At 33.7% G+C, this 72,089-nt stretch overlaps 2 protein-coding genes and 1 pseudogene across 2 annotated transcripts; 1 reads left to right on the top strand and 2 right to left on the bottom strand.

Moving 5' to 3' along the window:
- Positions 1–4,628: 4,628 nt before the first annotated feature.
- Positions 4,629–5,891, bottom strand: LOC120124796 (protein TRANSPARENT TESTA GLABRA 1-like). Its single transcript, XM_039143372.1, has one exon. It carries the CDS (start codon positions 5,791–5,793, stop codon positions 4,759–4,761), a length of 1,035 nt encoding a protein of 344 aa, XP_038999303.1. The 5' UTR covers positions 5,794–5,891; the 3' UTR covers positions 4,629–4,758.
- A 19,478-nt stretch (positions 5,892–25,369) lies between these two features.
- LOC120124978 lies at positions 25,370–63,812 on the top strand (annotated as a pseudogene).
- Positions 63,813–64,944: 1,132 nt separating this feature from the next.
- Positions 64,945–69,296, bottom strand: LOC120124845. The gene is made up of 6 exons (XM_039143420.1): positions 69,098–69,296; positions 68,498–69,014; positions 66,681–68,263; positions 66,432–66,593; positions 66,119–66,296; positions 64,945–66,004 (listed from the first exon to the last, which is right to left on the bottom strand). Exons 2-6 carry the CDS (start codon positions 68,970–68,972, stop codon positions 65,124–65,126), a joined length of 3,279 nt encoding a protein of 1,092 aa, XP_038999351.1. The 5' UTR covers positions 68,973–69,014; positions 69,098–69,296; the 3' UTR covers positions 64,945–65,123.
- Positions 69,297–72,089: the final 2,793 nt, after the last annotated feature.

Raw genomic sequence — 72,089 nt, 5'->3', positions numbered from 1 at the left:
CTCCGTGGGTGTCAGCCTCTATAATGGAGTGTTGGCCTCCTAACAATATAAAAACTCAAACAAAGTTAAACGTGTACTAGTAATAAATTTTTTATATATGGTAGTATTTGTGTTAACTTACATCATTTATTGTCATATACCGTAGTAACTCTTCCCAAATCAACAGGCGTCGTTTTCTCTTCCAGGAAATAACCCTATGAATATCATTTGAAGTTTTTAATGCATATGTCTGCATGTCGGGAAAAACCTCAAATATCCAAATCTACAAACAATATAATACACAAATATTAGTAATTGTTAAATAATTAATTATAATTTTGGAAACATTATATAGAAATTCTTACTTTAAAGGCCTAAATAAAGCCTGACAAAGTGTATTTGGAACCATCGCCACGCAAACTTTTGCGGTCATCAAAGGCAGACGACAACTTATTCCAGGTAGCTTTCCATATATACGAACCCCACGGAAACAGGTTCCATGCATTTAGGTCCTCTACTAATAATATTAGGTTTTTAGGAATAGGTTGTCTGGCCTCTCTGCCTAAAACGCCAGCATGCAAAAGTACTAAAAAGCATACTCAGAAAACATCGACGTCATCCATCCGAGTAAAACCATCTTTCTTATTCAATAATCTCGTCAAGTCGTCGACGTGTAAATTCGGCTTCTCCATTGACAACTCAGGAAAAACCCGGGATAACCATGATGGGCGGGTAATATGACTAGTTTATCGACCTACATCATCATGTCCGAAGCGTAGACCAGTGATTAAGCAAAACTCCTCCCGCCTAAAACACGTATACGCCAGTGGAAAATGAAACCATATCTCTTCATTACCACGTTTTATACTCTCGGGTAGATCGCTAGTCATGGTCTGAAGCCACAAATGGGTCAACATAGTATCTCCACTCGGATGTTGTACTTTCAGCCATGGCCCGAAGCAAGTATCCTCAAACAATTTTCTTTGTATAGGTGAAAGCTTCGACGCAATTGTAGTGACTAGGCTTATTTTATTCCTTAAGGTCAATTGAGCCGAAAAAAAGTTCTACAAAAACAATAAACATACCAAGTTAGATATACCAAAAACTACACTGTGAAGATATACCAAAAACAATAATAAACATAAAGAGTAGTAGCAGTTTATTCTTCAAACTTAAATTTGCAACACTGTGAATTTCGTATTTGTCTTTGTTTTTTGGTTGACGTAATGCAATTCATTCAAGTTTCAATTTGCAGAAGAAGAACAGTTTCTGAAACTTAAAATCGCAACACAAAAATGAAAATCGCAACACGAAAATGACTATCGCAACGCGAATTTGACTATCGCAACGTGAAACTAAAATCGCGTTGCGATTTTGTCGTTGCGATTTTCATTTCGCGTTGCGATCCTCGGTTTCAAATAGTCATTGTCTAAAATTGAAACTTGAATGAATTGCATTACTTCAACCAAAAGATAAAACAAAGACAAATACTAACTTCACAGGGTTAAAGACTAAACAGTTTAGCAGTATTGGCAGCAATTGAATGAATTTAATAAGCAATCTAAGTGAAATTGTTAATCTATTATTGAAATTACCAATAAACTTATCATCAATTTCAATATGAAAAATCTAATAATAATGCAAAATTTTCAAAATAAAAATAATTAAAAAAAACTAACCCTCGGTGGTTGATTTGGTTGATTTTCCATTTCTGATCGTGAATGATTGTGAGGGTGGCTCTGAGAGATGGAGATAGACGGATTTCGCCGGAGATGGGGACGGATTTCGTCGGAGATGGGGACGGATTTCGTCGGATATGGGGACGGATGTCACCGTAGAGAATGAGAGATGGAGATGGGGCTGAGTTGTGATTTAGGGTTTTAGGTTAAGAGTTGTGATTACGGGATATATTAATATTCGTGTTTGGAATTTGAAAATAAAATATGCGTTGCGATACTAATGGCGCTTTGAAAATCGCATTGCGATAGTCAGAATCACGTTGCGATTTACATATTCGCGTTGCGATAGTCAAAATCGCGTTGCGAATCTGGAAACTGATTTGCGTTACTGGAGATCGCGTTGCGATTTAGAGATCGCATTGCGATTTTGTTGGTCATTTTGGCAAATCGAAAAAAAATTGGTCAAAATCGTATATTATAAGGAATTTTCGGTCACTGAAGTTATTTAATCTTTTATATAAACTATATGACCCAATTATTTTTAATACTTGTTATGAGGGTTCAATTTTTCTTTAATATTTATTATTATGGGTTTATTTTTTTAATATTTATTATTAGGGGTCTACTTTTATAATTTATAATTTTTTTAACATTTGTTATAAAGGTCCTATTTTTTCAATACTTGTTATTAGGGTCCAAGTTTTTCAATATTTGTTATTAGGGTCTAAGTTTTTCAATATTTGTTATTAGGGACATGCTTTTTAAATTCAATTTTTAAATATTAATTTATTATTATGAGTCTAACTTTTCAATACTTTCTATTAGATACCTAATTTTTTAATATTTGTTATTATAAGCATACTATTAAAATTTACTTTTTTTTAATATTTGTTATTAAGGACTCATTTTTTTAATACTTGTTATTATGGAGCTACCCTTAAAATTTATTTTTTTCAACCCTTGTTATTATGAACAATTACTTAAATAACAATTTGTAACTGCAACAATAATTGTTATGCAGTGGTAATAACTGCGATATTCATAATCATTATGTCCACAATTGTATATGTTATTAAAAATCCACAACCATGATACTTGTAGTGGTTGCAATAGCGATAAACACAATGTGATCAAAGACACAAATACAAATTATAATTTAAATCTCTGATTAGGATCTAATTTTTTGGTTCGCCTAGGGCCACCAAAATCTCACAAACGGACCTTATTGCATGTTTTTTTATCGGTGACGATACCAATTTTGATATTGATTGTCAGTATTTTTTATTGTCCTATTTTTTTTATAATGCATCTTTATTTTTTTTGTTTTTAATTTTCAATAAGTATTCCTTTATGACACATTTTCATCTTCCATTATGACACGTATTTTTTCTGTCTTTTGGCACATTTTTTGTCGTTTGATCATTGTTTTTCATTTATCTTTTTTAAGGATTGATTTGACATCGTCACGACTGATTAAGATGACGCTTATATGTCATCGCGTTGATCTTCCCTACTTTAGATCCTCATATTGGATTTGGATACTTGATTTGCATTCGTGGATAGTTTTTTTCACGTCGCTCGACTTTGATTTGTGATTTTGTTGGTGATCTTTCAATAGCTTGATTTCTTTTTGTAGGTTGTTTGCCAATGCGATCAGATTTGTTTGTATCTATCCTTGTTCGACTTTTGGTTAGGTTTTTTTAATCTTTCCTTATATGATTTTTATGTGATCTTAAATTATTAATTGTGTCAATGATTTAAGAAAATATCCTAACTATGTGGTTAATTTACAATTATGTTTGTAAATCTCCATTGTAATTCAAAATATTTTTTTGATAAAGTTAGTGTCTTCTATAAAAAAAATCATTTCGCTATTATTTGTCGTTAAAGGGTATTATCTCAATGGTTATTTTCTCATTTGATTTGTAAAGTTCTCCTCGGATCAGCACTTCTCCTTGCTTCTCCTCCTGTTGAAATTGCGACTCTTCTTGTTTCGGATGCTGCCTCTTTGCAGCAGTCTTCTACCTTTCAACCCTTGTTTAATGTAGTAGTCTCTCTCAATTCAAATATATATATATATATATATATATATATTTTAACTATTTTTAATTAATAGTTTTAAAAAATTTAGACATTTTCAATATATATATAATTTTTTGAAATTATAATTATGTGAATTGTTAAAGATTTATATAATTCTATAAAATTTCAAAATATATAGGATTTTTAAAATTTAAAAAATCTGAACACAAACCAAACGACCTCAAGGATATAAGCATTCAATATCAAATGACCCAGAGTGTTGCTCTCTCAAACCACATTATTGCGGATTAGAACTCGACCCTTGGAGTGTTCCTCTCTCAAACCACATTACTGATTTAGAATTTAGAAGCATGGGCCATCACAATGTTTTTTTAATCAACATTCCAGAGGAAAGCTTTCTGCTTTGAAGCAGCAATTAACTATAAAAATTTTAAGATTTTCCCTTTTTGATCCAGATTAAGGTAACTGTTATTTCATCCTCATAGTATAAGCTACATGATTGGCTTAGTTAATGGCTATCGTGTAACAAGGACAGTCCTATGATGCACAGTGAGATGACCTGCCTTTCAAACCATATAAGATTGTTTGATTCTAGTTAACCTATAAGTTTCAACAAGATGGAATTCACAGTTATCCTCGATTCTTTTTCGGCCACAAAATATTATGTTATGTTGAATTCCTGAACATGAAATCAATCATAATTTGACGAACTTGACGTTAAGTGAATTTCTTTTCTCAAACTAAATCAAATTCAAATCATCTGAGAAGGGGAAGTTTTGTTCAGCTGTATTGCATAAAGCATATCAAGCATCAAATACGCCAAACTTAAATTTTTTTGGAGGTGTCATTCACTATTTGATGAAGAACAAAAGGAATTTCACCAAAGATTGTTGGAGGAACTTTCACTTCATTAATGGAGCAAAGAAATAACATAAATGGCAGGCTTAAATATAACAGATTCCACAAATTCACTCAAAGAGGAACGCAAGCTTAAACATTCTATGAAGCAAACTATCAGACTTTAATACTTTCAAGCAGGAAAATACGGTCCCAAACCTCAAACTTTGAGAAACTGCATTTTGTTAGAAAAGGCAATGGCAATCCAATCCGGTTGAGCAGCAGACCACTGCAACTGATTGATTTCTGCGCCAGCAGAGTACACACACAAAGGATCGATACCATTAGGTCCAGCCACCGTGGGCAACTCCCAAATAAGAGCCTGCGTATCATCCCCAGCAGAACAAATATGCTTAGAACTCTGAGGAGACCAGGTGATGGCATTGACACTGGCTTGATGGCGCTCCAACTCAGCCACCGGCATCGTGGGTGACCTTATATCCAAAATCACAACTTTGTTGCTATCCATTTGAATAGTAGCCATATACTTCAGATCCTGCTTGTTCCAAGCCAACCTTAATAAAGGGGTGTCGGGTTGAGGACTTTCATAAATGATCGTGGAATGTTCTTTGTCCCTCAAATCGAAAATCCTGACGGACCCATCAGCGGAAACGGACGCAAAAACTCTAGCTTCACCCCAAGCAATATCGTACACCTCTTTATCATGAGCGATTAATTGGGTCTCGACGACGCCCTTTTCGATGTCCCAAATGGTGCATGTAGTGTCGATGCTGGATGTTCCGATTCTCTTGGGTTCAACATCGTTCCAATCGAAGGAAGTTAAAGGGGCACAAAACTCGCTGGTTTTGCTGTTGTTGAGAACGGAGAGGGGTTCAATGGAAGATTCTCGAACTTCCCAGAGACGAAGGTAGTCGCCGGAGGAAGCGAGGATATCGGAAGAAGAAGAAGAGGAGGAGGATTTACGATTTGGTTGGAACATGAGCTTTGTGGGTGGGTAAGGGTGGTCGAAGGAAAGGGTTGGGTGGGTTTTGACGGAAACCGTGTCTGGATCAAAGGAGATTATGTCGACTCTGTTACTGTAGTCTTCGAGGAAACTTCCGAGAGCGATGGATTGATGGCTGAGATTCGTGGGGGAGGGGGTTGAAGATACTGCCATGGCGTAAACCGTGTAGGGTGATTCGTAGGTTACGGAGTTATCCGATCTCAGGTGGGATTCTTGACTCGAATTCTCCATTTTCTTTCTTCACCTTCGACAAACTCAAGGAATTGGGGAGAAATTTTAGGGTTTATAGGGGGAGCGTTTGGGAGGTGTGAATTTTCCTTTTCGTGCTGCAAGTAGATTGCGATGCCCAATCGCTCCTCTGCATATAATATATGTTGTTTAATGAATGATTTTAGGGCATGGGTCGGTCAACCCATGGCATTGGTCAAAAAAAATTAAAAGAAAGACTTTGTACATTTCTTCCCATTTAGTCAATGTTAGAATAAAAATATTAAAAAATTAAAATTTGGTGAACCTCCTCAATAGTTTGAATTCGAATAATTGTATCAGTAAAATTTGAATGTGTCATCAATAATTAATAAAAAAAATATAAACACATAATACTTTGTAATCAATCCACACTATAAAATTTAAAAGTTTATATACGATAACATATCGATAATTTCATAAAAAAATCGATTGAATTATGAAATTAGAGTTATTATAAGGAAATAGTTTTTAGGATTAAATTTAGAGTTAACAACGGAAGAGTTCCAATTATGATCTTCATTTTAAATAAGTTCTTAAATCTTAAAACATTTTATATCACTCCTTAAAATTTTATCTTTATTCTAAATTAACGCCTAAAATTTAATATATTTTATATTAATCCTCGAACTATCAATATCATTCTATTTTTATCGTTATATTAATGTACCATTAACTCTATTGGTTTTTTTAAGATCTTGAGAATTAAACTTGTGACCTTTTAAAAAATTCAAGGGTAAAGTACACAAATGGTCTTCTGATAATAGATTATTACTTTGTTGAGTTCCTCGACTACTAAAAGTTATAAAATGATCCTACGACTATATGAAGTTTTTTGTTGAATCCCCTAAGTATTAAAAGTTATAAAATAGTCACTCGACTATCCACATGTTTCAAACTCATCTTTTTTGGTTAAAAAAATGACGGTTGTATCTGTTGGATATTAAGATGTTGACTAAATCATATTTTAATGATGTCTACTAGCTATTGCTTTCAAGCACTAGCTCGACAACATAATATAAATAGAGAGTCGATCCATAAAATAAAACTCAAACTGTTCTGAGATTATATTTTATTATATATTAATCAACGGGTTAATGTCAAGCTCAGACGACCGCCAATTTTACAGCGAAAAAGATGAATTTGGAACACATTAATAGTTATGTGACCATTTTGTAACTTTTAATGGTGGAGAGACTCAACAAATAACTTCATATAGTCGGGGACTATTTTATAATTTTTAATAGTAAGAAGACTTAACAAAGGAGCACCCTATTGTCGAGCGACCATTTCTGTATTTTACCCAAAATTAAATATTTTTTGAAGGTCTAGGAATTGATATTTGACCTTATAAAAAAATCTATTTATGAAGGTCCTTAGAATTTTTAGGTCACAAGTTTAATTCTCATGACATTAAAAAATAAGTTAATGCTTAACCAGTACAATTACTACACATTAACATAAGGATTAAAATAGAATAATAACAATAGTTTTAATATTGATATGGAATACTTTAAAATTTAGGGACCAATTTAAAATGAGGTCATAGTTTAAAGATCAATATAGAATATTTTAAAGTTTAAGGGTAATTTAAATGATCTCAATGATAAATAAATTGTTGTTATTCCTTGAGGTCTCGAGTTCAAGCACCAGGAATACCAGAGGCTCGAGCGTTCAATGTCAAATGACGGAAAGTAATTTATGAACATAGACTACCTTATACTTACCCTATATTAATAAAAAAATATTTTTTTCATCTATTTTTTTTTTTAAAAAAAGTCATTTTAATTATTAACTCTTTTTTCCCACGAACTTTTTTCTATCATATTGAACTAACTGGTGAAAAATCAATGGACCCGAGAAGTTAACACCATTTTATTTTATCAATGTTGAATTTGTTAAAATGTGCAAAGTAATGCTTTATTCCTCATGTACATTATTTTACAACGATACATTTATATACAGCAACAAGACTTCCTAATTAACTATCATATAATAAACTCACAGAATTACTAACAGTAAAACCAACTCTAAATATTTATAACAGTATTCAATACTCCCCCTCAAGTTAAGATTTGAAAATGTTTTTGAAACCTAACTTGGACTCCGGATAATGGTGTTGTTGTATACCCAAACTCTTCGTGAGCAAGTTTGCAAGTTGATCACTCGATGCTATTTATTTCGCATGTATGAGCCCTTCTTGTATCTTATCTCTATCAAAGTGACAATCAATTTCGATATGTTTTGTCCTCATGAAAAATCAGATTTGCTGTAATTTGAAGTGCAGTTTTGTTATCACAAAACAATGTTACCTGTTCCACAATTTTTATACCTAACTCGCCAAGCAGTCCTGTTAACCAAACTACCTCCAGAGTTGTTACAGTCATGCTTCTATACTCTACCTCAGCTAATGATCTAGCCATTGTATGCTGCTTTTTTTTTTTTTTTACATCCACGCGATCAATGAATTTTCCGACTTTACACAGAAACCAGTTAAGATCTTCTAGACATTGGGCAAGATGCCCAAGCCGAATCACAAAACGTTGACAATTCACACCTTCCTGCTGCTTCAAATATTAAACCTTTCCCTGGTTCCTTTTTAATATACCGTACAGCTCTTAAGGTTGTATTCATGTGTGATTCTTTGGTCTGCTGCATAAATTGGTTTAAATGTTGAATTACAAATGCTATATCCGGCCTTGTGTGTGTCAAATATATTAATCTCGCAATCAATCTCTGATACACAACAACATCATCAAGCAATGGATCCTCTGAAATTTGATTTTGACCTTTGTCAAACTCTGCTAAAGTCAGTTTGTTATTTTGCTCTAAAGGGGTCAACGCAGGTTTAGCTCCCCCTAAGCCAGTTTCTTATATAAAGCTCATTGCATATTTTCTTTGATTTACCAACACTCCCTCCTTAGATCTCAATACTTCAAAGCTAAGGAATTACTTTAAAGCGCTCAAGTCTTTCATTTGAAACTTTTATTCAACAAATCCTTCAATTCATTGATCAAACCTTCATTACTTCCTGTTATTAGCTAATCATCAACTTATATTAATATAACCACTAGTTTTACTCCTTGTCTCTTAGTAAACATAGAATAATCCTATTTATTTTAATGATACCCAGCATCAATTAACGCTTCGGTTAGTTTTAAATCCAGTTGACGTGAGGTTTGCTTAAGGCCATAAATTTGATCTCTGCAACCTGCATACTCTATTCTCCCTGTAAGGTATGGCTCATAAATATACCGGTAAAGAGGACAGGGGATGGAGCGGAGTGAGCGAAGTGAACATCAACTGTCCTTACAAAGAAAGTCTCGTAGAGGGGGTTACGATTATGTGGGTTGAGGGTGTGGGGGCTGCGCCCCCGCGGTACGGTACAGGGTTAATTTTGTAATTATATACCAGGGTTTTCTATTATAAATAGAGATGTAACCTAAACCTATGAGAATTGAATAAAAAATTTTCTAGCGCCGCCTAGGCACCGAGGACGTAAGTATATTGCCGAACCTCGTTAAAATTCTTGTGTTCTTTCGTTTACTTTGCCCGATTTATCAACACTCCCATAGCTGCAAAATCCCTGAGGTAGCTGCATGTATACTTCTTCCACTAAATCTCCGTAAATGAAAGCATTGTAAACATCCATTTAATATAATGGCCAATTATACAAAGCAACTAAAGCCAAAATGAGTTGAATTGTGACGAGCTAAGTAATCGGAGAAAAGAAAATGTGTCAACACCTTCCTTTCGATTATACACTTTGACAACTAAACGAGTCTTAGAACGCTCAACCTAATCGGAAGCTTTATATTTCACCCGAAAAATCCACTTACAATCGATAGGTTTCTTCCCAGGAGGCAGAGAAACCACAGACTAAGTTTGATTGCTTTCCAAGGCTTGAATTTCCTCCCTCATTGCTTGAACCCAAAGGGGATTTTTAACAGCTTCATTATAGGTTTTTGGCTCATGAACAAAAGAAGTAGAAAGAAGAAAAGTTTGTGGGAAGGTAAAGAAGAAATGGGATTATGTACCTGGAAATATGGAGGATTGGCAGGATAGGACATATTCTGGTAACCAATTAGGGGTTCGTGATACACGGGTGGACGTTTTAGGTTGCATAGGGATGATGGACTGATTTGAAGTATCTGTTGAGACTAAGGGAGATGAGGAAGAAATAACTGGTGAAGAATGTGGTAAAGAAGGTAAAGATGACGATCAGGACAACAAAAGAGATGGAGATATTGATAGAGTATTAAGAGAGGGATGAATGACAAGAAAATCATCATCGGAAACTTGAGGAGACTGAGGAAAAAAAGAACCTGAATTTTCAGAAAAATGAAATGAAAAAATTATTTCATGAAATATAACGTTCATGTTATCAAAAAAACTGTTTGGTTTGAAAATAAAAAAGAAGGTAACCTTTTTTAGTGTTAAAATAGACCATGAATATAGATGGAACAGCTCTAAGTTTCGGAGCCGTAACATAAGATAGGCAGCCAAATATTCGAAGATGTGAGATTAGGTGGTTTGTTATAAAAGACTTCAAAGAGAGTTTTCCAATCAATAACAGTAGAGGGTAGATGATTGATTAAGTAGCAAGCGGTTTGAACACACACACCCCCCAGAATTTTACAGGGACCTTAGAATGAAACCGAAAAGCTCGAGCAACTTCGAGGAGAAGTTGGTGTTTATGCTCGGCATCCCCATGTTGCTGTGGGATAGACACACAACTACTTTGATGAATAATTCCCAGAGAAGATAACAAAGGAAAACAATGAGAATTAAAAAATTCCATCCCATTGGCACCACGTAAGATTTTTACAGTAGCAGAAAATTGTCTTTGTAACATTTTAAAGAAATTGGTAAGGTGAAGAAGAGCATTTATTTTTAGTCTCAACAGAAAAACTCAAGTCATCGACAACAATAAGGAAAAAATGATGAGTAGCATGGGTAGAGATCCTATATGGGACCCATAGGTTAATATGTATAAGTTCAAAAGGTGAAGTTGATCTAGAGGTACTATGGGGAAAAGGTAACCGTGTCTATTGCTAAAAGGCGGATAGAGCATATATGTATCAAATCTTTATTAGGATGAATACCAGACAACAAAGATTATTTTTTGTATTTTATTAAAGGAAACATGGCCTAAATGCGCATGCCAAACATCAACATTTGTATGGGCAGATGACAAACAACATAAAAATAAAGGCAAAAAACTAGAATGATGTAAAGAATTACCAGACTCGAGACAAGAGCAGAATTTATGAAAGACACTGAATGTGGCAAGGTAAACATATAAAAACCCTCAGCTGTCTTACCAATCCTCAGCATCCTTCCATTTGAGGGTTCCTGAGACAAACAGAAGTCAGGGTAAAACGATAAAACGCAATGCAAATTATGGGTAAATTCAGGGGCATACATAACATTTCTAAGAATACAGGTGGAAGTTAAGGCAATGGAACCAATATATGTGAAGGGAACACGATTACTATTAGAAAGATAAACATGTCGTGAATTCAAGGAACAAGGGAGAGAATCCGTCAAGTTAAGGAAATCGAAACAAATATGATCAGTGGCCCTTGTATCCAAAATCCAAGAAGAACCAGAAGCAGCAGAAAAACAATTTGAAACGATACCCGACATGTTAACAGAAATATCAGTGGATGAGGATATACTGAGAAAATTCAAGATATGTTGATACTGTGTTGGGGTAAAAGTGGGCTCAAGAACTGAAAAGCCCAATAGAGCCACATAATTTTCATCCATAGAAGTCTCAGTCGAACTACCTGGAGGAGCTACAGTCAAAGAAACATAAGAATCTTTTCGTTTTGTGACTCTGAAGTCGGGTGGAACCAATGAGGCGAAAGCAATTATCCTTCTTATGTCTCTTGAGAATAAACGTCATTGAACTTACGACGAGCAAGGGAACCATAAGCATTTGAGTACAATGCTGTTGAATCGGCCAAAAGAGAAGCAGTGTCAAGATAAATCTAATGTGATTATGTCAACACACCTTTTCGTCTTATTAGGATTCAAACTCTTAAAAATATGATAGAATTTTGCTAGGATTCAAACTCCTAAAAATAGGATAGAATTCTACAATTATTTAAACTCCTAAAGATATGATCCACAAGCATTATAAATAGTCATTGTAACTCACTATTGTAACACATTCAGAAGAGGATATACGAAATACCAAGCAAAAAATTACAAGCAACTCGTAGCCATTTATCGAAGCATTTATATTTTGAAAGGTAAAGCTCATACATTCGCATGTTATTTTTCCTTACCCTTGTTGTGTTTTGATTCGGAAGAAACTGAGAGAAGTGTTTTTGGCCGATGAACAGGGGCGTTTTCGAGATCTATTTTTGTAGATCTAGTCCCCGAGGCTTGTGTTTTTGAAAAACTATTCGGATTTTTATAAACGGGTCGTGTGGATCCGCGTGTTTTGTCATTTTTTCTTCGATTGACTTTTAATTTTGACCCCTAATTCATTTTTTATTTTAATTTAGCCCTTATTATTTATATGTATATATATATATATATATTTAATTATATTTTATTTATTTATTTATTATAATTTTTTTTATTTTTCTTTGCGTTATATTATATTATTTTCCTATTATTATTATATATATATATATAGTATATGTATATTATTATTTTTTATCTATGTTTACTTATTTATTATGTTTTTTACTATATTTTCCTAACATTATATATATATATTCTTACTTCATTTTATTTTATATTTCTATTATTACTATTTATTTAGTTAATATTATATGTATATTTATTTTTCATTTATTTATTATTATTATTACTATTTAGTATTTTATTATATTATACATACATTTTTATATTTTTATATATATATTTTTTTATTATTTTATTTATACTATTTATTTATTTTCATTATATTTTTAGTTTCTTTGCTCCTATTATTATTTTTCTTTTTAAAAAAACACTTTACATTTTTTATTCTTTTTGTATATATATTTTATCTTCATTTATTTTATTTTATTCAATTTCATTTTTTTTCATCTAATTATTTTATGTGTTTATTATTATTGATTTCATTTATTTCCTTGGTTTACTCTTTAGTTTTGTTACTTTCTTTTATTATTATTATTTTCTTTTAAAATCTTATTTTTTTAAGGGTATTTCCGTAAACTCATTAAGGGTAAGTAATTCGGATCAAATTTTACCTTTTAATTTAACTTGCAATTTTCTTAATCAAAGACAACTGGAAATTATGTAGTACCGAAAGGACGATTCAAGGGTGCTAATCCTTCCTTGACCGTAACCGACTCCCGAACCCGACACATCTTTGGAAAGACGCAGATCAGGTAAGAAATAGAGTATCCGATCAACCCATTTATTTTTAAATAAATGATCGGTGGCGACTCCCAATCCACATTTTTCAAGTCGAAGCCCAATCCCGGGGCCCAACCGAAAGACGGTTGCGACAGCTTGGCGACTCAACTGGGAGACAGGTAAGTGAGTCAGGCTAAGGTAATTTTCAGTTGTCTTTTTAATGAAAAGGGTAAGTTTAAATTTTAAGGTAACATTTCGATCCTTATTACTTACTTTTGATTATATTTTCGAGTAAATAGTTGTACTGACTGTTTTTTAATTATTTCATCCCTTAAAGATTTTTCATCTAAGGCTCTAAACCCGAGCTCCAAACCCTACTTTAAGTGGGGGTGAAAGCGACGCCTTCGTGTGAATTTATTCACCGTGCGGGCCTAGCAAGTAGCCTTCGGGATTCATATACCTTATGTCTTCGTGTGAATTTATTCACCGTGCGGGCATAAGGGAATGTGTCCCCTCGAGTTTAACTTAGTCCACACAAGCCTGTGATGGGTTTAGGACTAAGGGTCTGGCAAGCCCAAGGGGGCACTGGCAAGGAGAACTCGGGTACCGTTTTTAGAACATAAACTGGGAGACCATGGAGAATTAGAGCCTACCCCGAAACCATATTTTCAAAACCTAGGATATTTTTACTTTAACCATGTCTTTTTTTTCCTTTCGTCATTTATTTATTTATTTATTTTACTAACATTTCTGCCTTTGTGTTTGTTTTTTTAGCATTTGCATCATAACAAGAGGCTATTGATCCTTAAAAAGCGTTTGTTACACACAAAATAATCTGAATTAATGGACAAAGGTGTTGTAATACAAGAGATTAAGAAAGCCGAGGCACGACTATGGTCCAAGATGACTCAGAAAGAGAAGGGAGATAGTCTTCAGGGGAACTACATGTCAGAGCTGGTTAGCTATGCCTCTGTCAGCCTAAAACAGAATGATGTCTAAGAGTTGCGAAACATTTGGGACAGTTGGAAGAATGACAAAAAGCAGAAGTTCAGCCAACGATATGGTGATATTGCCCTCTTACTTCATGTCAAGACTGATGAGCCCCTGCTCCGAGCACTAATTCAATTCTGGAACCCGGCATATAGTTGCTTCACCTTTAACCGGGAGGACATGGTGCCCACTATCGAAGAGTATACCACACTACTGTACTGCGAAAGCATCAGACTAGAGAAGGCATATATCAAACATATCAAGGGTCAGCCTTTTAAGAACGGACTGACCAAGATTGCAGGGGTTGATGAAAAGTGGGTGACTGATCGACTCCGACACAAAGGTAGCGGGGAAGGAATCGAGTGGATCCATATAAAGCAACTAATGAAGAACCACCCTGATGAATGAAAGACTATAGATCTTTTTTCACTGGGTCTGTACGGTTTGATTATCTTTCCAAAGACCTTGGGGTGCATCGACGCAGCCGTAGTAGAACTATTTGAACAACTTCCAAGGCGAGTCAACCCAGCGCCGACCATCTTAGCCGAGACCTTTCGGTCTCTTAATCATTGCAGAAGAACTGGTGGAGGAAGGTTCATTGGATGTGTTCAGCTCCTTCAAGTCTGGATTCACAGCCACTTCTGGAAGACTAACGGGGTTGTTTACCGCCGATTCAACACTACCTATTCACCATCGGGAGAGTTCATCACTATGAAATGGCATGAAGGCGCTTCGAAGGAATAATGGATGACGGTCTTCACTCTTCAGGACCGGGATATAACTTGGAGAGCCCCTTGGTTGTTCCTCAGTGACGTTCTTTTTCGATTTGGGGATTCTGACACTATGACCTTACTTGGACTTTGGGGTGCAGTTGGGTATGCTCTGTTGTTGGCACTTAGATAGTATGAGGCACGTCAGTTTATCCCAGCAACATACGGATTATCTACATCAGAGTTTGTGTATCACGGTGACAGTTATAAGAAGAGGATCAAAGAGGCAGCCGAGTCATGGAAGAAAGTATCCCGGATGGATATCGTGGCTGCCAGAGATATGCTTACTCCGGATTATATGGAGTGGCGAAGATTGAGAAAGAATGATAGCATCCCGATGCCAGACTGTGAAGACACCCAGACCATGGAGGAACATCTCAGGCCTCTCCCTTCTGAACTTGAGATAGTCAAGGCAGAGTTTGAAGCTGTGAATAATGAGCTGAAACAGAGAGTTAAGGAACTTGAAGTTGAACGTTATCAATGGAAACTAGATGCCGATTCTCAGAAAGATAGAGCAGACAAACTGGAAAGGGAGTAGAAAAGAGTCTATTTTGAGCTTAAAGACTTGAGAAAGGGGTACCAAGATAAAGTCAAGGATAACTCCTGAGAATCCAACGCCTGAGAATCCAAATGGCTGATATGGAGAAACAACATGAGAAAGATGGTAAAATAATAGCTTCAAAAAGAAAGCGAGTGAGCTTCAGATAGTGCCCTTCGACGGGGTATTGTAGTGGCGTTTCCGTTGGGAGCAAGCACAACAAAGGGTGAAGGCTAGAGAAGCAGTCATCCGAGATTTCCTAGATCAAGTACAGAAGGCAGCTCGCCATCTACACGGCCTGGCAAGGGAAGCTGGAGTGGTCCAACAAGGCATACAACCAGTGACAAATGAAAACAGAAGACTTGTCAACCTGCTGGAAGCTGTTCGGGTCTAGAGGATTTAGTCCGAATATACCTTTGATTGTTTTTGTCTCTTACAAGATAAAACATTTTTGTCGAAATAAGGATTATTTATAATAATGGGCACTTTTCTGGATCAATGCCTCGAACATTTCATGTATTTTTTTTATTTTGCGTTGTGCATCTACATTTCATTTTAAGCATTTTCATAAACATAAAATTTCTTCATGGAGGATTCGATGAAGTGGTTTTAACCACATGACACCACATGGAAGCAAGATTGTAACATCAAAAGAAAAAAACTGAAAATAATACAGTGGGAGCCTGATCACCTGATTATAGGACAAAGCCTGCCAGGATGATCTAAGAAAAGAATCCCCATATCCTAAGGGCTACGATGTTGAAGCTGTTAGTTGTTACCACACAAGAAGCCCCAAACATTCCTCTGAAAACTATAAGGCGTTTGCCGAAGAAGGGGGCATGGCATATACCATTTGCACTTAGAGAATTGTTTTGCTTGAACACATCTTTGATCTTTCATGTTTGCTTAATCTTTTAAATGATTGAATTTATGCTGCTTTCTAAGGTGGAGCAATTGAACAAATTTTAATATTTAGTTCTTCGAATATTAAATGAATTAATGATTCTTTTAATTCTTCAAGAATTATAGATTTTTGACATATGGAAAGATTAGACCTTTCTTACCCTGTCTCAAACCCCAGAATAAAATACCTTGATTCTTTGCCCAAAATAACTCGTGGTCATTACCAAAAGACGAAATTTTGACGTTACCTCCTTTTGAAATTCTTGAACATTGCCTTTATCTTTTTGATACACTCATACCTTTCTTTGAGTTAATAAGATCACACCACCGTCTTTTTCAGACTCAAAAATAACCTTTCTTACCACTAAAACCCAAGGCATTGAGTTGTTCATTTTAACATGAGCATTCTTCTAAAGAACCAACTTGGGGCATCTTACGGGGAGCCTGAACATTGAGACATCTGGGAAAAAAGAAGAAGAATTCATTCGAAATAATTCTATCATACATTAATTACAATGTTTTCATGTGAATAGAATTAATCTTGAAAATCTATCCCCCTGGGGATACCTCTTCTGTGAAGATTTACATGTATGAAATGATGAACGACTTTCTTTCTTTATCCCTTCACAACAGGAGAAAAAAATATCCATTGTGTCCCCTTTTGAGCCTGTAGTATTTTTCTTCTGATTCAACCCTAACCAAGGATCACCCTCCACACTGGGGGCAAGGTGGAAGAAATATGCTCACATGAGCGAGGACATTGATTCAGATGAGATACCAAAAGGTGAACCAAATGCTAAGTGCGAAGATTCAATTAGAACAAAAAGGGCAAAAACAAAAAAGAACAAAACAAAAAAAAACAAAAAGAAAAAAGAAAAAAGAAAAAGGGACAAAAAAGCACATGCAAAGATTCCCTAAAGACAAATGGTACATCAAGCTTCAAACTATGAGATTGATCAAGCACAATCATTCTCGAATCACTGAATCACTTCACTCGAAGATCATAGAGCATCAAGAGAGAGAAACATTTTACGCAAGATTGAAGGCATCAGAATGAATTGATCCTTGGTTCAACACCCTGAAACACTTATTTGGGCCTATTTATCATTTTCTTTCATAACCATGAACCCTGGCCTACATTACGTGCCTTAAAAGTCCCTTCTAATCACACATGGATTTCTAAACAAAAGAGAATATCTTCAGATTTCATCCCGCCCATCAGGATTAATCTTTGTTTGCAAAAAACAATGTAATTAATGCATGGTAGAGAAAAATAACAAAGGGGGGTTCAAGACGTAAATCCTGAATAACGTATTGAAACCAAAGGAGAATTCGAGTTGAAAACCTGAAAGGGTGGCTCGAATATAAAAATTGTGCAACTGAGGCGATCACACAAATTCCTTGATAAGGCATCGCACAATCCAAATGTGACTATGAAAGATGGGAATCGGAGAACACTTCCAGTAGAGGAGCATGCAAGCTACCCCATCAAACCTTTGAGCATCAAATGCCAAACCTTTGAGCATCAAATGCCAAACCTTTGACCAAACACAATAACCTGAGACCTTTTTATCCTTTCCTTACTTAACCATTTCCCAAAGATAGCTTTGATCTTGGCACGTGTCAAATAGCTATAATTTATTGAAGGATTAACATTGTAATTAAACATTTGATATCCAATGAACTCTAGTTTTATGATTCGTCTCAATTGTAAAACCGTGAAAGATACAATATTTTCAAAACTTTTGATTAAACATTTTTCGAAACACTTTATTGATATTTTCAGAACTTTGAAAATAAAAGAGAAAGAAAAACATTTTTTTCAAACAAGACAGTCTCTCTAGAGTGGATCTTGGTAAATGACATGTGACTCTTAGACACAAAACTCATGCTCAGAATCAATGTTGAAGCATGAAATGAGGAATATTTGGGGCATCTTTGGAAATTCAACATCAAATATTGGGTCATTTTTGGATATTGGGACATCATTTGGGGATTCAACATCCTAATGCAAATTATCAGACCTTTTTCAGGAGATAAAATATAACCAATTCATGTTAAATGCATCTTATGTATACATTTTAGAGCATCATATTTATCATTTTCCACATACATATTTTTTTGCAGCTTTTAGAGTCAAGTTTCAACTTCAAGACGAAGGATACTCAATTCAAAAGCACCTTTAAAGATTCATGTTAGTTGCTTAACTCAACAGCAAGAAGCTACACTTCGACCAACTCGACAGATTGAAAGTCTCTCGAAACAACACAATTTGCTCGAGAGTGGATTTCAACTTCACGACGAAGGATATCTAGCTCGAAGCCAAACTTCACAATAAAGGGGTCTCCACGTTTCAACTTCACGGCGAAGGGAATTGTGTCTACCCGCAACATACAATACTTGGATTTCAACTTCACGACGAAGGATATTCAAGTCAAGGCTCAACTTTACAACGAAGTGGCTATCCACGATTTCAACTCCACGATAGAGGATATCGTGCCACTCGAGACAACACAAGTTCAACTTCACAACGAAGGGACGACTGGTTGTCAACAAACAACTTCCCAAATTCAGAGCTAATTTTAACTTCACAACGAAGGATATTGGACTCCAGACAACACAAGTTCAACTTCACGACGAAGGGACCACTGTGTCAACAAACAAACTTCTCAATTTCAGAGCCAATTTCAACTTCACGAAGGATATTGGACTCCAGACAACGCAAGTCAACTTCACGACGAATGGACCGCTGGTTGTCAATAAACATTTCCCAATTTCAAAGCCATTTCAACTTCAGCGAAGGATATTGGACTCAAACAACGCAAGTTCAACTTCATGACGAAGGGACCACTGGTTGTCAATAAACAACTTCCCAATTTCAGAGCCAATTTCAACTTCACAGCGAAGGATATTGGACTCCAGACAACGCAAGTTCAACTTCACGACGAAGGGACTGCTGGTTGTCAACAAACAACTTCTCAATTTCAGAGCCAATTTCAACTTCACAACGAAGGATATTGGACTCCAGACAACACAAGTTCAACTTCACGACGAAGGGACCGCTGGTTGTCAACAAACAACTTCCCAATTTCAGAGCCAATTTCAACTTCACAGCGAATGATATTGGACAAGAGACAACGTAAGTTCAACTTCACGACGAAGGGACATCTGGTTGTTAACAAACAATTTCCCAATTTCAGAGCCGATTTCAACTTCACAACGAAAGATAATGGACTCCAGACAACGCAAGTTCAACTTCACGATGAAGGGACCACTGGTTGTCAACAAACAATTTCCCAATTTCGGAGCCAATTTCAACTTCACAGCGAAGGATATTGGACTCCAGACAACGCAAGTTCAACTTCACGACGAAGGGACCGCTGGTTGTCAACAAACAACTTCTCAATTTCGGAGCCAATTTCAACTTCACAACGAAGGATATTGGACTCCAGACAACGCAAGTTCAACTTCACGACAAAGGGACCGCTGGTTGTCAACAAACAGCTTCCCAATTTCAGAGCCAATTTCAACTTCACAGCGAAGGATATTGGACTCGAGACAACGCAAGTTCAACTTCACGACGAAGGGACCGTTGGTTGTCAACAAACAATTTCCCAATTTTAGAGCCAATTTCAACTTCACAACAAAGGATATTGGACTCGAGACAACACAAGTTCAACTTCACAACGAAGGGACGACTGGTTGTCAACAAACAATTTCCCGATTCCAGAGCCAATTTCAACTTCACGACGGAGGATATTGGACTCGGAACAATGCTACTTTCTTGGATTTCAACTTCACGACGAAGGATATCCAATTCCAAGCTCAACTTCACGACGAAGGGGCCACCCGCGGTTTCAACTTCACGACGAAGGGAATCATGCACACAAGCATCATCCATCTTTAGATTGGATTTAAACTTCACGACGAGGGATATCAAACTCAAAGAAGGATTATCTGTCAACAAAGACCTTTGAGTTTGACTACGCTCAGCTCCAAGGCACATCATTTACAGCATAACTCAAGGCTAGAAGGGTTATCTGCCATTAAAATTGTCGAGTTCGATTCCATTCAACTCGATGACACATCAATCGCACTACTCTCCGGTTGCAGTCGAGGTTTTCAAGTCGAGAAGAGGACATGGGTTAGCCGTGCCTGAGTGACAAGCAACCATTTTCAAGCAGCATAGCTTAAGTCAAGAAAAAGCTATCTTTCAATGAAGATTTTTGAGTTCGATTCCGATCCAAGGTCTTTAAACCGAGAAGAAGACAGAAGGGCAACGGGAAGCCACGTACTGATTCAAATTCTGAATTACGGCTTCAATTTCATATCATTTCAAGATGAACTCGACTTCACGATGGAGGAGTCATCCGTAACTCAATTCGACAGGGAGTTATTGAAACATCAGAGTCAATTTTCAACTCCACTAGACGAAAAGTGTGTCTTTTAATCTTTGCCCTATCCCCGTTACACGACTATGGGCAAAGAGGGGCAGCTGTCAACACACCTTTTCGTCCTACTAGGATTCAAACTCCTAAAAATAGGATAGAATTTTGCTAGGATTCAAACTCCTAAAAATAGGATAGAGTTCTACTATTATTTAAACTCCTAAAGATAGGATCCACAAGCATTATAAATAGTCATTGTAACTCACTATTGTAACACATTCGGAAGAGGATATACGAAATACCAAGCAAAAAATTACAAGCAACTCGTAGCCATTTTTCGAAGCATTTATATTTTGAAAGGTAAAGTTCATACTTTCGCATGTTATTTTTCCTTACCCTTGTTGTGTTTTGATTCGAAAGAAAACTGAGAGAAGTGTTTTTGGCCGATGAACGGGGGCGTTTTTCAAGATCTATTTTTGTAGATCTAGTCCCTGAGGCTTATGTTTTGAAAACTATTCTGATTTTATAAACGGTCGTGGATCCGCGTGTTTTATCATTTTTTTTCTTCGATTGGCTTTTAATTTTGACCCCTATTCATTTTTTATTTTAATTTAGCCCTTATTATTATAATATATATATATATATATTTAATTATTTTAATTTATTTTTTATAATTTTTTTTTCATTTTTCTTTGCGTTATATTATTATTATTTTCCTATTATATATATATATATATATATATATATATATATATTATTATTATTTTTTATCTATGTTTACTTATTTACTATGTTTTTTTACTATATTTTCCTAACATTATATATATATTCTTACTTCATTTTATTTTATATTTCTATTATTACTATTTTTAGTTAATATTATATATATATATATATTTATTTTTCATTTATTTATTATTATTATTACTATTTAGTATTTTATTATATTATACATACATTTTTATATTTATATATATATATTTTTTATTATTTTATTTATACTATTTATTTATTTTCATTATATTTTTAGTTTCTTTTCTTTTATTATTATTTTTCTTTTAAAAAAAACACTTTACCTTTTTTATTCTTTTTGTATATATATTTTATCTTCATTTATTTTATTTTATTCAATTTCATTTTTTTTCATCCAATTATTTTATGTTTATTATTATTGGTTTCATTTATTTCCTTGGTTTACTCTTTAGTTTTGTTACTTTCTTTTATTATTATTATTTTCTTTTAAAATCTTATTTTTAAGGGTATTTCCGTAAACTTATTAAGGGTAAGTAATTCGGATCAAATTTTACCTTTTAATTTAACTTGCAATTTTCTTAATAAAAAACAACTGGAAATTACGTAGTACCGAAATGACGGTTCAAGGGTGCTAATCCTTCCTTGACCATAACCAACTCCCGAACCTGACACATCTTTGGAAAGACGCAGATCAGGTAAGAAATAGGGTATCCGATCAACCCATTTATTTTTAAACAAATGATCGGTGGCGACTCCCAATCCACATTTTTCAAGTCGAAGCCCAATCCCGGAGCCCAACCGAAAGACGGTTGCAATAGATTCTTCTTGAAGAACAATAGAATAAGCTTGATTGACACTCGGTAAAGGCTATAGGAGCAAAATCTGACTGCGAACGAAAGAATAAGTCTCATTGAGACCCATCAAAAATTGAAAGTCTTTGCTGAAGAAGATGACTCAGATTAGTCTGATAGTTGGCACATGCACTTGAAGACAAAGGGACTAAAACATCATACTCGTCCCACAACAACTTCATTTCGTGTAGTACGCAGAAATAGGGAGATCCCCTTGAACGAAAACAACAATTTCTCTATGTAAAAAAAATACTGCTCCATCAATTTTATCGTACCTTTCTTTGAGATCTTTCCAAACAAGAGCGGTACTGGAAGCAAAAACTATCCCAACCGAGTTGAGAAGCCAAAAAAGCACGACTGCATTACAACAATCCCAATGTGCTTGAGGAGACTCATCAAAATCCTCCAGTTTGCAAGTACCACCGATGAAACCCAACTTGTTCTTGGTGAGAAGAGCAATACGTAAGGAACAACTCCACACATTGTAATTCTCAAATACCAGTGAGTTGGTACGAAACAAGAATTGTTCCTGGTGTATCAGAAGGTGAAGATACACGACATGACTGATATCAATGGAATCCATCAGAAGAGAAGCAAGAATCGCATAAGAAAAGGAAAAACTGAACATAGACTATCGAGGAAGAAAGGGGAAAAACAAGAGAAAAAGCCCTTAGAATTGAAGCGGCCAAAAAAAAAAACCCCAAAACAAAATTAGCTGGTAACTGATACCATGTTAAAATGTGTAAAGTAACGATTTATTTCTCATGTACATTTCATTTACAACAATACATTTATATACAGAAACTGGACTTCCTAATTAACTATCATATAATAAACTAGAAGAATTACTAATAACAAAACTAACTCTGAATATTTACAACAGTATTCAACAGAATTTAATTATTTTGTCTTGTTATATAAGAATAAAAAATAAAACATATAAAATTATAAAATAATTAAAACTACAGAAAATTTTAAATTATTAAAAAATATAAATTATAAAAAATAGAGAAAATATGAAAATAATTTTAAAAATAAATAAATAAAATAAGTATTTTATTTAATCATTAGTTTTGAAACACCAATGAGAAAAAGAGAATTTTACTTAAACATAAGTGTCACCGGATTCCTTAGCCATGACAGTGATTGTGGCTTTGTCACCGGTCGACCATGGGGATACCAGAACCGACAGCTGCCTGCCACGATCCTTTGTTTCGAACGGGAAATTATTTTAATATCGACTTAATGTTACGTATACGGGAAAATTTCATGATTGAGATTTAATACGAACATTCGTATTTTTGTAGGAGACGTCGATTAGGAGATGAAGTTACCACGTCTTCTACCTTTATCGGCTCATATTAAATCGACGTATGTTACGAGAGTTGACCGTGAGTAGTTGTGTAGCGTTGTAGTACGATTTGGCTATTGTTGTTACATTAGTTCAGTAATTACTATTAAATTTATGTATAGGAGCTGATTCGATTGGACACATTGTTTGAGCTAAACGTGAAAAATATTACGCGCATCGTTAGTATTATTTTTTTAAGTGTATCTCTATCTTGTGCTATAGTTTAATTGTGTATTTTTGTCTATTGGGTATAAATTTTGTTCGATTGCTGAGCATGTCTGTGTTGTGGTAATTGTTGTCTTGTATGCACATCGTATGATGTTTTATGACATATGTAATTATGTCAGATTTCAGAATGAGTTATATGATTATTTGTCAGACCCTATTTATGCTTTGCATTCAAAAATATAAATATAAAGTATTATTCTGATCAGATCAGAAATTTTGTGTAATTAATTGACATGTTACATTAAGTTGGGTATTTATGATTAGAGAATTTCAATGGATTCACCCTGTGAGATGAATTTTGCTTCAAACTATCAGTGGTTCCGCCCTTCATGACAAACTACCACTTCAGATAGTATTAGTAGAGAGTGGTTTTAGGGAACCTTACTCTTCGAACGATATATGGAGATTGAATGCATTTACATTTGCATTTTTATCATGTCATGAGTATTATGATTTGGATATGATTATGATTTGTTGAACTAAGACATATGTGTTTGGTTGCACTTTAGAGATACACTAAACTTAATAACTTACACACCTTAATTTCTCTTTAAAATACTCAGATTTGGATGGTCCAATACTTGGAGAGTTACATCACTTTTTTAGATAAAACTTTCATTTATGTATGGATTATATATGGTTTCTTTCATAGTGTCGGAACCGTCTTTCGTTTGGGCCTCGGAATTGAGTTTCGACTTGGATTAAACGAATTGGAGTCGCCACCGATCATTTATTTTATAAAAAATGGGTTGACCGGATACCTTATTTCTTACCTGATCTGCGTCTTACCAGTGATATGTGGATTCGGGAGTCGGTTACGGTCAAGGAAGGATTAGCACCCTTGAACCGCCCTTTCGGTACCAATTAATTTAACGGTTGTCTTTAATTGCGAAAATTGAAATTTAAAATATTCGATTCATATTGTTTACCTTTGATTGATTGAAAGTTCAACTGAAATGTCAAAAAATGTTAGATGGTAAAAAAATACAAAAAAGCTAAAATAAAATAGGTAAAATAATTAAAGGTTAGTAAAAATAATAATAATAATAATAAACAAAAATAATACAAGAAAATAATAAAAGAAAATAAAAGGAATAAAACAAAAAGTAAAGGGTTAGTTAATAGATAAAAATGAAAAAAGAACTAAAAATCGTGAAAGAGAAAAAAATAACAAAAGTGACTAAATTAAAATAGAAACAAAATAGAGGGCCAAATTGAAAAAGAATGTAAATTAAAGTAGGGACCAAATTGAAACAGTTGAAAATCCAGTGGCCAAATTACAACTGGTGACCAAATTGAACTGTGACTCAAAGTTCAGGACGGCGGAAAGGATTTAAAATCCTTTAATTGCACATTAGTCCTCAGTATATAAATACCTAAAAACCCTTCTCCCTCCTCCATTCTCACAATTTCTCAAAACTGAACTCTCTCTCAACTCTCAAGACTCTCAAAGCTTCTCCTGGCCAATGGCCGACCGGAACCCGACGACCTCCGTCGTTGCCCCTACTCAAATGGATCCTCTCACCCCTGTAACCTCAATTCTGAGGCCCGATTCACACAAAGATGCCCCAATCGGAGCAGATCTAAGGGGAAAGATTTCGCTTCTACCTCCTTCGGCTGAAAAGCCCTTCGCTTCCCCGGCCTTCTGGCTTTTTGTTTCTGTTGATGTATCTGTATTTTGCTTCGATTTTTGTTGTGTGGCTTTGTTGGCTTCGATTTGCTAACTGTTTGTCTTGGTTGCTATGGTTTATTTGGGTTTGCTGTTTTTTGGTATTTTGTGGTTCTGTTGGTGTTGGATTTTCTTGGGTCTGCTGTGGCTTGATGTTCATTGTGTTTCTCGGGGTTTTCTGTTCCTCCTTGGTACCGTCCTCCCCTGTTGGTCGATGGGTGGTGGGATATTTATACCCAGCACCGGCCGTTTGTGATTTTCGAAATACGAGGCTCGTTGGCTGTTGTTACCGGTCATCCCGGGATGGGTCAGTCCCGGGATTTTCGCCGGCCGTTTCGTACCTGACCTTTGAACCCTTGATTGCGCGGCGCTACTGTTTGGGATCCTAAACCCTAAACATCATCTGGTTAAACTGTTATTGGACCGTTTCATTAGACTTTTGGACTGATTCAAGCCCGTTTTTTATTATTTGGACCCCATTTTAGACCTGAAACAAACAATAATAAAATAAATAAATAAATAAATAATGAAATAAAATAAATAAATAAATAAATAAATAAATAAATTAAAAACATTTTTTTAAAACTATACAATATATGTTTTAAAAAATAATTTTCAAAATCATATAATATATATTTTTAAAAACTAATTTTCAAAACTATATAATATATATTTTTAAAAAACTAATTTTCAAAACTATATAATATATATATTTAAAAACTAATTTTCAAAACTATATAATATATGTTTTTCAAAAATATTTTCAAAACTATATAATATATATTTTAAAAACTAATTTTCAAAACTATATAATATATATGTTTTTCAAAAATATTTTTAAAAATTATATATTATATATATATTTTTTTTAAAAAGTTTTCAAAACGATATAATATATATTTTCAAAAACTATATATTATATATTTTCAAAACATTTAAAAAACCCATATATTATATAATTTTTCAAAATGATTTCAAACCATATAATATATATATATATATATATAAATAAAAATGGACGAAAATTGGTGTCTATACATAGTAATTTTATTTATTATTTGGGATTAATATATATGTAAATGTGACTTTGGATATTACTATTACTTTTGAACTATCTTCATGCATTTTCAGATACTTATTATTTATTTCAAAAAATTTCTCAACATTTGTTATTAATAAAATTTTGGATTTAAACTCTTGTAATGTTTCAATATTTTAAATGGGTAATTTTTGAGTTGTTTTAATTTAAAAATGGTTTCCACGATAGATAAGTTTCAAAGTGGACACTTATTTTTTCTATGTCAAGTAAAGGAGTTACATGTATAAATTGGATAAAGGCGTATTCTACAAAAACATTCCACGTGTGCCGTCAAACAACATAAAGTGCGTTATGCAAAACAAAGCTTGTTATGCAAAACAAAGCTGTTTCCTAGGGTAGTTATTTGGTGTGGTGTCTAAAAAACGGTTAATATACGACGTGATCGGTTAAATAAGTGATCGGTTAAAATTTAGATCGGTTATGTTATATTATTTAACCGGAAATATTATAAAGTACAATAACATACTAGGTAGCGCTTATATAATGTAATATGTAGCGCTTATATAATGTAATATGTAGCGCTTATATTGACCTATTTTATAAGTAAACCGGTATATTTATACCGATAGCATTGCAAATTTACCTATTACATTATAATATGTTGAAAGTGTCTATACTTTTTTATAAAAAAGATCGATACTTTTTTTAAAGTTATGTAATTTATGTTTCAATTTTTTAATAGTGTTTCATATTTTCCACATACAATATTAATTTAATAATTTCATTTGCACAAAAAATTATTTGATTATTTTGATATTTTATAAAATAATATTTACAATTTAAATTTAACAATATTAACCAAAGATAATATAAATGTATATATATATGTTTATGTTTTAATTTAATAATAATATATATCGTAACGTAAAAAATAACTCATTAGACGCCTATATTACTAAATTAATATCTTAAAACTCACTCAAAGATAACCTTAAATTAATGTTTTCCACAGTGAAAAAAGTATGGACACTTTTATAAAATGATAGATACTTTACAATATAAGCACTACCTATTACATTATATAAACGATACCTATTACATTATATTAACGCTACCTATTACATCATATTTTTACCTATTATATTGAAAGTGTCTATACTTTTTATAAAAAGGATCGATTTTTTTAAAGTTATGTAATTATGTTTCAATTTTTTAATAGTGTTTCATGTTTTCCACCTACAATATTAATTTAATAATTTCATTTGCACAAAAAATTATTTGATGTTTTGATATTTTATAAAATAATATTAGAATTTAAATTTAACAATATTAACCAAAGATAATAATAAATATGTAATATATATGTTTATTGTTTTTAATAATAAAATATATATCGTAACGTAAAAAATAAATCATTAGATGCCTATAATTACTAAATTAATATCTTAAAACTCACTCAAAAGATAACCTTAAATTAATGTTTTCCACAGTGAAAAAAGTATGGACCTTTTTATAAAAATAGATACTTTACAATATAAGCACTACCTATTACATTATATAAACGCTACCTATTACATTATATAAGCGTTACCTATTACATATATTTTACCTATTATATTGAAAGTGTCTATACTTTTTATAAAATGATCGATACTTTTTTTTAAAGTTATGTAATTTATGTTTCAATTTTTTTAATAGTGTTTCATGTTTCCACCTACAATATTAATTTAATAATTTCATTTGCACAAAAAATTATTTGATTGTTTTGATATTTTATAAAATATATTTAGAATTTAAATTTAACAATATTAACCAAAGATAATAATAATATGTAATATATATGTTTATTGTTTTTAATTAATAATATATATCGTAACGTAAAAAATAAATCATTAGACGCCTATAATTACTAAATTAATATCTTAAAACTCACTCAAAAGATAACCTTAAATAATGTTTTCCACAGTGAAAAAAGTATGGACACTTTTATAAAAAGGATAGATACTTTACAATATAAGCACTACCTATTACATTATTAAACGCTACCTATTACATTATATAAGCGCTACCTATCATATTTTTACCTATTATATTGAAGTGTCTATACTTTTTATAAAAGGATCGATACGTTTTTTAAAGTTATGTAATTTATGTTTCAATTTTTTTAATAGTGTTTCATGTTTTCCACCTACATATTAATTTAATAATTTATTTGCACAAAAAATTATTTGATTGTTTGATATTTTATAAAAATATTATTTAGTATTTAAATTTAACATATTAACCAAAGATAATAATAAATATGTATATATATGTTTATTGTTTTTAATTTAATAATATATATCCGTAACGTAAAAAATAAATCATTAGACGCCTATAATTACTAAATTAATATCTTAAAACTCACTCAAAGATGTACATACCTAAATATGTAGTTATTGTACATACCTAAATTTAATGATAATATATACTTGTAGTTATTGTACATACCTAAATATGTACTGCGAATTTAATGTTGTACCCACCCTTTAACTACCACTACCATACCACATCCTATTGAAAGCAACACAACTGAAACATGTTCAAATGAACCTTTGCTTACATCTCCATCAACTCCTGGACCACTGAACTTGCACAACAAAATTTTTGCCATGGATAATACTGATGTAGACAATGTTAAGCCAACCGAGGAATGCCATGAAGTACATAATGTTGATGAATCTGACAGATTGGTTGGTCAGCTCTTCTGTTCACGTGATCAAGCTTGGTACTTTTACAAGGATTCGCACGGGAACATAGGTTTAGTGCACGTAAGGAACAACACGACTTGACGTGGAAGGGAATGTGAAGACACAAGATTTTTGTTGTTCCAAAGAAGGGTTTCGAGTATCAAAAGTCAATAATGTTGATCGTCAACGTGCTCATACGCCAGTCACAAGAACAGGATGTAAAGCTAGAGTCGTAGTTACAGCAACAAATACAAACGATCAGTGGGTTAAGTAAGTATGATCAGAAACATATCATGCATTGTGCACACCTGCTATGACACCATTTATGCGTTCTAATAGAGATGTAAGTAAGGCTGATATCGATGAGGCAACAACATTGAAAGAGGTCGGTGTTGGCACGTCACAAGTAATGAACTATTAACGCAGCAGCATGGGGCTATCATAATGTTGGATTTACACATAAAGACCTCTACAATGCACTTCAAAGAGGTAAAGCAAAGGAAATCGTCGATGGGGATGTGAATGCGCTTATTGCCTACTTGATTATAAGAAACATGATGATCCCGGGTTTTTATGACATACTCGTAGACGAATGGGGGCATTGTATAATCTTATTTGGTCGGATTCTACATCGAGATCGGATTACACATGCTTCGGTGATGTAATTGTGTTCGACACAACGTACAAAGATAATTTGTATGGTCGACCAATTATGCCTATTGTTGGTGTCAATCATCACCATAACACAATTATGTTTGCCACTGCCATAATCGTTGACGAGACGTCTCAATCTTTCGAGTGGGTGCTACAGAATTTTTTAGAAGCCATGATGAATAAATCACCTATTTCCGTTGTAACCGATGGGGATAGGGCAATGCAGAGGGCTATCAAATCTGTTATCCCTTATGCTAAGCACAGATAATGTTCTTGGCATCTTTCTCGCAATGCACAAGATAACATTGGTGACCCAAAGTTTACAGTAGCATTCTCAAAATGCATGGCTTCCTGGTGGACAACCAAGGAATTTGATATTCAATGGCGTTCGGTTGTTTCAGAATTCAACGTCCAAAAGCATCCATGGGTGATTGAGAAGGGAAATACACGACACTTATGGCACAAGCATATCTAACCGGTCATTTCTTTGCCATATTCGCTCAACACAAAGGTGCGAGTCTATGAATGCTTCACTAGCTATTGCACTGAAACACAAGAAGACATTTTAGATGTTGTTCGTGCAATTGAAGATGGAATAGTAGAATGCGTATGAACGAGTTGAAAGCGGATTACTTAAGTTCCCATACGAAGCCCTTCCAGATCACAAAACTGGTCGACCTTGAAAGCCATGCCGCTGCGATTTTTACCCGCGAATCTTTTCGTGTGTTCCAAGATGAACTTATACGGGAGACATTGTACCGGATTGAGGCAGAGATTAAGTCCTTATCAGATGAATGTCAACATTATATTTTATCAAAGTACGCAGAAAAAAATAGGAAATTTGAAAGTAGTTTTGATTCTCGTACGAAAACTCTAATTTGCTCCTACAAAAAATTCGACACCGTTGGACTTCCGTGTCGCCATCAACTTCACATTTTGAAGCACTTGGACTACACATATTTTCCCGGGACTTTGATTCAAAGTATGTGGACTAATGATGCGAAGGCTTCTGCACCCAGCTATGTTGATTTGAATGTGTCTCCAGAAGTGATGCAAATGGCAAGGTTCGCTGCTCTACGTTCAACGTCAAGTAGCTTATGCTATATTGCATTAAAGACAGACGAGTCTTTCAAAACCGCAAGAGATGAGATGAAAAAACTAATAGAAGAATTAGAAAACTCGTTTGGTTTGAATGATTCAGTCAACCAGAGCATTGTAGTAAACAATGTTCGTGACCCTCAACGAAAACAACGCAAGCGAAAAAAAGTGCCGAAGAACAAGGTCGAGAAGAAAATTAGGCGATGTGGGTACTGCAACGGTGAGGGACATAACAAACTAACATGTCCTCAAGTCAAGCTCAGTTTGAGTACAAGCACACAGCCTACATCAACTGATTTTTTCGAAGACGGAATGGAATGACAACGATCTCCATATATCGTAAGTATCAACATGACTCCTATTGTATGTACATATAAATATTTTGAATGAAGGAAGAAAAACCGCGTTACTTAAAATTACTGACACAATATTAAAAAGTGTCGATATAGGTTGTAGACCTATTCACTCATAAAACCGGCATATTTATACCGGTTATATTACAAAATTATTTATTACATTATAATTCTGGGTTCCGATGTGTAAATGTCGACACTTTTTGACAATGTATCGACACATTTTTCTTCCAATCTGGACATAAAGTACCGGCACAATATTAAAAAGTGTCGATATAGGTTGTAGACCTATTCGCTCATAAAACCGGTATATTTATACCGGTTATATTACAAAATTATCTATTACTTTATAATTCTGGGTTCTGATGTGTAAATGTCGACACTTTTTTAAATGGTATCGACACATTTTTCTTCCAATCTGGACATAAAGTTCCGACACAATATTAAAAAGTGTCGATATAGGTTGTAGACCTATTTGCTCATAAAACCGGTATATTTATACCGGTTATATTACAAAATTATCTATTATATTATAATTCTGGGTTCCGATGTGTAAATGTCGACACTTTTTTAAATGGTATCGACACATTTTTCTTCCAATCTGGACATAAAGTTCCGACACAATATTAAAAAGTGTCGATATAGGTTATAGACCTATTCGCTCATAAAACCGGTATATTTATACCTGTTATATTACAAAATTATCCATTACATTATAATTCTGGGTTTCGATGTGTAAATGTCGACACTTTTTTAAATGGTATCGACACATTTTTGAATGGTATCGACACATTTTTCTTCCAATCTGGACATAAAGTTCCGACACAATATTAAAAAGTGTCGATATAGGTTGTAGACCTATTCGCTCATAAAACCAGTATATTTATACCGGTTATATTACAAAATTATCTATTACATTATAATTCTGGGTACCGATGTGTAAATGTCGACACTTTTTTAAATGGTATCGACACATTTTTCTTCCAATCTGAACATAAAGTTCCGACACAATATTAAAAAGTGTCGATATAGGTTGTAGACCTATTCGCTCATAAAACCGGTATATTTATACCGGTTATATTACAAAATTATCTATTACATTATAATTCTGGGTTCCGATGTGTAAATGTCGACACTTTTTGACAATGTATCGACACATTTTTCTTCCAATCTGGACATAAAGTTCCGACACAATATTAAAAAGTGTCGATATAGGTTGTAGACCTATTCGCTCATAAAACCGGTATATTTATACCGGTTATATTACAAAATTATCTATTACATTATAATTCTGGGTTCCGATGTTTTTTCAATCGACACTTTTTTAAATGGTATCGACACATTTTTCTTCCATTCTGGACATAAAATATAGACACAATATTAAAAAGTGTGAAAACTTTGTTGTGGATATCATGGAAAACAATGATATAATCATGTGTTTCGATACATTTGCAAGCAGATGTAAAATACATTAATAACTTGTATTGATATTTCAACAATCCTCAAATGTATATGTATACATAGAAGCAAATATGGAATAATTAATGAAAATATACACACAATATAATCACACCAAAATATAAATACACAAGAATGTTCAAATAATGTACCGACAAACAAAATTAATCCGATGAAAAAGGGTTATTTCTAACGAAGTCCGGAACATTAGAGGCCTTCAACAAATTTTCCAAATACTCTCATATGTTTCCGCCTTTTTTCTGAGGACATACATAAATAATTTCAATTATCAAACTAATGAGGTGCAATTTTACTAACAATAAACTAAATTCGCATAAGCATGAATAAATTTGTGTCATACCTAGAGCATTGTCGTTCGAATGGGAAGCATCGTCAAAGGTATGTGGACATATGTAATTGTATTTCTATATAAACACATAAGTTGTTAAAATAATCAATGTCTGAACACCTGTTCAACTGGAAAAAACATATTGCATAAATGCAACTTACCGGATTATAAATCATTTTTTCCGCTGAATCATCGACCAAAAGTGTATTTAGCTCGTTAAAATCTGGACACGCGTTCCAAACATCATTGAGATCTTTACAGTAGGTAACAGAATCGTATGTTTTGCATTTTTTTTGATCCTGTTCACAAACAGTCGAACATAAATATGTAGGAATCATAGACAACGAAAAGTCAGCAAACTGTAATGACATTCATCTTACCCACACGAATAGAAAATGCTCAGAAAATAAAGGTAGTTTCTCAAGTACACGGTCGACGTTATGCCTGAGATTGTAATCAAGTTTGAATGTTAACATTCAAATGTATATTAACGATTTTGACTACAGTAATTCAATTGCTCCAAACATGTTCTAACCGCATCTTTGAAGACCAAAGGGCAACAACAAAATTGTCGACACAAAATTGCATAAATTCAAATAATCCTCTTCTGAGGACAACATCTACAACATGAAGAAAATGAGATTAAAGTTCTACGATTATATGTTAAAATAATGGATACAAAAGAATAGAATTAAAACCTGCAGGCAGTCTTGGGATGTAGGCAAGGACACCATTGAGATCAAAAATTAAAAGTTTTCTTGAAGGCGGCGTTGCAGACACGATATACTAGTTTGGATCATCATCATCATCATCATCATCGTCATCATCTTCATCGTCAGCTTCATCGTCATCATCATCGTCATCGTCATCTTCATCATTAGCTTCATCTTCATTGACCGCTTAGTTGTCCACATCTGTTAAAAGAAAATAAAATACAGTTCAGAACGTGTAAATGTTTAGAAACATAAATAATGAATTACCTAACTCGTTTGATGTCGTTGACGTCATTCGTTACGCAACATAGAGACTTCATGTTGCAATGATGAAATATCGGATCGCATTCCACTCACAAGGGAATCAATATGCTCCTGAAAATTGACCATGTATTCCATCACGGTCTTAATTGTGACATCCTCTGCAACTGGAGCTTCTTCCATCATTGCGTCTCCACTTGGTTGCTCTTCTTCATGGCCAACGGGGTCTATTTCCTCCCTCTCTTGATCTAATCCGACCTCCTTGACACGCTTCCAACTGAGTTTTTCAACAAAATCATATCCCGCTTTTTTAATAAATACCATGTTAATCTTGCGGGTTAATCGAACATGGGCGTCATGCGAAAAATCAACTTCCTTCTTCTTCAACAGATGGGTGATGACACATCTATATGATAGTGTAGTTGAAATTGTTGCTCCCTTTGTGACCATATATACAATTGTATTAAATATGAGTTTTGTAATATTTGGATCCGTTTTGGATTTATACTTTGCTATCTACCAATAATCGCTATCTCGAAGCGTTGAATGTTTTCCCCCACTAGGCCGGATATACCATGTGAGCATTTTGTGAAACACTCTCGACTCTACATCGAGGTGAATTGGGCTATTTCTAGCAACCCGTTTAATTGTAGACCAATCTACACTATTTTCATCTGAATCCCCTTTATTCGCTACACCTAAACCCTCTGCAATAGTTTCTGGAGATATATATATATCCTTCCCCATGACATGTGTATTAATTCCTATTATATTAGTCTTATTAGGCTCGTGCTGTAAGGAAACATTGTTGTAGAAGACTCTAACTAGGTTGGGATAATATCTTGGTTCTACACCAAGGAATTCAAGCCAACCCTAAGATGTAAATGTGGATTTAAAACTAAATGCATATTTATCATCAAACAAGAAACCCAGGTCAATGACACGTTCGGGACGAATCATCCTTACTTTAAAACTCGTCTGCCATCTTTGTTTCTCCATATCGGATCTAAAGTTCAGAGTTTCGAAGGACCTGATTTCCTCAGAAGAATCGTTTGTTACAGAAGGAGGTTGTGGTTGAGAAGAACTGGGTTGAGAAGAGCTTTGAGAAAGACCGCGCTTCTGACGCTGAAATTTAGAGCCATTTTGGTTGGATGCTATTACAATGGAACACAAACACATTAAGGAAAAAAACTCCAATATAGAAATCAATCAAACCCATAAAATATCGATAAATTTACCTGAATATCTGATTGTCACTTATGATAACGCTAGAAGAAAGAGGAAGAGTTATCTTCTGCCTGCTTGCCTTTATGTTTATGGTTTTTCGATTTAGAGTACTATATATAGTGAACGGTGGAAAAACACTTGATATTTAAATTAGTATCGACAAAACATTAAACAGTGTCGATACATATTATATACCAATTCTCTCATAAAACCGGTATACTTGTACCGGTTAGATTGAAAAATTACATATTACATTGTACTTTTGGTTTTCGATGTTTATGAGATCGACACTTTTTATATATGGATCGACACTTTATGGTTGCAGCCTGTTTGCCATTCATTCTGGACCAAAAATATCGACACAAACTAAAAAAGTGTCGACACATTATTTAGACCTATTATCTCATAAAACCGGTATAATTGTACCGGTTAGATTGAAAAATTACATATTACATTATACTTTTGGTTTTCGATGTTTTTGGGATCGACACTTTTTATATATGGATCGACACTTTACAGTTGCACCCTGTTTGCCATTCATTCTGGACCAAAAATATCGACACAAACTAAAAAAGTGTCGACACATTATTTAGACATATTCTCTCATAAAACCAGTATACTTGTACCGGTTAGATTGAAAAATTACATATTACATTATACTTTTGGTTTTCCATGTTTTTGGGATCGACACGTTTTATATATGGATCGACACTTTATGGTTGCACCCTGTTGGCCATTCATTTTGGACCAAAAATATCGACACAAACTAAAAAAGTGTCGACACATTATTTAGACATATTCTCTCATAAAACCGGTATACTTGAACCGGTTAGATTGAAAAATTACATATTACATTATACTTTTGGTTTTCGATGTTTTTGGGATCGACACTTTTTATATATGGATCGACACTTTATGGTTGCACCCTGTTTTCCATTCATTCTGGACCAAAATTATCGACACAAACTAAAAAAGTGTCGACACATTATTTAGACATATTCTCTCATAAAACCGGTATACTTGTACCGGTTAGATTGAAAAATTACATATTACATTATACTTTTGGTTTTCGATGTTTTTGGGATCGACACTTTTTATATATGGTTCGACACTTTATGGTTGCGCCCTGTTGGTCATATTGTAAATTTGCCTTTTACTTTAAAGTATCAACATGACCCTTAATGTGTATAAGAAACATGTACAACAACATACTGCTAACTTTTCTCATCTCATTCATAATTATATTCACATAAAAATAAATCGTATACAAATTATAAATCTTATACAAAATTAACCCTACATTTACATCATTGCATCCTTTTGTTATTCTTATGTATCATGGCAGCTTTTGTTATCTACTGTCTTCGTTCATTTTGATTGTGGCTTACGAGATCGTTTAATATTCGCGATCGATCCCACTCTCCAACAACCTATATTCAAATTGTCAGAACGTTAAGTATTGTAAACTACAGCATTCAATCTACGACTTTTAACAATTTTACCACAAACGAATTTTTCTTTCCACTTACAAAATCACCAGTTACCCCTGTAGAACCGATCGATTCCATCCACATCATCACATACATGCCGCAATCATGTCTGTTACAAAATTTGAAAACCACACATGTCAATTATGATGAATACTGCATAAATTAAGCTTTCTATTTGTGATAACATCTCATACCCATTCAATTGCTTATTCTTCTTATGCTCCACAAATTTGAAAATTTTCAAGGGATACTTTCCTAGAGATCCACAGGATTCAACCCAAATGCGTTTCTTATTATAAGAATCTAATATTTTAATCTGCATTAAAATAGAAGAAGTTATGATCCAAAAAAATTATGCATTATAATTTACATAATGTCCTTTCATACATACATACATACATACATACATACATACCAATCTCTTAGCATCATTCACTCTCTGTTTAGCTGCTTCAGTTGTAAACATACAATCATATATTGTTGCAACACGATCTACCATATCCAACACCAACAGATACCAATGTGAATTATGGTAGTTTATTGTGATCATGATCTGCAACAAATTTCACACCCAATTTGACAAAATTCAACATTCTATATCCGAAAACATCATTTGCAATTGGTATGGTGTCTTACATTCTCACAGTCGTTGAATTTCACATAGTTATTTAGTATGGGACCCCAGAAGGTAGCAATACTCTCAACACTTTCTTTGTTGTTGGCATCTAACGCCTGTTGCTGCAATTACGCAACAAACATTATTAATTTATAGTTAATAACACTACTTATCTCCATTTATTAATTTAACTCACCGCTAAGTGGTATGGAAGGTAGCCAATCCTCCGGAGTGACTTCTGAGAATCGTAGCATACTGTCCAGGCGAGCAAATCAATAACCTAACAAAATTAATTACACAATCAGAACATATTCAATAAGTTTTAACATTTTCTACTTTCTACTTACCACACCGCCAACCCATTCCGTAGGCTTCAACGTTGCAACGTCGTATACACTAGCGAATTGATTTCCCATTGAGATTACAGAATATCTGTATGAATAATTATGATTAATATGTTGTCATGAAATATTTAAATATAACTCACAAATCAATATATTTCACTTACTTCGATTCTAACTCACTATTCCATAAATAATCACAAATTGCAGCTTCGATGTCATCAATTCCGCTTGGAATATCCGCTTTTTCAACCTACAATTTTGCATACAAATTTTTGTCACAACAACATAATAAAAATCAAATTAAGTTTTCTTTTATTCAACTTACCTTCTGCTTCTTCTTCTGGGGTGCAGGACATTCCGAATCCAAATCTGCTGCTATAACACTCTCCGATGTATAAATGACATCGACTTCCTTCCTCCTCATTTCTTCCATCTCTTCTTATTCCTCCTCCCTCTTTTCTTCTTCATATTTTTTCAGTTCATCGTATTTTTTTTCTACATAGCTCTTCATCTCTTTTATTTCACCCTTCAATTGATCTCCTTCATCCAAGTATTTATCAACCACCCCCTTCACCCCCGTAAGTTCACTCCTCAATTCCACAACCTCCTTCACCACTCCCTCAAATTTTTCACCCGTCACCATCTTAATATCACCCCTTAACACCCCAACTTCTTTCACCACTTCACCCCTCAACACCTCTACTTCTTTCACCACTCCATCTATTTTTCCTTCCACTACCCCCTTATGCCTCTCAAGTGTATCTTCGACTCTCTCAAGTTTCTCTTCGACTCTATCAAGTTTCTCTTCGACTCTTGATTGTATTTGCATGATATCAAATTGGATTTTTTTTATATCAGCCAATTCAGACATCAAAATGTCGAAGTTACTATGTTTTCCCTCACCGTCGTCCCACTCACCGTCATCCCCCAATATAACCATCCCTCCTTTCTTCTCCTCTGCCTCTACTGCCTCCTCTACATCCTTACCAATAACCTTCAAAATTAAATTACAATATTAAGACATTGATTATATTCTTAATATTATTTAATTACATTTATTACCCTTTCTTGCTTCTTCGCTCTATCCAACTTCAACTTCACCATCACTCTAACCACCTCTTCCTTCCCCCATGCATGGATGCGTGCCACTCCGGTTCTTTCATAAGCCGGCACTGCCTCACAGCCCGACCAAAAATCGAACAGTGCAACATGCATTTATAATAAAATTTATATTTTTATATAAAAACACAAAAAAATTCTTCAACTCATTTACCTCTAAGATTGCTATGCACCCTTTGAGGTATCTATGGCTGCCCTTTTTAAAGGTGATTATTGATTCAATCAATATCGAATGGATATATTCAGCCCAATTGAATTCACCCTTCAAGCCTTCATCGCAAATGAGCTTCATATGTTCCTTGTTCGTTGACGTATTACCCGTTGGACAAAGAAAGATACCGACAAGGTATAATAGAACTCTGGCCTTCAGCTCATCCCCAACGTAAGATCCACTTTTTATTTCCTCTTCAATTTCAGCATATGTCACCTTATGCTTCAAACCATATTTGGAGGCAAGTGCTTTCCAGTCCTTACTCTTACAGACTTCTACAACACTTTTGCCTTCATTTTCTACCCCCAATACGGCTGCAGCACATGGGATCCCGAGAGGAAATGAAAAATCACCATACTTAGCAATACATTGTCTGACATCAAATTGCGCCATCAAGGATTGACACAATTCCCTCCGAATAGGTCGACCCCTTACTCCTACCAACGATCCAAAACCTATTTCTCCCAGCACATTCAACTGACCCTTCTCCTTAAGGTGTTTAATTAATGAATTCACCCTTTTAATGCTCCATCTTGTCGACACTTCCTACATTTTTTAACAATATATAATGTTATAGTTCTTATATATTTTGTATCAACGTATTTACAAGTTTAATGAATACCTTATTTTCATGTGCTTTCCTCCATTCTTTGTATTCTTTACTATCATTCCTTGACTGTGTGATGTAAGGTTCCTTTTCAGCATCACTCATTGAATTCCATTTGGACCTCACATCTTTTGTCACCTAATATTAAACATAAACGTTTCTTAATCAATACATTAACACTAAATACTACTCAATGTCAATTTCATTTTACATACCGAACCGCTCTGTGTGCCATCTTCCTTCATCCTTTTGCATTCGGCCATACTGTCAACATTTAAAATTTGTAATCAATTTAAAGTTTATCGATACTTTAATCCAATTACCATTTCAACAATAATAACAAAAAGACATTGATACTTACTAGAAGTACATATATCCACCCTTTGGTTGCTTTCGAGTCTCGGCCTCAATTTCAAAGTCATCTGCTCCACCAACAATTTTCCAACCCATTGACTCCATTTTTCCTTCATATATCAGTTTACGCAAATCAAATTATTTTGTTACATACACTTTATTCAATATACAAATATAGATAACTACTCTTGTGGTAAAACGGTTTTCTTCAAAAGAATTTGAATGGGCACACCAAAAATGTGTCGGCACATTTATACAACCTATAATATCATTTTCTACCTATAATATTTAATAAAAGTATCGACATTTATATTTTTCCTTGAATATCACTTTCTACCTGCAATCGGTCCCAAATGCTTCTTTACTCCAAAACCCCAAACAACACATAAAAACCCTATTGCGATTACTGTAATAATAAAAAATTAGGGTTTCGACAACATACTTTTCGATTCGACTGCAGCAACAAACAAACAAACTTCGCTTTAGAAACGCCTTCTGAAATGCAGCAACAATTACGCTTCGATTTCAAAAACTCGTCCGTTCTATATATTTTCAGAAGATATTTAGCTATGACCTTTATATTTTCATCGGATATGTTATTTATATTTAATCGATACAAATACAAAAGTGTCGATACTTTTATGTCAGGTGTCGATACTTTTGAAAGGATAATTACCTATTTCTTTGAAAGTGTCGATAATTTATTATACGTACTTACGAAAGTATCGACACTTTCAATATATCCGGTATCATTTTACCGGTTTTATCATTTTGATACCGGTTTTATCATATTTTTACCTGTTATATCGTTGTGGATCGATATATTTTTTTAAAGTATCGACACATTATAGGCGCTAAAACTGCTTCTCTTTTAAATTCACAAAGTGTCGATCCTTTTATAAAGTATCGACACTTTCAATATATCCGGTAACGTTTTACCGGTTTTATCATTTTGTTACCGGTTTTATCATATTTTTAACTGGTATATCATTTTGGATCGATACATTTTTTAAAAGTATCGACACTTTATAGGATTTAAAACAGTTTCTCTTTTAAATTCACGAAGTGTCGATCCTTATATTAAAGTACCGACACTTTAAATGTATCCGGTAGCGCTTTACCGGTTTTATCATTTCAATACTGGTTTTGTCATAGTTTTACCTGTTATATCATTTTGGATCGACACATTTTTAATTTGGATCGACACGAACCGACAAGTTAAGTTTGCCGGTTGCACAATTTTTTAATATTTCTTCATGACTTAGACCTACTACATTATTATTAGACAACATTTCCGGTAGCGCTAAACCAAATTTATTAAATATCTTTTAATGTATCCGGTAACGCCGTATATTAACCCGCCTTTCCTGAGACAATCCCTTTTTCCTAAGGTGTGTCTTGTAGAAATCACTTTGTCTCGGAGAAATGATGACTTTTCGATAGATATATATTTTAAGTGTGATTTTTGGATAAAATCGTCTCGATAAGCTAACATTAAATGTTTTTATTTTATTTATCAATGTTGTTTTATCTTTTTTTATAATAAAAATAAAATACTAAAAACGTATAATATTAAAAAAATATTAAAATATAGAAAATTTTAATGATTAAAAAATTTAAATTATAAAAATAGAGAAAATATGAAAATAATTATAAAAATATATTAAAGTATAAAACAATTATTTTCTTAAATCATTAGCTTTGAAGTATTAGTGAAAAAGAGAAATATACTCAAATATGAGTAACTATTTATGTAGTTAACCCTTAAATTTATCTTTATATCTAAAATGTAATATTATTATTGTTAGATGTGTTATTTTTGGTTCAAGCCTAACTTCAAATGTGAATAGTTTTACGATACAACAACCATATTTAATGTTAAAAAGGCAGAAATTGACGCAACTGAAAATGTAAACAAAAACATAACAATTTATGTTGCAGGTAACCTTAAATGTTACATTTTCCCTAACGTTTTCGATTGAACTTAAAATATTATGAAAAATATAATATTTTCGGTTGCTAACAAAAAATGTTACGAAGAATGTAACACTTTCGGTTTAACTAAAAATGTTAAAAAAATGTAACATTTTGATTTACACAACCTAAAATTTTATATTTTTATTATATTTTTTTATTATGCTTAATTCTACGAATTTTTAACCTTAAATTAAATTATCGTTTGTTAAACTTTCCCTCTAAATGCGTAGAAACATGCAGTAGTTAAGGGTAGGCCTAATGGAGGAGGAATCAAGTTTAAAAGGCATCTCCTGAGATTCTCCTTTTCGTATTTTTTTTTTCATCCTTTTAGTCGGCTAAAACCTATTTATTTAACCCAAATAACCATGTTGTTGAAGCCACCCAGCTTGAGACTAAGCGGCTTACTTCTATTGAGGAACCCAACAAGGAACCCCAGGCTCCCCCGTCATTTCACTTTCTTCTTTTATTTAATAAATAAATAGGTTAATATTATGGAAGACAAATAATTTTATGATAAGGATAAAATTTTAAAATTTTAAGAAATACACATTTATAGAACCACTCAGTCCATCCATGTACAATATGGTATCTTTTGCAGATCAAAGTAGCTCCGGTTGAGAACCTCAAAGAAAACGAAAAAGCTAATTACGATGTCGATGATGAAGATGACTTCGACGATGAACATGGTGCCCAAGGTTTCTTTTGTTTTTCCTTTTTAATATTTCCCTCCACATTGTTTGTTGATTCATTTAATCGATTTCTCTCTTTTACCTCTTAATATTGTGTAGGTGATTTCATAACATCATTTTTTTAACTAAAAAAATAGGGTTGGCTTTCAATACTTTTTTCTTGTTTGCTCATTTTATGGTGACTTCAGTGATAATTTATGAATTGATTCAAATTTTGCTCTATCATTATTGGAATTTAGGCTGTATATACACTTAGATTTTCAGCTGGGGTGTTTACTTATTTCAACTATAAAATAAACATATTTAAGATCTAAATTTGTATGGTTGAACCCACTGCAACTGCATTTTCTTGACTTACTTTGTAATCTTGGAAAGTCCAGTATATATATATATATATATATATATATATATTTTGATGTGATGATTTCTGCTTACTGGTTCCAACTAGCACACAAGGGCAGATGCACTAAACTCCCATAGGAGCTAAGTGCATCCCATTATTTTAGAAAAATAATTAAATTTAACTTCATGTGTTAAGGAAGAAAGAAAAAATAAAAAATTTACCAAACCCATTATTTTAAAAAAAAGAGAAAATTAAAATTTTAGACCTTCATTCTTAAATTTCTAGATCCGACAATGCTAGCACATCCTCTAGAATTGGTGCATGCAAACACACAAACACATTATAGTTTGGTTGGAATATTTGTTCGGAATGAAGATTGTTGTAACCAATTTTCGTTCGGGCACGAAATGTTTCTTGACGGAAAAACACGTGAATAAATAAATGGTTTTTTTTAAGGAAATGTTTCAGAGTCGCCATCGACCTTTTGGGTTAGGTAGGTTGAATAACTAAAAATTGTTTTTTAAAAGAGTTTTTAAGAAAACATCATTTTAAAAGATAAATCAGTCTGCGTATAACCATAAATTCATTCTTTTTAGTAATAAAAAGGGATTCGTTATTGGTTACATTCGGGGAAGGATTAACACCCCACAACGCCCAAATTGACACCTGTCGATTATAAACTGTCTCTATTAGTGGAAGTATAAGAATTTGAATATAAATTTAATTTACGATCCTATTATTTCAGATTCAACCGCATAATTCTAAGAAAAATATAAAATATTCCAATATTTATAATTGAAGAGAAACTAATCCCTAAATTATTTTAGGATGAGTATTTCTCTTTCCGACTGAAATAATAAGAATATGATAATTCTTATCAAGAAAGAATTTGATATAACCAAACTAAAGTAAATATATCTTTTAGGCTTTTATAAGCAGGATATTTATTTATTTAAAATACCAAAATATGACATCTAGTTACTTTAAGACATCCCTTTCTTAATATTAAAAATAAATAAATATTATTATTTAATCAATTAGTGAAATTAATCAAATAACTTATTAATCTTTTATATATATATATATATTAATGTGACTAAAATTAAATAAAGATAAAATGAAGAATTAAAGTACTAAATTAAAAATATTGAAACTTAAAGGGAAATAATAAAAATAAAATAAACTTTTAATTAAAAAATGACCAAAATAAAGAAAATTAAAACTATAATATTAAATTACAAAATATCTAAATTTATAACCCTAATTCGAATTATTATTAAATATAAATACTATTGGTGCAATTTAAGCATATACGGGTTAAAATATAGATCATTAAAATTAAAAGGACTAAATTAAATATTTTATCTTAAATATATAAATATATAGGCAATGACTAAATTACAATAAAATAAAATGTAAAGACCGAATTGAAATGTGCATAAATTGATTTCAGTGACTAAAATATAAAATGTATAACATACAGGGACCACGAAAATAATTTACCCATGCATAAAATACCTAGAGGTCCCTACCCAAAATACGTCGTCGCCGACGGTCACGGTGGCCGGAATTTTGCAAAATACCCAAATCGAAGCTCTCACTATCCTAAATTCGAATCCGGCCTCTGTTTTCCCTAAAAATCTCTAGATCAATGTAGATTTACAAATTTACCTTCGACGTTTCGTATATCCGGCGGCGCGTGGAGGCTCCTCGGTAAGTTTCTTCTTCTTTTCTATATATTTTTTTCTATTTGGTTGCTGTCTTTTTGATAGTTTCGGTCAATGGGGCTTTTTATAGGCCTCTTCGTACGCCCATTGGATCGGTTAAAGGAGGATAATCCGGTGAGTTATCAACCTATGACGGTAGCCGTCTTAGGGGCGATAAGGTGTACGGTTAATATGCTTGTTGGAAGCTGCTAGAACTGGGACGTGGAGAGGTTGATGTCGTTTGCTGGAAGCTGCTGGAATTACAACGTGTAGGGGCTGTTGTCGTTTGCTGGAAGCTGCTGGAACTGCAACGTGTAGGAGTTGCTATCGTTTGCTAGAAGTTGCTGGAACTGCAACGTGTAGGGGCTACTGGCAGATAAAAATGGTGATTATAGCTGCCCCTCTTTGCTCGTTGCTGTGGAATAGGAATGGAGCAAAGACATAAAGCACCATTTTTAGCTTGAATTGTTCAAACTTCTGAGCTATAAGTTCTTCTCATTATTAACTTTTCGCTCACTTCGGACGAGTTCTTCTTATTATGAACTCTTCCACTAGGAATAACAATCTACCTTCTTCTGCAATGGATTTAATTCATAATGACAATGTCGATGTTGATTTGTCTTTCTCTGTGATAGAATCAAGCAAAAGGTTGAACAAGTTTTTCTCATTATGAACTTCTTTTTCTTTGGATGAGTTCTTCTCATTATGAACCTCTCCTTTGGAAACGACGATCCACCTCCTTCAGTGATGGTGTCAAGCGAAAGGTTGAACAAACTCTTCTCATTATGAACTTCTTCTTCCTCTTTAGATGAGTTCTTCTTATTATGATATTCTTCTAGAAATGTTGATGCTGCTCTATCTCCTTCTACGATAGAGTTGAGCAAACGGTTGAATAAGTTATTCAAATTATGAACTTCTTATTCCTCTTCAGATGAGTTTTTCTTTTTACGAACTTCTTATGGAAATGTTGATGTTGTTCTATCTCCTTCTGCGATAGAGTCGAGCAAAAGGTTGAATAAGTTCTTCAGATTATGAACTTCTTCTTCCTCTTCAGATGAGTTCTTCTTATTATGAACTTTTTCTGGAAATGTTGATGCTGCTCTATCTCTTTCTGCGATAGAGTCGAGCAAAAGGTTAAATAAGTTCTTCAGATTTTGAACTTCTTCTTCCTCTTCAGATGAGTTCTTCTTATTACAAACTTCTTCTGGAAATGTTGATGCTGCTCTATCTCCTTCTGTGATAGAGTCGAGCAAAAGGTTGAATAAGTTATTCAGATTTTGAACTTCTTCTTCCCCTTCAGATGAGTTCTTCTTATTACGAACTTCTTTTGGAAATGTTGATCCATTGAGTGATGGATTCAAATCTTTGATAATCTTTGGAATTCCTGTCAAATATTCAACATTGATAAAATGAATGGAAATATCCTTATTTTTGCAAATGCCTAAATATGATGCATGATAAAGTTTTAAAAATTGTGAGCTCCTGTATTCTAATCAGTTGATGTTTCATTCTCTTCGCTGAGTTTTTATCTTTGATGAGATTTTTTTTGCTCTTTTCTTAGATTTAACTTACTTTTTTCATAGATTCTTCACTTAGATCTATTTTCTCAAAGCACTCTATCAATTTCTCTTTGTTGAGAATTTCTTTTGTTGTTTTTCTGCTTTATTTGCCTCCAAATGACTCTATGGTTGGTAACAATTTATCCACTTTTCAATAATGATTGCAAGTGTTGACATTAGGACTTACTTTGGATTCCATGCACTCAAAAGTATTAACATAAAATGATAACCAGAAATCTTTTGCTTATATTGAGATTATGTTAATCTACTTATAAAATACTTATAAAAGAATAAATTGATAACCAGAAATCATTAGCATGATTATTTCTAAACTAATTAACTTGATTTCAAACGTTGCCAGAATGTTTGTAGATGTAAATTCCTCCCAAAATATCAAGCTCTCGAGAGGGTTTAATTGCCAGATGCCTAATATCAACATGCATTTGAGCCGCCTTTTTAGGTTTTCAACTCAAATCCTTTATTTGATTGCAAGACACCCTTTGTGGGTTTTTATCTTGACCCCACTTTTTATTTTTCTTTTCTTTTCTTTTCTTTTTCTTTTCTTTTCTTTTTTCTCTTTTTTTTCTTCAAGCATAATATTTCTTGACAGAATCTGAGTTTATTGGGTTTCTCAGAATCTCTCCATCTATTTATGCCAAAATCAATGCTCCTCCGGAAAAGGCCTTTTTTTTTTACAACATATGACCCTTCCCAATTAGGCGTCCATTTCCCACGGAAATCTTTATGCATAGGAAAAATCTTATTAAGCACTAGATCACCCTCTTGGAATTCTCTTGGAAGAACTTTCCTGTCATGAGCCTTCATCATCCGCTTCTGATACATCTGCCCATGGCAAATAGCTTTCAATATCTTCTCCTCAATAAGGTTTAATTGATCAAATCGAGCTTGGGCCCATTCAGCTTCATCCAATTTTACCTCATTCAAAATTCGAAGTGATGGGATCTCAACTTCAATTAGTAAGACTGCTTCCATCCCATATACTAAAGAAAAAGGTGTAGCCCCAGTAGATGTTTGAACAGTAGTTTGATATGCATATAAAGCAAAAAGTAACTTCTCATGCCAATCCTTGTAATTTTCAGTGGTCTTTGTAATGATCCTCTTGATGTTCTTATTTACTGCTTCAACTGCCCCATTCATCTTTGGGCGATAGGTCACTGAGTTTGCATGCTTTATCTTGAATTATGCGCAAAGTTTAGTCATCATTTTATTATTCAAGTTCATAGCATTATATGTAATAATTCTCTCTGGTAGCCCATACCGACAAATTATTTCTTTCTTTATAAATTTGCAAATTGTAGACCTCTTAATATTGAAATATGAAACAACTTCAACCCACTTAGTGAAATAGTCGATTGCCACTAGGATGAAACGATGTCCATTTGATGCTTTTGGTGCGATTGCCCCAATGATGTCTATTCCCCACAAAAAAATGGTCAAGGTGCTGTCATCATATGTAAGGACGATGGAGGTGCATGAATCTTGTCTGCATATACTTGGCATTTATGACATCTTCTTGCATAATCAATGCAATCTGTATGCATGGTATCCCAATAATACCCATATATCATTATCTTTCTAGCCATAGAAAGACCATTTGCATGTGTTCCACATATCCCATTATGTACCTCCTCAACAATACTTCTTGCTTCTCTAGTATTTACACATCTCAATAGCATTTGATCATTGCCCCTTCTATACAAAGTCTCACCATCGAGAAAGTATCCGACAACCATTTTTCTCAGTGTTCTTTTATCAATCTCAGATGCATTTTGTGGATAAATTTGATATTTGATATATTAAAGATATCATAATACCATGGATTACCATCTGTCTCTTCTTATACACTATAGTAATGTGCTGGAATTTCATATACTTGCATTCTAATTGGCATCATATCAACTTTCTTATTTGCTTGAAATATAACGGCTAATGTAGCCAAATCATATGCCATTTGATTATCTTATCGAGGGAGATAATTTAACTTTTCTCTCACTCTCCTCGTAGTTGATACACCACCAACGATGAATATCTATATACCTTTAGAAATTTAACTTTTCTTTCTATGGTTGCTTTCAATCCCATGACACAAGCTTCATATACCTTCGTATTCAGTCATATTATTGGTGCAAAAAAACTCCAATATACTTGTAAAATGATAGTAGACATTTTTTGGAGAAATTAATACTGCCCCAATTCCTCGTCCCAAGGCGTTGGATGCTCCATCAAAGTAGAGCTTCTAGGATTCATCGTTTAATCTGACTTCTTCATCCGTGGATATGCATAACAAATCCTCATCTAGAAAATTAAAACTCAAAGGCTGATAATCATCTGATGCACGACTGACCAAAAAATTTGTTATGACACTTCCTTTTATTGTTTTTTGGTTGACATATATGATATCAAACTCGGATAATAACATCTTCCATCTAGCCATTTTTCCTATCAAAGCTGGTGATTCCATTAAGAACTTTAAGGGATCAAGCCTGGATATCAACCAAGTAGTATGATATAACATGTATTGCCTGAGTCTTCGAGTTGCCCACACCAAAGCACAACATAATTTTTGTATTGGTGGGTATCAAATTTCACAATCAGTAAACTTCTTACTCAGATAATAAATGGTTTTTTCTTTCTTTCCAGACTCGTCATATTGTCCCAGTACACATCCCATTGAATTTTCAAAGAATGTTAAATAGAGAATAACGGTTTATCAGAAACTGATGATACTAAAATGGGGGCATTGGATAAATATTTCTTAATAATATCCAAAGTTACTTGGCATTCATCATTCCAAACTTCAGGATTGTTCTTTCGAAGTAACTTGAATACTGGATCAAATTTGTCAGTTAATTGAGAAATGAATCGAGATATGTAATTTAATCTCCCCAAAAAACCTCAAACTTCTTTTTTTGTATTGGGTGGTGGAAGATATTGAATTGCTTTTACTTTATCTGGATCAATCTCTATTCTTTTTTGGCTGACTACAAATCCCAAAAGCTTTCCTGATATTACCCCAAAAGTGCATTTAGCGGGGTTGAGCTTTAATTGATACTTTCTCAAACTCTGTAAAAGCTTTCTTAAATTTTGAATATGTTATTCTTCAGTTCGGGACTTGGTAATCATGTCATCCACATATACTTCGATTTCTTTATGCATCATGTCATGGAACAAAGTTACCATTGCTCTATGATATTTTGCCCCTGTATTTTTCAATCCAAATGGCATTACTTTGTAACAAAAAGTGCCTCATATAGTTACAAATGTGGTTTTTTTTCATGTCCTCAGGATTCATTTTTATTTTATTATACCCTGAAAAGTCATCCATGAAGGAAAACCATGCATGTCCTGTAGTATTGTCCACTAATGTGTCTATATGAGGTAACGAAAAGCTATATTTTGGACTAGCTCTGTTAAGATCTATGTAATCTACACACATTCAAACTTTCCCATTCTTGTTTGGTAATGGAACTATGTTGGCTACCCATTCTGGATATTTGGCTGCCCATTATGGATATTTGGCTGCCAGTAGGAAACCTGCATTAATTTGCTTCATCACTTCCTCTTTAAGCTTCAACAACATTTATGGCTTCATTCTTCTGAGCTTTTGTTGAACAGGTTTATATTCTGGACTGATCGGAAGTCTGTGCACCACTATATTAGTACTCAAACCAATTATATCTTGGTAAGACCAAGAGAAGATATCTTTGAACTCTTGGAGGAGATTTATCAATTCTCGTTTTATCTGGCCTGACAAAGTAGTACCAATCTTCACTTCTATTACTTCTTCATTGGTTCCCAAATTTACAGTCTCAATCTCTTCTTTGTGAGGTAAGATTTATTTATCTTCTTTTTCTATCAGTCTTAATAGTTTGGTAGGGACATCACATTCCACTTTATCCTCACACTCATTTATTTCTTCCAAACATATGGGTCGTTCTAAATTTATCTTAGGATTAAATTCAAGAATAATCATGCTATTAACGTTGTGACATCTGCAAAGGAAATTTAAATTGAATATATTTTCATATAGACATAGTGAATTTATAAAATAAATATAAAGAACAAGAAATAATGTAAAAATATGAAAATTATAAAGAAAGAATGCTATTTGAGAATTTAAAGAAAACATCTTTTATTTAATATTAAGCTTAACATAACTGCCCTTACAAAATAACAAAAACTTTTAATATTCTTGGGCTAAAACATAAAGGTTGGTTCTGGATATTACCCTGAGTTAATCCTAAAAACTATAGAGAGATCCTCCGCATTCCAATTTTTTAGTGTTTTCCCAGGAAGACAAGGACGAATCCCAATTAAATATATGCCAACCTTATGGTCATTTGTGATCATGTTGATGAACAATCCTTCCATAGCTTCTTCAATCATGTTTTGATCTTTCATCAACTCTTCTTCCTTAAGAGCGTCAATCAGTTATTGTTCCACATTAACCGATCCTCCAGATTTGAATATGAACTTTAAATGAGGGAAAGACATACGTCCCCATGGAATTTCTTATCTTCAACTCTCATTTTCCAATATTTGCTCATTTGCTGAAAGTTGGGCTTAAATCCAAGCCCAAAACGGTCTTTTTTCATCTTCACAACTTCAGGAACTAAACTTCCCTGAAGATTCTTACCCAAACCTCTTCCAATTTTAGCTCCCATTCCTAAATATTGTCGTACAACCATTTTAGTACAATCATATAATCTAGGGTAAGAAATTTTGCTTCCTTCAGCAATAAAGGTTGCATTGATAAACTCCAAAGCTTAGAAAGAACACTCAAGAGCATCTTCATTTGTTTCAATATATGGAGCATCACTTGTCACATAAGCGATAATTTCTTCCTCAGCTCCCACACATATCAATTGACCATCAATAACAAACTTCAGGTTTTGATGTAAAGAAGAAGGAACAGCTCCTGCCAAATGAATCCATGGCCTCCCCACTAAGCAATTATATGTCAGGTGAATGTGCATTACCACAAAGTTGATGTTATACACTACTGGTCCTATCAACAGTGGTATCTCCATTTTTTCCTAGTACCTCCTTTTAAGTGCCATCAAATGCTCTTACCACGTTATGATAATTCTTCATATGTGATTTGTCCACAGGCATCCTTTAAAGTATGACCAATGGTATCAAATTGAGAGCAGATCCATTATCAATCAATACCCCTGGCAAAACATGGCTATGGCAATGCGTAGTAATATTCAAGGCTTTCACAGATCCCATCTCACCTTCAGGGATTTCGTCATCAGTGAATGTTATGTAGTTATCAGTAGCTCTGTGACCCACAATTCTATCAAGCTTGTTTAGAGAGATATCCTCAGGGATAAATGTCTGATTAAGCACCTTAATCAAATCATTTCGGTGTACTTCCGAATTTATCAACAAATCCAGAATAGAAATTCGTGCTTGCTGCTTGTGTAATTGCTCAACTACACTATACTTACTATATTCCAAGAATTTCAAAAACTCTTGTGCTTGTGTTTCAGTTATTGGCTCATTGATTGTTGGTGGGGGTTCATCATTAAATACCTTCTGTGGTACCACTGTAGATTTTCCCTTTGTTTTTGTTTTTTCTGTTTCTTTCAATGTTCCGGGAGAGTAACACTTCCCACTTCTTGTGAAAAAAAACTAGTTCACTCAATGTTTTGGTTGTCAAATCAATTCCCTGTGCTTTCTATTTTTCTTCTGATTTCTCTAAAGAAACAAGCCCTCCTACCATTGAAATATTGGCAGTGTAATTCCAAGGTACCTTGCGGGTATCTTTAAACGAAAATAGTAAAGGAGTTGTGATAACCACTTTTGGTTTTGTAGGCACGAGATTCATTAGAGATGGTTTTATAGTGATAATCACAGGCTCACTTGTTCTATGCACGGGCTTGGAATCTTCTGATGTGCAGACATCCTTTTCTCTTTTTCCTTCATCTTTCTCGAAGAATTCTATCTCTTTATTGTTCATCAACTTTTGTATCAATTCTCTAAATTCAAGGCACAGCTGAATTTCATGTCCTTTCTCCTGGTGATATTCACAACAATTTACACAATCATTAGGCTTTGGCTTAACTTCTTCATGAATCATACTAGTTTGGGAGAGTTGTTGGAATACCCAACTGATGGGAGACTTAATTTCAGAAACATTGATCTTTGCTTTCCTCGTATCCTCCTCATGGATTGCATTCACCCCTTTATCTCCATGATTAGGTAGTGGGTGAGTTGACACAACTGGTGAATTGAACTCCAATTTCCCAGCATTAATCAAATTTTGCAATACTCTTTTGAAGGCTAAACAATTCTCAATGGAATGACCAGTAATTCCATCATGGTAATCACAATGTGCTTTTACATCATACCAGTAAGGGAATGACAGTTGCATAGGAGTCAAAGGATAAGGACGTATTACATCTGCCTTTAATAATGAAGCATATATCTCAGAATAAGGTACTGGAAGTGGTGTAAAGGAAAACCTCTCATTCTCCTTGCGAGGTCCTCTGAATTCATTTCGATTAGTGTTTGTCTCATATTTCTTAACCCTTGGCTGGGTTATCGTGACACTTTTTGCATTACCCTTGTTGTAGACATTTGTATTATTAACTTCACATTCCTTCTTCTGATACACAGACTTTTTGGCACTAGATCCTTCACCTGCTTCGGTCTTGCCACTTTTTATAGTATTCTCAATGAGTTTGCCAGACATCACTAAATCAACAAAATTCCTGGTTCCATTTCCCAATAAATGGCCTAGGTATGGGGCCTTGAAAGTGTGTACAAATATCATGGTGGCTTCCTTCTCTGATAGTGGTGGCTGAACTTGTGCTGCCATATCACGCCATCTCTGGGCGTATTGTCTGAATATCTTATTATGATTTTCTCCTTATTTTGGAGAGTCCATATATCGGGAACCATGTCAGTAACATGGCGATATTGTTCTAGAAATGCTTTTGTTATATCTTTCCATGATCTTATATGAGCTTTAGTCAATTGAGTATACCACTTGATAGCTGATCCTGTCAAACTGTCTTGAAAACAGTGAATCAATAACTTCTCATCTTTTACATGACCGACCATTCTACGACAAAACATGGTGATATGAGATGAACGACATGTGGTACCATCATATTTTCAAAGTCAGGAACTTTGAACTTCACAGGAAGAATTAAGTCAGGGACTAAACTCAGCTCACTGGCATCGAACCCATAAAATGGTTTAATTACCTCTATCGATTTTATTGTTTCTTCCAGGCTTTTAAGCTGTGGAGTTACTTCTTCATTGGTTTTCTCCTTTTCAGCTAACTCATTCAGATCCAGAGTTAAATGTTCAGCACTAAATTCTCCTATCTTTACATGTAACACATGCAGATTATTTAAAGACGTGGGACCAATTTGTTGATTCTCATTAGGTTGAACTTCTTGAGGTGCCGAAGAGCTAGCAGGAATGTATACAGGTGTAAAACCAGGATGATAAGCAGATTCTGGTGTGAAACCTGGAGGATATATAGTTTCTTGGTTAGAAAATGCAAGATTTTCAACATGTTTTTTTTTCAGTTGTAGCCTTCTTCTTGAATATTTCCTCTATTTTCTGTAGCATATCTAGTTGTGAATTTGCAATGTCAACCTCAATCTTTTCCAATTTAATCCTCATTGCTGCTTTTTCATCTTTATGCTATTTCTCAATACAAGCTAATATTTCTTCCATTCTCTTACTTGCTTTCCTAGTACCGTAATGGTGTTGTGTTTCTTGTTTGGCCAGGATAGCTGCGATTGAAACCTTTTTCATATTATTTTTTAAATTTTTCCTAATGAATGATTATCTTAAAAAAATCATACACAAATAAAATAAATGCAATGAATAATGAATGTATGCAACATGAATGTATACAGAAAGGTGTTGATACAAAACTGATTCCTTACAACAACTTTTATATTGGAAACAAAGTTTTATTACAAAGCTTTTACAAATACAACATATTACAACATCTGAGCAATGTCCTCTAATTATTGTATATGCTCAAGTAACTCGAAAATCTTATGAGTTTCTTCATTTTCAGGCTCTAATCCTTCACTTAAAGTAGTAGATTCATAAGCCAAGTCAACCAAATATTGAGCCACTCCTTGAGCTTGCTCCAAATATTTTGCAATAAGATCATCCCTCTGTTTGTCTCTTTATTGAGCTTGTTCCCAACGATAACAGCACTGTAAAATTCCCTCATAAGGGAAAATGGGGAGTTCATTTGCCATTCTTTGAAAATCCTGAACCCTAGTTTCAAGTTCATTTACTTGTTTTCTCAGGCTTTTAACTTCCTTTTGACTCGAATTACTTTCTTAACTTTGCAATGTTGTCTCCAACCTTATGATCATACCTTTTAATTTATGATTTTGGACTTGATTTTCTAGCAACCATTGCTCTATTGCATCATTTTCTTTGGAAAGTATCTTGACATGATGTCTACTATGTTTGAGTTCTTCTTTGCTTTCTTCATCATTTTTTTTAGACTTACCAGTTTTTGTTTCCATTTATTAGGTAATTTGCTTGAACTACCATTCATCTAAGCCTTTACCATTTTTTGATAGTATAACTGAAGATCCTTAAAGTCCTCTCTGAGTTTCTTTTCAATCTTTTCAACTTGATCTGCTCGTCCTTTATGAATATCTATTTCTACTCCTTTATGATATACATCATCTTCTAGTTTTAGCAGAATTCCTCTCCATTGTTTTCTTTCAACCTCAAGGTCTTGTCTTGCCAATTCTAATGGAGATGGTATAACTCTCAAATATTCTTTAATAGGTTGAACATTCTCAAGATTAACCATTAGGAGGTTGTCATTAACTCAACAATTCTCCATTGTTCATATTCTTATGAAAACTTTTGACTGAAAGTGAACAAATTTACTCGATGAATTTGTTTCCAATCATCAACAACCCTTCTAACTTTATTCTTGTATTGATCACCTCTAAATGCAAATTCTGATTCAAATAAATCCAATATTGCAGGAATAAATTGCCTGAATCCATATTGTCTAGAAACCAACAAAGATGTGTATCCCACAGAACCCCAAATTTCTAGCAAAGGAACCCAATCATGCTCCCCACATTTATACAATATATTTAAAGAAGTATTCCATGAGGCTCGCCATAATACGTCACTGTCTTTGAAATTTTTAAAGATATTCATCCATTTTTCTTCATCGTAACCTTCGAGCCATTTTTCGTGAAAGGAAATCTTGTAGGGGTGAAAAATCTTCCAGAAATACTCGACCAGGTGCTATTCCTCATGCTTGAGATGATTAAGAATCCATACCAGTAACAAAGGTGCACATCCTATAAAACGTCCCTCTCATTCACGTCTGCAAGAATTTAAGGAACGAAATGTTTCAACTAAAATAGCGGGAATCAGATCTGTATTCTTGTTCAATCTTTTAAAAAGGTCTACCGCTGATATATCCACATGCCCCAGGATCTTTGGAAAAATGACCATTCCATAAATACCTAAAGCCAACATATTAATCTTCTTTATTTTGTCTGGATGGCGGTAGATCACTTCTCTCAAAGCAGTTCAAGTGATACATTCACTATCACCATTCTTTTTGATATTTCTTGTGGCCCACTCTTTACTCAATCCAGTCATTAAGAGCATTTTCTTCTTAAAAGGAGCAGTATTAGGTGGCTTGATGTATACTCTATCTTCCTAGGATATCGGACAGCGAATAAGAGCTCGATATTCCTCTATAGTAGGTGTTAAATCCATTTTGCCAAAGGTGAAACAACTGTAGACGAGATTCCAAAATTATGATAACGCTCTAAAAAAATGTTTGTCAATAGGGATGTCTAAGAGATAAACAATGTCACCATATACCTGATAGAATAGCTACTTATCATCCGTTTCCCATTTTCCCCAGATTTCTTTCAACTCACTCAAATTGTCTTGGCGGACATTGATGTGTGTATATCTGATCAGATCTGACATGTATCCCGGTGATAGGCTATCTCCATTGATAAATTGATATTTAGAAAATTCTTGGCAAAGAACATCATTAGTATAACCAAATATATCATCAACATAAATTTGAACTACTAATAAATCCTTACCTTTTCGCTTTAAAAACAATGTAGTGTTAACATTCCCTTTTGAAAAACGTTTTCTATTAAAAAATTTGACAATCTTTCATACCAAGCTCTAGGAGCTTGTTTTAAACCATATAAAGCTTTTGTCAATTTAAAAACATGATTTGGAAATTCTGAGTCTTCAAAACCAGGAGGTTGTTCCACATATACTTCTTCTTTTATAAAACCATTTAAAAATGTACTTTTAACATCCATTTGATATAATTTAAATTCATTGAAACATTAAAATGCTAAAAACATTCTTATTGTTTCCATCCTAGCTACGGGAGCATATGTTTCATCATAGTCTATGCACTCTTCTTGAGTATAGCCTTATGCAACAAGACTAGCCTTGTTCCTCACTATATTACCACTTTCATCAAGCTTATTCCTAAATACCCATATAGTACCTACAATAGATTTATTACTAGGCCTTTCAACTAATTTCCATACTTTACTTCTCTCAAATTGATTTAACTCTTCTTGCATAGCCATAATCCAATTTTCATCTTTTAATGCTTTTTGGATATTCTTAGGCTCTATGCAAGAGATAAATACAACATAATTACATATATTTGTAAGAGAATATCGAGTTGTTACCCCTTTGGATGGATCACCTATAATTTCACCATCCTTGACATAGTTGTATTCTCTTGGGTAAGAGACTTCCCTTTCTTCAATGGTTGGATTCTTGAGAGTATCGTGAGTTTCCTCATCTTTTATTTCTTCCTTTGATGATGTTCTCTAACGTCATGTCCAACGTCATGTGTATTTACAATACCTACGTCATCATCAACATAAGAATCCTTCCTCGGAAAGGGATTATCATCGAAAACAACATGTATAGACTCTTCTACCACTAAAGTTATTTTATTAAACACTCGATAAGCTTTAGAATTTAAGGAATAACCCAGAAAAATCCTTTCATCACTTTTAGCATAAAATTTGCCAAGATTGTCTTTACCATTGTTTAAAACAAAACATTTACATCCAAATGGATAAAAATAGTTAATTTTAGGCTTTTTATTTTTGAAAAGTTCATATGGAGTTTTCTTTAAAATAGGCCTAATCATTACTCGATTTATAACATAACAAACTGTATTTGTGGCTTTCGCCCAAAAATATTTTGGCAAATTGTTTTCACAAAGCATGGTTCTAGCCATTTCTTATAAAGTTCGATTTTTCCTCTCAACAACTCCATTTTGTTGAGGGGTTCTAGGTGTTGAAAATTATGTCTAATCCCATTTGAATTACAAAACTCAGTAAATCCAAGATTTTCAAATTCAGTACCATGATAACTCCTAACACTAGAAATGGAGTAACCTTTTTCGTTTTAGATTACTTTTAAAAACGTGATGAACTTAAGAATAGAACTCAAGTATATCTAGAATAGTCATCTACCAATACAAAACAATATTGTTTTCCACCAAAGCTAACAGTCCTAATTGGCCCAAAAAGATCTATATAGATCAATTGTAATACTCTACTAGTTGATACATCATTAATGGACTTAAAGGAAACTCTTTTGTGTTTTCCTTTAGCACATGCATCACAGATTTTATCTTTATCAAATTTTAGCTTTGGCAATCCTCTTACTAAATCCCATTGAATTAGTCTTTGTAAAACACTCATGTTAGTATGTCCTAGTCTTCTATGCCATAACTAACTATCATGTTCATCTTTAGCAACTAGGCACAAGTTAGTCATATTTATTGTATCTAAATGCACCATGTATATGTTTCCTATTCTATGATCAACAAGCATAATCCGATTAGATGCAATGTCAACAATTTTACAAACATTTGTTTCAAATAAGACATTGTATCCTTTATCGCATAATTGTCTAATACTCAATATATTATGCTTTAACCCATTCACATATAATACTTTTTCTATTTATATGGAAGAGGTATTACCTATAGTACCCATACCTTTAATGTAACCTTTTGAGTTGTCACCAAAGGTTACCACTCCTCCATTTTTTTTCGTTAAGCTCTATAAATCGGCTATTGTCTCCGGTCATGTGTCTTGAGCATACACTATCAAGGAACCATGAATTTGAACTTTTATTTTGTGCCTTGTAGCCATGCTTCTTTTCCTACAAACATAAAATACTTTCTAATTTTTGGTACCCAATTTCTTTTGGGTCCATATTCATTAGTTTCTAAAATTCTAGTCCCCTTGGGTATCCATCTGTATAGGATATCCTTATCTTTAGTAGTAATGAGTTCTTTAGGAACCCATATACTTCTAATGATTTTTCCATTCGAGGTTCTTTGGGGACCTCTATGATTGTAGTTTTTAAAACTTTTTCTAACAAAGTTGGATTTTGAACTTTCTCCATTTTCAAAACGTTTTGTTCCAACTTTATTAAAAGAAGCTTTAAGATCATCAATTTCCTTTTGATGATCATTGTTGACTCTTGAAAGTAAGTTATGCAAATCAGTATTTTTCTTTTCAAACTCATCTAGTTTGATTTGCAAATTTTTAATCTTACTCTCAAGATCAATGTTGGTCTTGGATATGAGATTATTTTTGTTTTTCAATTTTGAAATATCATTCTTGTATTTCAAAAATAATTTCTCATAATCTGAAGCCAAACCAGTATATTCCTCTAACAACTCATCAAAAGAATAATCTTCGAAATTAAATAAGCTAGAGGTTACATGAGAATCCTCCCCGAATGCCATCAAGCACAAGTTTGCTACTTCTTGTTCCTCTTTATCGGAAGCTTCATCATCACTCTATGTAGCTACGTGTACCTTGTGCTTCTTTTTCGATTGACCCATTTTTTTCAATTATGGGCAATCGTATTTGACATGCCCGAGCTTTTTGCATTCGTAGCAAATGATCAGCTCATTCTCCTTTGGTTCATTTTTAAATCCTTCATTTCTTTTGAATTTTCTTCCTCTGTTGGGCTTCATTAATTTTCTGAACCTTTTGGCAAATAATGCCATCTCTTCATCATCATCATCATCATCATCATCAAAATCGCTCTCATCTTTTATGGATTTGAGAGCAACTCCAACGTTCTTCTTTTTCTCCGTCTCCTTCTTTGTATCATCCTTCTTATTGAGATCTACCTCATCTTGAATCATCATTTCATGCGTGAAGAGAGAACCGATGATTTCATCGAGAGTTAAAGACTTTAGGTTTTTAGCTTCGATGATCGTTGTCTTCTTCGATTGCCAAGCTTTAGGAAAAGAATATATTAACTTCCTCACAAGCTTCTCATTTGGAATAATCTCTCCATATGACTTGAGACCAATGACAATAACGAAAAATCTATCCGTCATAACTTTAATATATTCATCCGGTTTCATCTTGAAATTTTCATAACTATGGGTTAGAAGACTAATTTTAGATTCTTTTACCTTGCTTGTACCTTCATGAGTGACTTGTTGTTTATACCATATCTCCTTGGCAGTTGTACAAGATGAAACCCTCCTATATTAATCTAGTCCAAGAGCACAAAATATAATATGCATAGCCTTTGAGTTAAGCTGGAACATTTTCGTCTCTTCTTCACTCCACAAATTTGAATGAGTGGATGGTTCGATGTATCCATTCTCCACGATTTTTCATGCTCCCATGTCACTGCTTGAATGAAGTACCTCATTCTATTCTTCCAATAAGTATAATTAGCTCCATTGAAGAAAGGAGGCTTGTTGACGGGCTGAGAGTCAAGAACGAAGTCGAAGTTTGAAATGAAGGCCATTGATGACTTGAAAATCGATATAACTCTTCCTGAATCGACTCAAGAGGTGGTTAAACCTTCAAATGAGTAAAGCTGTGATACCAATTATTGAGTTAATCGATCGATGAATCGGCCAAGAGGGGGTGAATTGGCAATAAAAATTTTGGTGGAAACTTTTGCAAAAAATTGAAAATATTTGCACAACGATTTAGAGTGGTTCAACTTTCTCAACCAAAGTCTACCGCCACTACCTTAGCTATCCACACTAAGGATTTTCCACAAATCCACTAATTTGTCTTTCTTTTGAGGACAAAGAGTAACCTTACAACTCCTTCAAGAATTATACCCCAAATTCTTGATAACACTCTCTCCCAAAGAGAAAATTACAAATTCGCAAACTTTATAGAAAAACCTCACAAGGTAGATTGTTTGCACAATTCTAGAACAAGAAAAGAACACTCAAAGATGAATACAATTGAGCACAAAATGTGTTCTTGAAAGCAAAATGAATATTAAAGGAAAATTGGCTTGAATTTCACAAACTTGATGTTTGATGCTTTCTCTCTTGATTGTTTCTCAATTCTTATTGATCAATGGCTCCTAATCTTGTTTAAATACACATTGGATCCCTTCTGAACGTTGGGGATCATTGGTGAAGTCAATAGAGCCGTTATGGCGTGAATACCATTTAAAAAATTTGTTGGGAGCGTAGGTGTATCGGTACACTCAGTGTAAAATTCAAATATTTTGACCGTTGGTTGACCTGGTATATCGATACACTCAAGAGTGTATCGGTACCCAAATTACATTCCATGTTTCTCGGAGCCAGGAGTGTATCGATACCCAAATTACATTCGATGTCAGGGGTTTATCGATACATCCAAGAGTATCGGTACCTCCCTTTGTAAAAATCATTTTTGGCCCGATTAAAGTTCGGAATACTTTGTAAAAATTGTTTCAAAAATATTTTAAGACTAAAACACAATTTTACACTTAAGTGAGGATTAAAATTGACATTTGAAAGCTTGGAGTAATATTTTTGATATTCGAATAATTTAATCGAATATATAATTTTAAATTAGAAAATCTTAAAAATTCATTTACACTTTATTTGTTATATCGAAACATCAAAATGTTTTCAACAGGAAGTATAAGAATTTGAATATAAATTTAATTTATGATCCTATTATTTCAGATTCAATCGCATAATTCTAAGGCAAAATATAAAATATTCTAGTATTTCCAATTAAAGAGAAACTAATCCCTAAATTGCTTTAGGATGAGTATTTCTCTTTCCGGCTGAAATAATAAGAATATGATAATTTTTCCCAAGAAAGAATTTGATATAACCAAACTAAAGTAAATATATCTTTTAGGATTTTATAGGCAGGATATTTATTTATTTTAAAATACCATAATAGAACATCTAGCTACTTTAAGACATCCCTTTCTTAATATTAAAAAATAAATAAATATTATTATTTAATCAAATAACTTATTAATCTTTCATATATATATATATATATATATTAATGTGACTAAAATTAAATAAAGATAAAATGAAGAATTAAGTACTAAATTAAAAATATTGAAACTTAAAGGGCAATAATAAAAATAAAATAAAATTTTAATTAAACAATGACCAAAATAAAGAAAATTAAAACTATAATATTAAATTGCAAAATATCTAAATTAATAGCCATAATTCGAATTATTATTAAATATAAGTACTATTAGTGTAATTTAACCATAATTAATTTTACGGGTTAGATCATTAAAATTAAAAGGACTAAATTAAATATTTTACCTTAAATATATAAATATATAGGCAATGACTAAATTACAATAAAATAAAATGTAAAGACCAAATTAAAATGCGTAGAATTGATTTCAGTGACTAAAATATAAAAGGTATAATATACAGGGACCACAAAAATAATTTACCCATGCATAAAAATCACTCAGAGGTCCCTACCCAAAACAACGTAGTTTTGAGTTAGATATAAATATGTCAAAATAGACCTAAAATCCTCATTTCTCTTTTTTGCTTCTCTCTAAAAGAGATAAGCTCTCCATTCTCTTTAGCTTTCCCTCACCAGAGGGAATCCGTTCACCAGCTGACCATCGTACGTCGTCGCCGACGGTCACCGGAATTTTGCAAATTGCACAAATCGAAGCTCTCATTATCCTAAAGCCGAATCCGGCCTCCGTTTCTCCTAAAAATCTCTAGATGAACGTAGATATACAATTTTACCTTTGACGTTTCGTATATCCGGCGTGGAGGCTCCTCTGTAAATTTATTCTTCTTTTCTATATATTTTTTTTCTATTTGGTTGCTGTTTTTTTGATAGTTTCGGTCGATGGGGCTTTTTATAGGCCTTTTCGTACGTCCTTTGGATCGGTTAAAGGAGGGTAACTCGGTGAGTCATCGACCGATCCAAAGGGCTGCTGTCATTAATACGCGTACGGTTAATATCCGTACGGTTAATATGCTTGATGGAAGCTGCTGGAACGGGGACCTGGAGAGGCTGTTGTCATTTGCTGGAAGCTACTGGAACTGCAACGTGTAAGGGTTGCTGTCGTTTGCTGGAAGCTGCTGGAACTGCAACGTGTCGGGGCTGCTGTCGGCTAAAACTGGTGATTACAAAGATTATCGACAAACAAATAAATACGATCGAAAAGGAAAAACAAATAACACCAGGATTTACGTGGAAAACTCAAAAGGGAAAAACCACGGGTAGAGGAGAAGAATTTCACTAATATGAATAAAGAAAATACAAGAGGATTTTAGTGAAAGAAAAGAACTTGATTTCTAACTCTGACCCTTAGTATCTATTTATAGGAATAGATAATTGATTATAAAGAAAACTAAATAAAGTAGAAATCTACTTTAATAAAGTTTTATACTTTTAACTAAACTGAATTTCCTATTTTCCCAATATTTATATATTAATTAATTTGTGTCACTTTAAATTCGAGTTAAACTCTAACCATTGATTATGCAAATGGAAGTTCAAAACAAAGCAGAAGTGAGGAAATCCTAAAGACGATGTTAAAGCTGGGCATGAAACCTGTTACTGATGTAAGCAGGGTCACCATAAAGAGAATCAAGAATGTATGAGTTCTCATCATCTTCTTTTCAATTTTTGTTTAGCTACACCCTATGACTGATGATATAACCTAGTTTTGATTGGATTCAGATACTGTTTTTCATCCCAAAACCTGAATTCTTCAAGACCCCGAATTCTGAAAACTATGTGATTTTTGGTTAGGCTAAGAGAGGATTTGAGCTCTCAGTTACAGACACAAGCTGCCCAGCAGTTGAGATTTCCCGACAAGCATAGGTTCAGTGGTGGACACATCTACTGCACCAGCCGATGAAGAGATTGATGAGAGCGGGGTAGAGGCTAGACACATTGAATTGGTCATGTCTCAGGTTGGGGTATCAAGGAGCAAGGTTATCAAGGCCCTAAGGACTCACAATGGGGATATTATTTGTGCTATTATGGAGCTAACCACTTAGGTCGTCTCCATTGTTAAACATTGAAATTACAATATTTTCTTTAATGATTTTTAGTTATTATAAAATGGAAAGACTAGATTTATAATTAAATCAAATATTTTGAACAATGTAAATAAAATAATGAAAGGAGTTGTTCTTCTCCCCTTGAGTTTCCAACTTTATTTCCTCTCTCTCTCTCTCTCTCTCCCCCCACATTTTCACTCTTCCCTATCTTCCTTTATTAAAATGCCTATAAAAAAGATGTCAACTTTACCACCGAAGATTGGTAAGATCGGCTCTTACACCGTCTTCATTACACCTGCCACTCCTCTCTCACCGAACTCTTCTTCCTATCTTTGTTTTGTTTTTGTTGTGATGAGTTTTTGATACGTTAATTTCATCGCTTCAGTATGAGAACGAACCTTGAATTGAAACGAACAAGTTAATATCATTTCAATATGCAAACGAACCCTGAATTGAAACGAACAAATTCAAACGAGATTCGTGGGGTAGACGACAAATTAGGAAACACTATTTGTAGTAGTTGAGATAACTATACTAAGTTGCCAGCTTTTCCTTTGATTTTTATCATTTTTACCAGTTTTCAACTCATTTATCAGCTTACTGCCTTACCCTCTTGTACAAGAAATTTTTGCAGCTCAATTAAAATACTTATATTTTTTTAGGCAATTCAGAACTTGAGAGCAACTGAATTCATGAATGATTACACCTTTGTTTTGTGCCTTAACTTCAGCTGCAAGATTGTGTAACCAAAGGGAGATGTAGGCAGAAGGATCTAAAAATGAAAGAATAATTACTCTAATCTACTGCGAGTCGTCACAGCATTTTAATATAAATTTTGGAAATCCAAGTTCAACCCAATTAAATCATACATTCACTCCTAAAGAAGTGACATTCAACAAGATTAAGCTTGACGTAGTTTGATGAAACAAAAGGAAATATGCTCATGTTCACGCAGACTAATGTGCCACCAAGAAATATGCAACTTATGATGATTGAGTTTTATTTTAATTAAACAGAATGATGTGCAGTAAAACAACCAGAGACCACACAAGAAATGAAGAATAAATTGCCAGACAGAGAAAACAAGAAACAAAGAAGAGTTGAAAAGCTTCAAGGAGAGCATCACACATATCAAACAAGAGAGAGACAAGCGGTTTATTCAAAATAAGTTTTTAACAGCTTTCTAAATGGTTTAGAGCAGTCATGTCTGAGCAACTCACAGTTGGTCTTCCACACACTATATAAATGTTTTAAGGGTAAACTAAGATAAAATTCACCATAAAATAACAAACCTGGACCAAATATAATTCAATTATTCTGTCCTGAAAGTTCCTCCTTCAATACATGTTCCCAGTCCGAAGAACTGTTGTCAGAGACTTGAGTTCCAAGCCTGGTGCTCCCAGGAGATTGTACCGCGGAATCATGCTGGATGGATGGATGAAAATACTTCGTGACTACCTGTTCACCGTCATGGTTGGCTCCTTGGTTTGGAAAAACTGGTTTCGGATTTACACCTGAAATTCCATCCACCACTGTGTCTTCATCAATTGATATTTGCCTTCTCTTACCTGCAAATCCAAGATCGACAACCTTCGGCAGAAGTTTCCTTTTCATCTCATTAGAATCCGAGTCATCAATGTCTCGACTTTTCAGAATCTGAAACCTAGCCATGACAGAGGCTTCAATATCATTTGTGTGGCAGGCCTTTCCCGTTACAAGGGAGTCCGGAGATTGTATGCCTGAGGTTGAGCTATCCTTTACTTCAGGTGCAAATTCATCAACCTTGTCCAAATCCAAAGAAAGCTTGGAGCTAGTGAGTTCATCTACATCTCTGGTATGAACAGAATTTGAATTGTTAAGCCGCTGCCTTAGTACTTGAAATCTGGCTGCTACATCATCAGCGCTGTTTCCATTGCTGGAGTTTTTGATATGAGAATTTTGATTAGAAATTGCAAGTATCGGTCCACTCTCAGTTACTGATGTTAATTTCGCATTGGCATTCACTTCATCAGAAAATTTGGCAGTTACAACATCAGCATGGTTGCTTGAGTTTTTGATGGGAGAATTTTGATTAGAAACAGCAGGGATTGATCCACTCTCAGCTACTGCAGCTAATTTATTTGTGTTTCCGTCAACTGGAACTTTAGATCCTGATATTTTGTCATCATCTGCCGACTTTTTTGACATATCTAAAGCAGAACAACAGGTATAAAATATGTATCAGATAGATATAATGAAAGGGTTAAGGAATCTTAGCAGAAATTTCTAAAGCTTTTATTGTGAACAAGACGTAGTCCATGAACCTTCTCCGGGATCCAGTTTGCATTTTCCTAATTCAACCTTCATGTTATAAAAACGAGCCATGTAATTGACGGAACACAAAGAAGCTTCTGCCTCTAGCCAAAGATTCTTATACAAGTGAACTTGTGGATTTGCCTCTTCATTTTCATGAAAATTGTCTATAAGAATCTTCTTTATAGCCTGCATATCATCAACCAAGGGAGATAGAATGTCATTTTTATTTGAATTTTCATCTCGTTTTCCATCCTACCAAAGAAGTAATGAATGAAACATTATCTATCACAGGACAGGCAATGAATCAAAATAAGCAAATACCTGGGTCATCTTATCATTTTTTACTTTTTCGTCTGTGCCACTCTCAGCAGAAATAAATTCAGGACATTTCACATCTCCATTACCAGAATGCTTCCCTTTCTCTTGTACATGATGACTCGGAACATCAATAGCTGCCATCTGGGGCCATCCCTTACTTGTGCCCTGCAAGAAACACAACTTAGCAGTTCACATCTCTTACAATTAATCACAAATCAATAGGAAAGACAAAATAAAAACAGGTAAGCATACCTCATCAAGGTCACTAAAAAATGACTTTTCTCCAGTATTTTTTGGCACGCATGTATCAAGATTGTTGACTATTTTTTCAAGGGACCTGAGATCTTTTTCCTGTAATTCGCATGTCTCGTTTGAGCATTGATAAAGAAGCAGTTCTGACAGGTTTTGCATTGTAGATAATAGAACACTGATGCTGCTATTTGAAACCAGTTCTTGGCCCAAGCATTTAGAATGTTTGGTAGAAATATCTTCTACATAAGATGGGAAACACGAGAGATCTTTCACAGCATGGGAAGACATATGAGATGAACCACAGCCAGAGACATCATTTGTCCTCTCATGATAAGCAACACCAGTCTCAGATGTGGGAACATTTTTAGAAGCCAATCTACCTTCTGCAAGACTTTGTTGAATGTTGCAAGATGCTCTCTCAATCATATCCACTGACATGTTGAATAACACAAAATCTTTCTTCTGTTCACTTGCATCTTCCGAGAATTTGGTCCCACATGCAGAACCTTTTTTTTTCTGATAGGATCCTGTTTTCCCCACATCATCAGAATGTTCTCTAAACAACGTTATAGAGACAGGGGGAAATGTCAAAGAAGAGACTGAATCATGTTCCATATTCCTGTGTTCAACAGTCGTTGCAATTTTATTTTGTTTCCCAGAAGGAAGTTCAACCGTGTTAGCAGCATTCGTAGGGATAAAATTAAGTGCTTGACCAGTTGAATCATCCCATGCTTCAAGCTTATTTACAGGCTGCACAGAAACAGGCTCAGAAGATCCAAACGGGGAAATATGAGAATAAGGAGCTCCTTTCCAACAAGGTGAGTCAACATGAGGGTTGAAATGATCTGAACTTTCTAAAGAATTCTCCACAGCAGTGAGTGGTTCAGTATCATCAAGTGCCAAACTGAAATTGTTTGGAGTAACATGAGAAGCATCTCTAGGTTTTGCTCTGAACAAAAGATCAGAAGCATCCTTAGAGGCCATATTTGAGGTTGAAAGCTTTTCAGACCTTGATGCTGATAACTCCCCAGACAAATAACTATTTTCATCAAGGTGAGAGCTGGGTTGACTGGGGTCAGAGTCATTTTTGCTTCCAAAGTTTAACAAATAATGATATTCATTCACACAGGGGAGATTGTGTCCAGTCAAAATTGTATCATTTCTATTGATGCCAGTGTCAAAATTTTTGAATGGAACAGTATGGGACACTGAAGGGCAGGCATCAGCAGCTGCTGGTCTGATAACGATCCCAGTAGAAGATTTCAGGACAGGTACATCACTAGGAGCATTACTGAGCTGTCTCACTGGTTTCTCATAGGGACTGCTTAAAGGCACTTGAATGTTCTTTCCATTTACAAGATTCAAGGGAGGTACCTGCAAATTGGATTCAGAAGGTACAGAATTGGGCCCAATAACCGATTGCTTCAAGTAATCCGCAGGCATGTACGAGAAATTTTGCCCCAGAACAGGATTATAGTCTAGTGTTTCTATATCAGGAAGTCCAGCTTTGTTTTCCCTACCTAGAGAATAGTTATTATGTGTAGTTACTTCACATGTGTTTAGGCTACTGTAAGGATGAGGTCCTGCAATTGGAGACCAGAAAAATAAAGGTTACACACTATACACCTGAAATTCCATTATGATTATTCTCCAGTTCCCCCACTACCAATGCAGTTCTTCTCATAAAAACGAGTTTGACTATCCAAAAGCATGTAAGGATACAAGGATTGAAGATGCATTTTCCTACAACAATTGGGATCATAATAAAAATTCAACAGGAAATGAAAGAACCATGCAAATGAAAAGGATAAACTTACCAAGGCTGATATGATCCGTGTAAATAGTGGGAGGGGCTACATTATTAGCCTCCTTTGGATAAAAACTACCACCCAGCTGAGCCGGATTCCTTTTTTCCCAATCCCACAACCCACCACCCCATTGACCCGTATGGTCCCGGCCAGACAAGTTGTGTTCATTGAAAGTGGGCGGATGAAGGGTTTGTGAGACATAGGAAGAATAATAGTTTTTTGGTTCAAAAAGATCCGAATTTTGGTTATAGGAAGGCGTGGGAATCGGCTCCAAATCCATCTGAGGCAGTTGACTAGGTTGGGGTGAATTAAGACTGAAAGGATTACTGTCAAGCCAATTCAAGGGTTCAGCCAAATCAACAAGTGGAGTCACCATAGGCTTAATGATAGATCGGTCGACGGTGAAAGGCGGAGCTAAAGCTGATAAATTTGAAGATCCCCCACTTCCATGCGCGTTCCCACCATAAGGCCCAAATCCCATCATCGTTTTTCCTCAAAACTTAGACCCAAAAGAAACGGTCAACTTCTGCGGGAACAAATAAACAGAGAATAAGAAAAATTGAATAGAACCAAAAGCATCATAACTATGATCGGTTTTATTCATCGTACCGACGGAGACGAATGGCGAAGGAGATGTAAAAACCCAAACTTTTTAGAAGAGATAATCAAGGGGCATCAGGGATCACCATCATCAACCCCCATCACCGTCACTTTGTGTTTGGAGAGCTGAGAGTTAGGTGCTGCAGGAGCTGGATCTCTCCTGTTTTGGACTATGGACTCTTATCCTTCAATTTCACTTTAATTTTCATCAAGGTCCCCAAGTTGGTTTTTGAAATTTATTTTTGCCTAATTTTATTTATAATCTCTTAATCAAGTTTGGTGAAGTCTAATCAAGTAGCAATGTAGCATCAAGTAAATGAAAATTATTACAAAATATTAATAAAAATTAATACGTGTCAATTCACTTTAAAATAATTAAGGTTATGTTTTAATATTATATTTTTTAATAAATAAAAAATTTAAACTATTAAAATGATACTTTCATTTTAGCGTAAATTACTCAAATAACCACTTAATTCCAGAGTTAGTATCGATATGACCACAACTCTTTCAATTTTGACAATATGACCACAAAAATATTTAAATAGTTTCAACTAAATTATCTGTCATTTAAATTTAACGAAATAACTAATAAACTTGGTTTAGCGATATATTTAGTCCTTATAATTTATTTATTCTTTTAATTTAATCATAATTTTTAGAAGTTTTAATTGTTCGCTAGAAAGATGGCTTCGAGTTCTTGTTTTTTATTGTCTCACACTCAATTTTACTTTGGTTTTTGTTCAAATGAGTACGCATGTTAAAGATCTTTTTACTTCAAATTTGTTTTGTTCTTGGTGTTAGATGATCTCGTGGTCGATATTTGGGTTGACCCCACCTTTGGGACTCTCCTTTATTGTAGTTATGAAGGAAAAATAAAATCTTTATAACACCCCTTTCCGTATCTATCACCGTACATGAGTAAGAGAAGTCACATGAACTTTATAAAATATTGCTGACCAAAATCAGAAAAATTTTGTTCCTTAAAAAATAACTCATTTAAAAACAATTAACAACAGTCCATCTAATTGCATAAAAGCAAAATAAAATATTATGAATTTCAAATCAAATCTATTTTCAAGCAACAATCTAGCATTTCAATTCTATATCATGTAATAAATAAAAATACCTAAAGACTACTTAAACTACATTTCATCTGGAAGCCACTTTAAACTAATTTTTCTAAATTATTAACTAGCAACCCATTTTTAAGACTAGTATAATTAAGTATCATTCTTTAAAAACTAACATATATAAACTACTACAAACCCAACCCCAAAACATATTCATATCTAACAGTATTAACACGTATAGACAAATACATGCCAACTAGAAAATAAAAAAAAATCAGTAAGATATCATTACTGATATTAGACAATAATCTTCGATAGAAGATGTCAAAATATCTCCTTACTCCATTCGATATCCTTTACCTATGTGTGAAAATCATCACATACTAAGTATACACTTAGTGAGACATTTTTTATAATCAAAGTAAAGAATATCAATATTTAAAAATATCACATATATCATAAATGGATAATATCATATAATAATGTATGATAATATAAACTGACATAATCAAAGTCACTTTTCTCATAGGATAACCTGAAAATCAACAATTAAGTTAATACAACATTTAATGTCAAATAAGAGTATTCGATTTAATTTTTACTTTCAGTCGAATTGATCAAACCTATACTTTTCAATTTCATTCAAACCATACCCAAAGTATAATAAATGAGAATGCATGATATACGAGTTATATGAGTATGCACAAATTGCACTTTTATTGCCACGTAGGATGTACATATATGTACCGATAATCATGAATATCATAGTACCAATATGACATTACTATGTATCCAATATAGTTGTGTACAATAGTACCAAAGTCACATTACTATGTACATAATACAGTTAATAGTACTCCACCTTTTGGCATGTCAATTATACCAAATAGTCTCAATGTACATACAATGGGCATTTTCATCAAATCTTATATAATTCATTCACCAAAGATATCCATAGATATAGATATATCAAAATATCATATGATAGTGCATTTGACAGGTCATACCCAAAAAATCATTTGAATTCCATTTAACAAAATATTATGAAAATATCATAATATAAATCAAATTATTTTCGTTTCTAAAATGTTTAAGGTTGGCTCATCGCACGCCGTTCTTATATTATACATAATAATATAAGATAAGAATGCACTCACCTGGTATACTTTACTAGAAACCTTTCTTAGTGATTCAAGCTTCACTCCTAAACTTTTTTCTTAGCTTCAAACTTGCTTTGATTTTGATTTTAATCATAGTCTACACATACATCATTTACAAAACATATACATTTCAAAGTAGATGTTAGTACCTTTCCCTAATAATCACATAATAGGAAAGAATTTTCTAAAAATTCTTTCAATGCTTATTCGACATTAAATCTATTTCATATGATCCATATCAACCTGAACAGTTAAAAGTTCCATTAACTTTTATTCTATAACTTCATAACTCTCAATATCATAATCAAAGAATAATTCACATAACCATTCCAAATTTCATAATATAATCATCAAAATGAATTCTTTTGAAATTCACCCCAATATTTCCATAATATTCAACATGGTATTTTTCCATTTAACCTTGAATTCAAGCTTCCAACAATTCATTTAAATATTCTACATTAATTTCAAACCAATTTCCACATCAAACGCATTATTCCTACACATGTCGAATGGTCCCTTAACCTTTCCATACTTCCAAATTGATTCAAACAACATTCTAAAGCTTGCACAATCACTTATTCATAATGTTTAACCTTAAAATAATTCTCCAAAAAATTTCCCTAATATTTTCGTCATATTCAAACCTAGCATGGTAACTTAGGCATGATTTCCAACTTGATTCAAGAATGAATTCTACTTTGAAACATCATATCTAAACATTATCAATCAATCCACTAGGTGGCCAAATCCTATATATACCATTTT

The sequence above is a fragment of the Hibiscus syriacus genome, unplaced genomic scaffold (assembly GCF_006381635.1).
Source record: "Hibiscus syriacus cultivar Baekdansim isolate YM2019G1 unplaced genomic scaffold, ASM638163v2 tig00110429_pilon, whole genome shotgun sequence".
Classification (NCBI taxonomy): Eukaryota; Viridiplantae; Streptophyta; class Magnoliopsida; order Malvales; family Malvaceae; genus Hibiscus; species Hibiscus syriacus.
This window is presented reverse-complemented; position numbering and strand designations above follow the sequence as displayed.

What these genes read in the sequence shown, in the direction of transcription:
- LOC120124796 (XM_039143372.1), bottom strand. Translation starts at nt 5,793, where the DNA reads ATGGAGAATTCGAGTCAAGAATCCCACCTGAGATCGGATAACTCCGTA.
- LOC120124845 (XM_039143420.1), bottom strand. Translation starts at nt 68,972, where the DNA reads ATGATGGGATTTGGGCCTTATGGTGGGAACGCGCATGGAAGTGGGGGA. An exon ending in CACGGATCATATCAGCCTTG is followed by an intron (nt 68,264 to 68,497) that starts GTAAGTTTATCC and finishes CTCCAATTGCAG; the next exon opens with GACCTCATCCTTACAGTAGC. An exon ending in TTTTTAGTGACCTTGATGAG is followed by an intron (nt 66,594 to 66,680) that starts GTATGCTTACCT and finishes TGTTTCTTGCAG; the next exon opens with GGCACAAGTAAGGGATGGCC.